The 60,948-nt window shown below is 37.4% G+C and overlaps 5 protein-coding genes and 1 long non-coding RNA gene across 7 annotated transcripts; 2 read left to right on the forward strand and 4 right to left on the reverse strand.

Moving 5' to 3' along the window:
- The first annotated feature begins 11,337 nt into the window (after positions 1-11,337).
- LOC119992481 (notchless protein homolog) lies at positions 11,338-17,231 on the forward strand. Of its 2 annotated transcripts, none has more exons than XM_038839194.1 (14): positions 11,338-11,475; positions 11,598-11,752; positions 11,868-11,949; positions 12,099-12,188; positions 12,711-12,836; positions 13,326-13,453; positions 13,592-13,791; positions 14,304-14,367; positions 14,841-14,951; positions 15,596-15,733; positions 15,831-15,973; positions 16,057-16,111; positions 16,495-16,551; positions 16,645-17,231. In XM_038839194.1, exons 2-14 carry the CDS (start codon positions 11,603-11,605, stop codon positions 16,726-16,728), a joined length of 1,428 nt encoding a protein of 475 aa, XP_038695122.1. In that variant the 5' UTR covers positions 11,338-11,475; positions 11,598-11,602; the 3' UTR covers positions 16,729-17,231. The 2 variants fall into 2 exon arrangements, with proteins under 2 accessions (XP_038695122.1, XP_038695123.1); XM_038839195.1 differs by having other exon boundaries at positions 11,352-11,475; positions 11,595-11,752.
- A 3,745-nt stretch (positions 17,232-20,976) lies between these two features.
- LOC119992509 (AT-rich interactive domain-containing protein 2) lies at positions 20,977-23,664 on the forward strand. The gene is made up of 2 exons (XM_038839238.1): positions 20,977-21,305; positions 21,527-23,664. Exon 2 carries the CDS (start codon positions 21,691-21,693, stop codon positions 23,434-23,436), a length of 1,746 nt encoding a protein of 581 aa, XP_038695166.1. The 5' UTR covers positions 20,977-21,305; positions 21,527-21,690; the 3' UTR covers positions 23,437-23,664.
- A 1,998-nt stretch (positions 23,665-25,662) lies between these two features.
- On the reverse strand, positions 25,663-37,152 carry LOC119992692. Its single transcript, XM_038839485.1, has 17 exons — positions 36,062-37,152; positions 35,319-35,447; positions 35,076-35,218; positions 34,793-35,003; positions 34,459-34,696; positions 34,200-34,350; positions 33,796-34,104; positions 33,621-33,694; positions 32,989-33,076; positions 31,515-31,673; positions 28,404-29,562; positions 28,029-28,160; positions 27,785-27,939; positions 27,053-27,263; positions 26,697-26,934; positions 26,280-26,430; positions 25,663-26,210 (listed from the first exon to the last, which is right to left on the reverse strand). The coding sequence occupies exons 1-17, from the start codon at positions 37,140-37,142 to the stop codon at positions 25,902-25,904; spliced, it is 4,938 nt and encodes a 1,645-aa protein (XP_038695413.1). The 5' UTR covers positions 37,143-37,152; the 3' UTR covers positions 25,663-25,901.
- Positions 37,153-39,527: 2,375 nt separating this feature from the next.
- LOC119993553 lies at positions 39,528-40,192 on the reverse strand. Its single transcript, XR_005466546.1, has 2 exons — positions 40,055-40,192; positions 39,528-39,894 (listed from the first exon to the last, which is right to left on the reverse strand). It is a non-coding gene; the product is annotated as an uncharacterized LOC119993553 (long non-coding RNA).
- A 373-nt stretch (positions 40,193-40,565) lies between these two features.
- On the reverse strand, positions 40,566-50,619 carry LOC119992693. Its single transcript, XM_038839486.1, has 16 exons — positions 49,429-50,619; positions 48,509-48,637; positions 48,266-48,408; positions 47,971-48,181; positions 47,633-47,870; positions 47,376-47,526; positions 46,973-47,281; positions 46,596-46,726; positions 45,852-45,928; positions 43,418-44,560; positions 43,120-43,254; positions 42,875-43,056; positions 42,417-42,627; positions 41,989-42,226; positions 41,583-41,733; positions 40,566-41,513 (listed from the first exon to the last, which is right to left on the reverse strand). Exons 1-16 carry the CDS (start codon positions 50,507-50,509, stop codon positions 41,205-41,207), a joined length of 4,839 nt encoding a protein of 1,612 aa, XP_038695414.1. The 5' UTR covers positions 50,510-50,619; the 3' UTR covers positions 40,566-41,204.
- Positions 50,620-51,417: 798 nt separating this feature from the next.
- Positions 51,418-54,915, reverse strand: LOC119992694 (cysteine-rich receptor-like protein kinase 10). The gene is made up of 7 exons (XM_038839488.1): positions 53,802-54,915; positions 53,435-53,563; positions 53,188-53,330; positions 52,893-53,103; positions 52,558-52,795; positions 52,294-52,444; positions 51,418-52,198 (listed from the first exon to the last, which is right to left on the reverse strand). Exons 1-7 carry the CDS (start codon positions 54,913-54,915, stop codon positions 51,887-51,889), a joined length of 2,298 nt encoding a protein of 765 aa, XP_038695416.1. The 3' UTR covers positions 51,418-51,886.
- Positions 54,916-60,948: the final 6,033 nt, after the last annotated feature.

A 60,948-nucleotide genomic window follows, 5' to 3' on the forward strand; every position in this document is an offset into this window, starting at 1 on the left:
AAATCTTTGCCATCATTTGAATTAGGTCGACGCTGCGCTGTGGAGTTCCAAGCCATGGATGGAAATGGTCGTCTATGGAGGTTTGGTTGCTCCATTCGCAAGAAAGGGCACCCGAAACCGGTTCTTTCAAAGGGTTGGATGTCCTTTGTTGCACACAATAAGCTACAAATTGGCGACAAAATCAAGTTTTATCAGGATATCGCAAACCCTGGATATCGCAAAATTGAAGTGAAGAAAGCAGTGAAGCTTTTTGGTGTTGTCGTCGGCTATGGTCCCAATGTAAGTGGCCTCAAGGGATCCCCCAAGTTTTACAAATTCATATAATTTCTTCTGTTTTCTACATAGAGGAGAGACATAGCTGCTCTTTTTGTGCATGTTTATATTTCTATTTCTACTACTGTACGTGTGTCGTGTGTGGGGGGTTCATGATGACTTCAAGCAATTAAGTGAATCATTATTAAAGTTTGTGCGTCTTTGCTGTTTTGTACATATGTAATTAAGTTTGAGCGCTTTATGGGTTGATTTTGTTATCAATTACACCAAGAAACTATGATTTATAAAACATAGAGGAGTGAGGCAGAGGCATGGGGAAAGTGCGCAGCGCACAAGTGCTGCGAGCTAATTAAGCTCCTGATTAATGAACTTCTCTGCCAGAATTTATCATGGAAAAGTACATATATTATCAAAACTATAAGTTTGGCTTGAATCTGGCTTAGGGTGAATCTTAACGTCGATGCTTGGAACCCAATTCAAATGGGCATGGTCACATGTCTTTGTAGTGAAAGCTTGGTGGTGCTCGACGAGTTGTCGAGTGACGAAGGACTTAGGTCTCGTGTCTCACATTGTTAAGGGAATACGTGAAATACATTAGTATATAATAAGTCAAAATTTCTAACTAATAACAAACGCTTTCCTAGGCCCAAACTATTATAGATTGGTGTTAGCCCCAAGAAAGACAAAAGTCATGCGGGTAGAATTAGTTGCCCCAAAGTGGACAAAGTATCATTAGTGCAGTGAGACGGGCATTATCAGAGCTTCAATAGTCTTCAACTAAATAAACGCAATTTCCTAGAAAAGCCCCAAAATCTCTAGTAGAAGAATGTGATTGGCAAGCAAAAAAAAAAAAAAAACTAAACAATATGACTAGCTTCATCAGTTCATCTCCTATATCACATTATTTACCAATTAACAAAGTCACCTTACAATCCGTCCAAATATCCATCAAAAACAATAAGAAATATGGATTTTATCATCAAAGTCTTCTGCACCTTTATCAAGCTGCTAATTAAAGCCCAAACCCCTAAATGTAGAATTTGCAAATGTGGGCTTGTATAAGCCCATTGGGCCCGATTGGGATTAAAATTCAGGAATCACCTTACCAATTAAATAGGCAATGAAGACATTTTAGAGTCCTCATATCACATTAAAATATAAAAACATGAAATTGCACTGCCTCCAGCCCACCATAAACTTACACTACTCATTTTGTTCATGTCCTCATGTCGTCCTTTTTTGTCGGTAAGTCATGAGAAATTCATTAAAAACTAGTTGCATGCCCGCGCTTCGCGCGGCATAAAATTAGTTTGAAAAATAAAGATTTTTGATAATTTTTCGATATTTTGTTACCATGATGAACAACAGAGTTTGAATTGTAGAAAATGAAGATAATTGTGAGATGAACAAATAACTACAATACATTTTTCTTAATAGAAATAATTTTTTAAAAGGGAGCAAGAAATTTAATGCATAAAGAAAAAATATGTTCAAATGTTGTTTTTTCTCCAAGGTGGCAAAGGTCATCAAAAACATATGTATGGACAACATTCTATACATAATAGTTTTTATGCACATTTAATTGGTGCTTAACTGTTACTTTTCATTATTTTACATTTTTTATCACTTTTTGTTGTTCCTAATAGTATTTATGTACATTTAATTTGGTTATCATTGAAATAACATTGATTTTTTCATAATTAACATCTTTAATATTATATTTATTTAATTTTTTAACATCTTTAATTTTATGTTTATTTAATTTTTGGTGGATTTTTATTATTAGCATTGATGATTTTCCTACAATTAAGGGGAAGCTTTTTATCCCTCTTTTTGTTATTCTCCACAATTCAAGGAGAAGCATCATTAAGGCTTCCATTTTATATATATACTAGTTGCATGCTCGTGCTTCGCGCGACACATAATTAATTTAAAAAATAAATATTTTTGATAATTTTTCGATACTTTATTATCATAATGAATAACAGGGTTTGAATTATAGCAAATGAAAATAATTATTAGATGAACAAATAACTACAATACATTTTTCTCAATACGTTAATAAATAATTTTATAAGAATGAGCGAAAAATTTGATGCATAAAGAAAAAATATGCTCAGAGTTTAACAATTATTTTTTGCGTTGGTTTTTTGAACAAAGTTGTAAAATAACTAAAAAACATCTCATAAATTATAAATTCTATAGAAAAGATAGCGCACCTCCTTTATCTCCTAGTTTTTACATCTCATTTATTATTGCTTCTTATGTCTGCAAACCACAATTTTTCATACTATGTCAATAAGCATATATAATATATAATTTGTTGTACTATGTATCTTACATTTGATTAAATTCTTCATTTGTATGATCATCCACTAAGGGATTATCTTATACGGGATCATTGGGATCATCCTCTATGAAATCTCCTAAAAATGCATCCTAAACTGGATCTTTTTCATCATCATTGGTTGTTGTTTGACAATTAATTCCATGATTTGTAGGGTCATATCGTTAGAAATTTTGTTGAAATTGTTCATTTTTCCCATGAAGTTTTTGTAGTATGTCTTAGAACTTTATTGTGATATTATATGTTTTTGTGTGTTATTTTATACCTATATTGTGAATATGTTTCATTTAAGCTTTTATCTTTTTGTTTTTATATGCAATTAATAGGTGATAATTGATATGACTATTTGTTGTATTATTAAATATCATTTTAAAATTATTTGTATATTATTAATTGTATGTGCTTGTGGGTCTTAAAGTTATTTAATATATTTAATTTTTTCTTTTGTTTTTTGTGTAGGTTTTTTTAGAGGCATCCACGTGGCACCAAGGAGAAGCCTTTTGGATCCTCCATTATATATATATAGATTGAAATAAATTGATAGGGGTTTTTACCCAGACAAAATTAAAAGTTACATTCTAATAAAGACAATCTAAATTTTTTTTTAAAAAAAAGGACAAACCCTATCAACTTACCCAAAATATATTTCTCCTCTTTCTTCTTTGTGTCACCATATCCAAAGTTGATTGTCTGGCCATCGTTTTTGACGAATGAACTATCGAAATTAAGCTCTAGGTCAGCTCGATCAAAACTCAGTCATCACTAATAGTCAATTATCACTTGAATCGCCGGAAAATTTTCGTGAAATCATGGCCACTGTTTGAAAAGGAGTTAGATTCGGCCAATATAGTCAACGTCAGCGACCATCAATACCCCTAATCAACTCCACGGACCACGGCGCATTATCTTTGAGGTTTTATTGCTTTTTCGAACTCTTTTTTTTCTTCTGAAATCGGATCTGAATCAACATATATTATATCTATTTTGGATATGTTCTGATATGTTATCTGTTTTGGAACTTTTACCTTTCATTAAAAACAAATAACATTTATCAAGACAGATAACATTATGACAGATATCAAATTAATCGAAACAGCTTTCACTCAAATTGTTAATTTAATGCCACATCAGCGGGCTATCTGACCGGATTTGAGTGAAAGCTGCCCGGGTGACAAGTTTCTCTCATTTTTTCATTTTCTTTTTGATAAGCAAACATGATATATTAGGGCCAAAACAAAAAAAAAATTACAGCAGGGCATCAGGATTTGGATGGCCTGGGGGACATAAGAAGCAACAGCAGGAAAATACAACAGAGTGTAACCAAACTAAAAGTCAGTTCTCTTTAAAACCATATAACTACGTCATGGGATCGTCTAACCCCTTTCTCGGCAAGCACATCGGCTACTTCGTTCTTCTCTCTGAGGATATGTTCCACCGAAACATCATGTAGGGTTTAGATTCCATGGTATTTTGCATTCTCCAGTTGACCATTTGAAAGCATTAATCGAGTTAGTCTCCAAGGTTATACCTTTACCTGACAGTGCAGGCGAAGAAAGTGACAACTCCTAGGCCTTCTTGAATGATGACTTTGTAACAAATGCAAATTCGGTGATCAAAATGTAATAACTCATATCTTTCGGTGCTATAAAGTATAATTAACCCAATTTTTAATTTGATTAACACCCGATATCATCTTATAGTATACAAAGAAAGGCCAGTCCCTTGAAGTTGTCAAGCGCGCGCATTTTGCTGAAAGAGACAAAACAGAACCGAAAATGCACCGTCAAGGAACAAACCTTCTCCGACTTCGTTATAAGGCATTGCAAAGCCTCCCTCTCTCGGGGTGACAAAACTCTATCTGGTTTAGATGACCGAATTAATTTGGCTCTAGTTCACCATTAAAGAGACCGAACAGTTTGTATCCTGAAAGATCTGAGCGGCTGAACGATGCCGAAGAACTGCCTGGAAAAAACCACTATAGTCCAAAATTCCAAATAATCGCCCAAGCAATTCAGCCGGTGATTCCAAGTTTCCAACACCCAACATCGGCATCAACGCCACCACAACGACTTTTCTTTGTTGACAAGAGGGCATATAACTATATAAGATAATATGTACATACAGTATATACTATGAGCAACTGCTGCTTAGCTAAAACTAAAACTCAAGAAAACCGCTATATATGGCAATCATATTATTCTCAAAGATACTTACCAAGACTGACGTTGAGGAGAGGCTGTGTTTTCCGACCAAGAGTCTTAAATCTTTGCCATCTTTTGAAGTAGGTCGACGCTGTGTGGAGTTCCAAGCCAGGGATAGAACTGGTCGTCTATGGAGGTTTGGTTGCTCCATTCGCAAGAAAGGGCACCCGAAACCGGTTCTTTCGAAGGGTTGGATGGCCTTTGTTGCACACAATAAACTTCAAATTGGTGACAAACTCAAGTTTTATCAAGAGATCACAAACTCTGGACCTGGAGTGTCACAATACAAAGTTGAATTGAAGAAAGCAATGAAGCTTTTTGGTGTTGTCGTCGGCTAAGGTCCCAATGTATAAGCTAGCTAAGTGGCCTCAAGGAATCTCCCAACTTCTACAAATTCATCTAACTTGTTTGTCTTCTACAGCGAGGAGTGACATAGTTGCTCCTTTTGTGCCCTTTTGTGCATTTTTATATATATTTCTAGCATACGTGAGTGGGGGGGTTCATGACTTCAAGCAATTAAGTGAATTATTATTATTAAGTTTGAGTGATCGATGCCTTGATTGTGTTATCAATTACACCAAGAAACTATGATTTATAAAATACAGAGGAGTGAGGCAAAGGCCATGGGGGAAATGGCCGGGCAGCGCAAGTGCTGCAAGCCTAGCTCATGAATCATGATTCATGAACTTCTCTGGCGGAGTTTATCATGGAAAAGTATGTATATTATCAAAACTATAAATTTGGCTTTAGCCTACCTATACTATCATGTCGGTGTAGCTTAGGGTGAATTTTAATGTCGACGCTCGGCAATGACCGTTCTTGTAACACCCAATTCGAGTGGGTGTGGTCACAAGCCTCTGCAGTACAAGTTTGGTGTTATTGGACGAGCTACTAAGGGGCAAAGGAGTTAAGTCTCTTGTCTCACATTACCCAAAGGAAAATGTGATTGACAATATATAATAGGTCAAATTAAATAAATAAAATTAAATAAATGAAAAGACGAAGCCATCGCTACAAAAATGGGTATCAATTATGACACTTATTGTCAGCACTTTTAGAAAAGCGTCAACACTAGTTACTCAATATCGGTGCTTTTTTAATAAGCGTTGTAAATTTTGTTATCGTCGTTATTGTTCTTTTTTTGCGGCGTTTTATTGATAGGCGTCTTAAAGACTCTAGCCAAACAGTTAGCGCATAGCACAATGCAGCACTTACCACAAAAGCGTTGTATGAGAAGCGCCGGCAAATTCCTTTCTCCAAGCGACACTTTCACTTAGCAGCGATAATTAAAACTAAACTCGACGCTTTTTCAGCACTTATTCTAGAAGCGCCGTAGTTTAAAATTAAATAAAATTTTAAATTTTATGACTATATATAGTTTTAGAGGGATTCTCAGGTGAGGGATCCCGCACTTTATTTAAAGTGCGGGATCCATCTAACACCATTCACTCGCGGGTCCCATCACATGTGGGGCCCACACTTACACATAATGAATGGTGTTAGATGGATCCCTCATTTTAAATAAAGTGAGGGATCCCTCACTTGAGAATTTTCATATAGTTTTATATACTAATTCAGATACTTATATATACAAAGAAATATAACCATGAGGCAATGTCTATAAAGAGGCAGAATCAAGGGAGACTACACCAGGCTATAGTCTCCACTAAATTTTTGATACATAAAAATATATGCTTACACATTTATATATAATTAATTAATTAATATAGTTATATACAATTATATACATCCTCATACCTAACTAAACACTTAGCCACTTAAATTTTAAAAAAAATACATTTTATATACAGGCTCATATCTAAATATCTATGACCCTATTTGTCTAAGGCTCCAAGCGGTTAAGGACTAATCGTAGCGCCTAAAGTTGTTGAGCATATAGACTGAAGTCTTATGGCTTTCTCTTATGTTTTTGTCCTCTCTTTATACCCTTTGCGACAAAGAACACAACATAAACATTCCATTGATTTAAAATAATGGATTTTGATATTCTTTTGATTTAAAACAATTGATTTTGGCTATTATAGTGATTTAAATCAATGTATTTCGACTATTTCATTGATTTAAATAGGTGAATTTTGACTATTCTATTGATTTCAATCAGTAGATTAAGTTATCCCATTGGTTTGAATAAGTGGATTAAGTTATTCCGCTGGTTCGAATTAGTCCAGAATCCATTGTTTTTAAAAGCATGGTCGATAATCCATTGTTTTTTAAAAGCACAGTTCAAAATCCATGATTTTCAGTTCAGAATCTATTTAAAACACAATTTAGAATTAAAACCGATGGAATAACTAATTCTAGATACAAATATGGAGTCAATATCCATATCCATCATCTAAAGAGGTATATAGTGAAATTAAACAACCAAAACTCACAATTTAACATAGCAAAACAAGGAAATGAGAATAGATTGGAAGTGCAAAATCATTATTACATCATTCTAATAGCAGTACATGCATATGAAACTCAAATACATTGTTATACTAAAATCAGTAGAATGACATATTGAAATCAATGGAATAACTATTCCAACTGTTCAAGAGCTTAAATCTGTAGAGCTCAACAAGCAAGGACAACGGTGGTGGTGGTTCTCGGAGAGGTGGCCTACGGTGGCTAGATCGGACTTCAAAAGTTTCGATTGGCTGCAACTTCAAACTGAGATTCCGACGAAGTAGACGACAAATAAAGTCTGGGAGTGAGTCATGACACTTCAAAAGAGAAAGCCATATTGCTTCAATTTATATACCCAACCTAGATAACACTGAAAAGTTCACCATTGTGGAGCTTCGCAAGTCAATAAATATTCAATTGAACTTACAGATCAATACATGCCTATGAAAGTAAGAAAATCAATGGGATGACATACGAAACCAATGAAATAACTATTTCGGTCTTCCAAACACTGGAACTTGTAGAGCTCGTCAAGGCAAGTCTAACAGTGGTGGTGATTCGTGGAGGGGTGGCCTACCGTGGCTAGATCGGACTCCTAAAATTTTGGTTGGCCGCGGTTGTAAGGCGAGATTCCGACGAAGTAGGTTGCTGTTGGTGGAAATGAAGGCTAGGAATGAGTTAGGGCGCTTATGTGCTTCATTTCAATGGGTTGGCGGCCTTGATCGGTGGCCCTTGTGTTTCTTTCGTAAGGAGAAGAGAGGGAGAGGAGAGAGAGAGAGTATATAATATGATGTGAGGTGAGGTAAATATTTCAAAAAAATTTCGCCTACGATGTTGACATGGCAATGCCACTTAGATTTGGGATGATTTACGCTACAAAAGGTTGTTCTTTATCATTTTACTTGTATGTGCCAACTGCCGAGTATGATAAAACAAGAACAATTGATGTGATTTGATAGGGAATGAGAGGTGGGGTTTTGTTCATTTCCTCATGTAGGGGTGTGCATCGGTCGGTCGGTTCGGTTATTGACATATTTTTAACCTAACCAAATTTTTTCGGTTAATTTCATCCATTTAACCGAACCAATATTTTTTAGAGGGTTAACCATCGGTTCGGTTAACCTAAAATTTCGGTTTGGATTTCGGTCGGTTCGGTTAATTCCAAATATTTTGGGTCAAAGTCATGTTACTAATTTAGCATATAATATGATTTATAATGTTAGAGTTTAGGATTTATAATTTTAGGGTTTAAATTTATAACTATATTATAGTTAATAGGGTTTAGGGTTTACATTCATAAGGTTTTATAGGGTTTAGGGTTCCCATGTAAAAACAAACAAAAGGTTTAAGGTTTTATAGTGTTAGAGTTTAGGGTTTATATTATTAGAGTGTAATTTTATAGGTTTAGTGTTTTATCGGTTAGGGTTTAAGTTTATAACATGACTATAGTTATATAGTTAATAAGGTTTAGGGTTTACATTCACAAGGTTTTATATGGTTTAGGGTTCCCATTTTAAAAAAATAAACGGTTTAATGTTTTATAGTGTTAGAGTTTGGGGTTTATATTATTAGAGTATAGTTTTATAGGTTTAGTGTTTTATTAGTTAGGGTTTAAGTTTATAATATGACTATAGTTATATAGTTAATAGGGTTTAGGGTTTACATTCATAAGGTTTTATAGGGTTTAGGGTTCCCATTCAAAAAAAAAAAGGTTTAAGGTTTTATATTGTTGGGACCTTTAACCTTAGAATTTAGAGTTTAATGGTTTTTATAGTATTTGTTTTGTCATATTATTAATTTCATTATCATATTTAATCTTGATAAATATAAATATATAATATATTGAAGGTGTTACATTACATGGTAAGTTACTAAGTTGGTACTTGGTAACATGAATTAATACTTATTAATTGATGTATATTATATTTATTTTGAATTTTTTATATAAGTATTAATAGATTTTTTTAGAAGAATATAAGTGTTAAATTATTAATAAGTGGAAAATTAATAACATAATTATATATATTATATATTTATATAATATGTTATATTTTCGGTTCGGTTCGGTTAATTTGATTAATTTTTTATGTTAACCGAACCATTAACCGAAAACCGAAATACTCATAAACCTTTAACCGAACCGTCCGATTGGTTAACATTAACCGGTAAATTCGGTTAACGATCGGTTCGGTTCGGTTCGGTTAATCGATTAAAACCGAATTATGCACAGCCCTATCCTCATGTCATATAACTAATACATGAACCCAAAAAGTGGAACTTTATACACAAACATCAGCAAAGCATCAGCGTGCGCTGGGATATATTGTATATTCAGCGGGAAAGGGACTTTTAATTCAGTCAAAGAAGCTGCGTGGAAAAAGACCGCCATACTCCAAATCATCACGCCGTTCTTGATTCCGACTTAAACTAGTCTGCCAAGGCCAAGGCAAAGACTAATAACAAATAGAGAAAAAAAAGAACAGCCCCACTCTTGTGTGTTGATCAGGGCATATATAAGATAGTATATATACGATGAGCAAGTGCTGCAGCCTAGCTAAAACTAAAAGGCTAATTATACTCAAGAAAATCAATATGGCAATCATATTCTCAAAGATACTTACTAAGACTGACGTTGAGAAGAGGCTGTCTTTTCCGACGAAGAGTCTTAAATCTTTGCCACCTTTCGGAGTAGGTCGACATTGGGGTGTGGAATTCCAAGTCATGGATGGAAATGGTCGTCTATGGAGGTTTGGTTGCTCCATTCGCAAGAAAGGGCACCCGAAACCGGTTCTTTCAAAGGGTTGGCTTGCCTTTGCTGCACACAATAAAATGGTGACAAAATCAAGTTTTATCAGGAAATCGCAAACCCTGGAGTCACTACTGGAGCATCAAAATACAAAATTGAAGTGAAGAAAGCAGTGAAGCTTTTTGGTGTTGTCGTTGGCCATGGTTCTGCTGTAAGTGGCCTCAAGGGATCCCCCATGTTTTACAAATTCATCTAACTACTTGTGTTTCTACATATATAGAGGAGTGACATGGTTGCTCCTTTTGTTCATATTTTTATTTCTATTTCTACTACTGTACTTGTGTGGGGTTCTTGACTTTTAGGTTTGTGCGTCTTTGCCTTTTGTACACATGCAATTAAGTTTCGAGTGTTTTGGCTTGATTGTGTTATCAATTAACACCAAGAAACTATGATTTATAAAAGATAGAGAAGTGAAGCAAAGACCATGGGGAAACGGGCAGCGTAATTGCTGCTAGCTTTACACTTTCGAAGCAAGCAAAGCTAACCTCATCATTCATGAACCAACGATGACACACGATGCTAGAGATCCAGTGATAACCATTTTAAAAGCATCCCATCAGTGTGTGGTATTCATTCATTAGTGTAGTGACATCATATTAAGGGACTCATTGAAAACTACATCGAATGTGTGTCACACACCACTAAGCTTTTTTTTGGGTGACTATCACCGGGATATTTATCATTTTTGTTCATGAACTTGTCTGTCGGAGTTTAAGCTACCTCTCACTGAATCAAAGTCACCTAACCTTCTCAATTATTCCATATATCCATAAAAAATAACAGGAAATAGTGTATAAACCTCGTAGACCAAGTAAGCACGTGATAAGTAAGGGCAAATGTAATGGTTTCTCATTTACTGGGTCAACAAAAATGTTGGCCCGGTCCCACCTCTATTATACAAAAAGTCAAGTCAAACACGTATTCTAATACAGCCACATCAACAAAACACATCTTCCAATACAACCACATCAACAAAATACAAATTTCTATATAATTTCTCTTCCCACCCAACATGGAGGCCAACAACATTCCATTCCTCCATATTATCCACAACAAAACTATACCAAAACATCAAATATCAATACATTCACATAAGCAAAACACTTATCCCAATACAGTCACATAAGCAAAACACATTTTACAATACAACCACATCAGCAAAAGACAACATCTTTGTTGGCCCAATAACATTTTACCATTGCATTTGCCCTAAGTGGACTCTCTCAGCGTTCATATGGATAAAAAGGTAATTTCAGTTAGGGCTTAAGCTTCAGGTTTCACAAGGATATAAAGGTCACTTCACACTGAAGTTGGAGGAAAACGGGCTTCCCTCCCTAAACGGCTAAACCCCAGGTCGACTCCTCGCAGCAAAGGAGACTGAGGTTTATGTCGGCAAACGGCGATTGTTGACTCCATCCGAATCGATTTTGGAAGAGGTATTTCTTTCTTCTTGTTGTATCCTATGAATTGAACTCGATTTGTCAGGTGCAGTTGCGTTGTTGTTTTTGGGTTACCTGGTGTTTTCGGCTGATTATGTAATTCTTCGATTTCGAAGCAGAAAACATGGAGGTTGAATCGGAGGAAGAGAAGGTTAACAATGTCCTTTGTCAATTGGCGGACCCGGAAGGGTCTTCTTTGGGGGCGCCCATGTATCTGCCACAGAACGTTGGTCCTCAACAGCTTCAACAGATTGTCAACGACCTTCTCAACAATGTAAATATGCTTCACTTAAATTGTGTATGCTCATTACTGCTCCATATAAATGGTTATCGTGAATGGTTTGTGCATTCATGCTTCTAATGAAAGGGTGATTTTGGATTTTGTTCAGGAGGAGAAGTTGCCTTATGCTTTCTATATATCAAATCAAGAGCTTGTTGTACCAATTGAAACTTACTTACAGAAACACAAAGGTTAGTTGAAGTACAAAGAAAGCTTTAGTGAAACGTACCAGACCTCACTATTGGTTGTTTGCCAAATTTGTTAGGGCATAGCATTATATATGTTGGTTTTGGGGCTTTAAGCTCATTTATGTGATGCCTTTTGCACTTGAAAATTTCAGTTTCCGTAGAGAAGGTACTGCAAATAGTTTATCAACCTCAAGCTGTATTCCGTATCCGTCCAGTCAATCGCTGTTCAGCAACAATTACTGGTATGATGACACATTAAATTCCATCGACATATTCTGCACTACATAATTTTAAATGATATGTAATTCTTTGACTTCGTGATATCTTATTTAGTTGATATAGTCACCATTTTATTGGTGCAGGGTTACTACATGCCTACTGGATTTTCTTGTGCTTTCAGATATTTTACTCTATGAATGGACCACTGCTTTTAATTTATTTGTTAAGTGTGGTTGAAAAGAAACAACATATTCTTATGTCAGAATAAAACCAAGTTAGAAAGTTTATAGACTTTTTTGAATGGAAAAAAAGAATTTGAGTTTATAGATAGTTTGTTCTCTATGACCAAGTTCTGGTTTCAAGACAATACAACAATGTTCTTAAAGTTTTCAGTGTTGATCTAACTCAACTCATTGTTGTTTTTATGTTTACCTTTTACTCTGTTGCATTTCCTTTGCCTTGTAATTTGATTTTTTGGGTTGCATTGACTTACTGCCCCTTGATAAAATATTTGTCTTTTGCCCACTCTTGCTTTTTCACTGCAGGTCACTCAGAAGCAGTACTTTCAGTTGCTTTTAGTCCTGATGGGCGACAGTTGGCAAGTGGTTCTGGCGATACCACCGTGCGACTATGGGATCTCAATACCCAGACACCGATGTATACATGTACAGGTTGTGAAGTTTATTCCCATTTCTTCCTTTTACTGTATATGAGGAACCATTTAGTAAAACACCCAGAAACGGGGGCATAGTCAATTGACCACTAGATTTTATGTATTATATCATTGGAAGGATTGCTTTGGATTAAACCATTGACTACGCTTATGGTCATTTTGGTATGCTGTATAGTTTGACCATTTGTGGCCTCGTTGTAAAGTTGCTTCACCTTGACTTGGAGGTCACACAGTTAAATCCTGGCAATAATCTCTCAATATGTAGGAGTAATGCAATGCACATCTTGCCCTTCCTCGACCATGCACATCTTGCCCTTCCTCGACCACACCTCCAATGTTGGAGGAGCCTTGCACATGAGAGTTTAACCTTTTAATCTTTTCTCTCCTTTTTCTTTCTGGGGTATTGACATTTCACAGTGTAGGACTTCCGTCCAAGTTAAGTTCGAGTGCGTGCTATATTAATCGAAAACCATCTCATATGTTTCAGGACACAAGAATTGGGTTCTGTGTATTGCATGGTCTCCGGATGGTAAGCATCTCGTTAGTGGAAGCAAGGCCGGAGAACTTCAGTGCTGGGATCCACAAACTGGGAAGCCATATGGCAATCCTCTTATTGTAAACTTCTTATGCTATAATAACTGATCATTGGGATAATTGCTATCAGTTGCTGATTGATATTTTTGTGATGGAATGCTTTTGTTGATATACACTAATATGTACTGTGCTACTTTTTTCCCCCTCTTTCCTTCATAGGGCCACAAGAAGTGGATTACTGGTATCTCTTGGGAGCCTGTCCACCTCAATGCTCCCTGTCGCCGGTTTGTAAGCTCTAGCAAAGATGGTGATGCACGCATATGGGATATTTTGACAAGGAAATGTGTTATTTGTCTTAGTGGCCACACCCTTGCTGTGACCTGTGTGAAATGGGGTGGAGATGGAGTCATATATACAGGGTATTTTTCTGTGTCCTGAGAAGTATATTTAACTTCAATAGTCAAAGTTCCGTCTTCAATGTGATTTAGATATATTCGGAACTGAGGAGAGGATTTTTTGTGACCCATGTGGTTGGGCGGCAGGGCGAAGACCTGAGCTTAAGCCTATAACTGGGAAAAAGGGAAAAAAAGAGTAGAATCTACTAAAATCATAATTTGATTGAATGGAAGGGGAATCCTTTTTTTTTTCCTGAAAAACTTTGTAATGATTGGATAACCACATTGCTATAAAGATTAAATATCCCCTAAGTAAGTAATGAATTCTCAAAGCATCCCTATGTGATGGCTAGCAGTTCTTGGGATTTTGGTGACATGCGAACGACGTTTGCACTTGTAAACCTTCTTCTTCAGATAATTGACTCTCTAAATTTCTTGTTACGTAAGTCACCACTCGACTAAAAATGTACAGTATCTATTACTAAAATGGACAAGAAGATGAGAAAATGGTAATCTCTTCCTCTTGGTTGTTGCAGTTCACAGGATTGTACCATAAAAATTTGGGAAACTACGCAAGGGAAGCTGATTCGCGAGTTAAAGGTAGACTGTATGTACTGTTGAGAAAATTTGTGTTATTCCACATTGTATTTAATAATCTTCTGATATCGAATTCATTCTGACAGAGGATTTAGCGTGTTAATGCTGAACCATGTTAATTTTATGTCATTCTGGGATTTTTATTTTCTGCACCTTTTTTTTTTCTTTAGGTTCTATAGTTTTATGATAATAACATGGAAACAGAGGAAATGATCTCAAGAGCTCTTCCCATACCTGTGAGCTGCTTATTGAAGCTACAAACTGAGTGATTTGAAGTATTTGTTTAGATCATGGGGATTTTGCCGTAGGAATATATTGTTGATGAAAGTATTCACTATATCATGGATTGGATTTCTGTTATGTTTATTTGAAGTTTATGAATGATTTTGGCTTTCTCGTTGTGTGTGTGTGCGCTTTCTATAGATTCTTTATCTTTCTTCATCCACATCTCCTTGACACTTGTTTCTTCACTTTAGGGCCATGGGCATTGGGTTAACTCTCTTGCCTTGAGCACCGAATATGTTCTTCGCACAGGTGCTTTTGATCATACCGGCAAACAATATTCATCTCCAGAAGAAATGAAGAAGGTAAATGTTCATTGTTTAATTTGCTTGTTGCATGAGGCCGTGCAGTTCTGTCATCATTAGTTTATTTTTCTTGGCATTTTATATCACCTTGATTTTGGTGTATGCAATAACCATGCATTAGTTTATTCTTTGGTTGTCAAGTGAACTCTTCCATGCATTAATTTTCATGAACTCAATAAGTGGTTGCATTTACTTTCATGGAACAGTAAGTGCATATTTCAGGAAAAAAAATGTATAGCATTTGCATGAACCTAAAAGGTAGTTATGCATGAAAGTCGGATACAACTGTTGATACATGGGTCAATATCTAATTGTCTTTTACATGCTATTCAATTCAGTGGAGGGCATCCTAATTTTTTATTTTTTTTTTAATTCTGAGACCCCTTGACTTATATAATGGTCTTATAAAGTAGTCAAAAATCTGATTTCCAATCGTGAAAACTAGGCTTAGTTATTTTTATTGTATGGCGCTGCATGTGGCTATGTTTCTGGGTTCTCCAACTTGTTGGTTGTCTTCTTCCATCTCATAAGGGATTATTAAATTGAAATATCCTTATTGCCATATTTGCATAGGAGTACTGTTGAAATATGTGCCTGTTTTATGCTTCTTTTAGGGAACTAATATACTATAATGGCAAACATAGGTTGCTCTAGAAAGGTATAACAAAATGAAAGGGAATGCCCCTGAAAGATTGGTTTCAGGATCTGATGATTTTACTATGTTCCTTTGGGAACCTGCTGTCAGCAAGCACCCCAAAACTCGCATGACTGGTCATCAACAGGCATGATTACAGTCAGTTTGTTTTCTTTTCTGAGAGCAAGCTATGATTATTTCTTTTCCTGAGAGTTAGCGTTAAACTGGCTGTTTGTTGCTTACAGCTTGTGAACCATGTTTATTTCTCTCCTGATGGACTTTGGGTGGCTAGTGCATCATTTGACAAGTCTGTGAAGTTATGGAATGGTACAACAGGGAAATTTGTTGCGGCTTTTAGGGGCCATGTCGGGCCTGTTTATCAAATCAGGTTGGCAATCCATTGGGGGCTTCTTTATATCTGTTTGCCTAGGTTGTACAGTGACGACTCATTATTTGCATGTTATTCTACAGCTGGTCTGCAGACAGTAGGCTTATTTTAAGTGGGAGCAAAGACTCCACGCTTAAGGTAACTTCTTGATAAATTGAGGGCTTTACAGGAAATCATTGTTTCCCTTGAAATGAAATGTAGGAAGTAGATTATTGTTTGTCTTGAAAATATCTTCTTGATGTAGGGAATGCAAGTAAGCAATTTCTTTAACTCTCAATTATCTCCTGGAACACATAATCAATATCACTTGAATGGTAAACACCCTTTGATGAGCCTAGAAATGATGATTTTTAACCAATTAAAATTTCCTTCATTTCAACTCATGAATCAGAGTAAAAGTTATTGTCTTTAGATACAAGAGAATCACATGATATTGTCATTATTTCTGGGGGCTTTAATTTGATTGGTGTATTTTGCCTGGGTTGATTACCGTCACATTAAGGCTTTATTTACTTTTCTAGGTCTGGGATATTCGGACTCAGAAGTTGAAACAAGACCTACCAGGTCATGCAGACGAGGTAACTTTTTACCCTAAGTAGAGGCACTAACTTCTTCTTACACCAACGTTATGCTGATTAAGTATTTTTGTTTATATATTTCTTGTTGGAAAGGTTTATGCTGTTGATTGGAGTCCTGATGGTGAGAAGGTAGCTTCTGGTGGAAAGGATAGGGTACTGAAGCTATGGATGGGCTAAAACTGTCCGAGAACATGAAGGCGCATTCTGGTATATCATTTAAATGCCACAATGACGAAGGCAAGCTGCGAGGTATGATGCAAGCGAGTTATATTAGATTCTACATAAAAAGTACATCTGATGAACGAATCAGTTTGGTGGCAGAAGAATGATCCCAAATTCCCAATGGTTGGAACTAGAGTTTGATAACAGGTGAATGATCTGGCAGTTGGGGGCTTGCGAAGTCGTGCAAAAGGAGTAGTTTGAAGTTCATTAGTGTTCATGGTCTATACTCTATCGCCTATGTTAATTGCATTCACTTGCTATTCAGAGATTCTAATTACCAAGCTTATAGGCTGTGCATGATCACTTAGAAAATTCTAAATGTATGGCCTCAATTTTGTAGCACTGTAGCTAAGTGATTTTAGGAATGATGAACTCACTATTGTTTAGAACACATGTACAAGTACAACACCTGTGGAAGATTTGTGATTTTGAATTGTTAACTGATGGTTTGATTGATAGTTCTCGAAACCATTATGCGAACTCAGAAGTTGAAACTTGAAAGAAGACCTACCAGGTCATGCGGGTGAAACAACAGTTTAGTATGCCATTAGCCCCTACATTTATAAGTACATAACCTTCTTATGGAAATCAACCAAGGCAAGCCAAATCAGGTACCATGAAAGGGCTACCACTCTGTTTGGCTGTTAGATTTCAAGTACATTGGCTTCAAGGTCTTCTGCGTATACATCGACACCAGAACCTGCACCTTCTGAGACCATATCTCCGTCACCAACGCCAGCGCCGTCTGCTTGACCTCTCTCTCGGGGGCATGAAAGGCGTTTATTGGCTTTCGTTGCAGGCAGCTAAGTTCCCTCCATTGATAATCCATGCTTCCTATTTTACTGACATTTTCTATGCTTCTCTCGCTTTAGAATCGTCGTCTTACTAGTTGTTTATCGGCAAAAAGATATTTTTCGTCCCTAAACTATGAGATGAGTTTCATTTTCGTCCCTCAACTATTAAAAAGTATCATTTTCATCCTTCAGGTGAGATTTGGGTAGAAACCTGATCTAACGAACAATAGGATGTCACGTTGAATTTTTCCTTCGCCGGATTTATTCGAGGGGCAAACGAGGAACTTTCCCATTGTTAGGGGATGAAAAGGGGAGAAAAAAAAAAGCTAAGGAACGAAAATGAAACCTGCTTAATAGTTGAGGGATGAAAAATACATTTTTGCCGTTGTTTATCACACCATACAATGATCAATGGATGAAGAATCTTACAATCACCATTCAAACCCTAAGGGCTTGTTTGGATTGAAAAATGAAGATAGAGTAAAGTTAATGGAGAGGAGTACCATGACTCACCCTTACTTGGATAGAGGGTAGAGTGATTATGAGATAATGAGATGATTTAAGAAAACAAATATTTTCTCTCACCTCACAAACCCTCAAATTGAGGGGGTTACAAAATGTTGAGTTAGAGAGTTTAGTGAGGGGGAACTTTCCCCATCCTTCACCGCACTTAACTCTCCCTCTTACAATCCAAACAAGGTGAAGTTATCTCTTCCTCCTTAACCCTCCTCACTTAACTTTCCTAAACATTAATCCAAGCAAGACCTAAAACAACCAATACATGCCATTATATCCTTTGGGGGAAAGACTTCAAACCCCACTACCTTATCCAACATGGCAAGTTGCTCTTCTAATCGAGCTGCCTTTGTTAAATTCACTATGCCTAGACCTCTGCTGGGTATTTCTTAATACTCAAGATGATATTGGCAACATTTTTGATGTTTGGATTGGTCCCCTGAAACAGGTTAAGTCTGATGGAGACCTCATAAGTCAAGCTAGTGCTAGGGTGGATCTTACCGTGGGTGAGGCGCGGTTGGGAGCTCGAAGGTGTTTATAACTTCAGTCACAGGATGTACAGTTTGAGGGAGATGCTTTGATTGTTGTTAATGCAGTTACTTAGCCAGGGGCGGAACTAGCATCGAATATTAGGGGAGGCGAAACTTAGTGCGGGGTTCCGAGAGACAACGCCCTCGGATTTTTTTTTAGATTCTATATATATTACTTGTTAATATTAAGATAAAAGTTAAAGCTATATCTATAAATTTGATAAAAACGTTTACAAATAACCTCATTGAGAATTCGATCAAACACTTCTTTCTCATTGCACATAACTAGACCAGTAAATTGTAATCCCATAAACCACTATAAATGTATTGTAACTTCGCATATCAAAAATGCAACTCTCCAACTGATTCTTTAGTATCATTAGGGGACACTTAGTTAAAATTAAGGGGCGACTTAGTTTAAATATTTTTTTTTTCTTAGTATTATTACTATTAAAAATTTTTTAAGGGTGGGCGGCCGCCCACCCTTGGTTAAAGGTGGTTCTGCCCCTGCTCAGCCTGATTTGGTTTTTAATTGGACTATCAAGAATTTGATTGACGACACACGTAATCATTTGAATGGGCTCAAAATAGGAATATAGTGAAGATTAGTAGGCAACAAAATGTCTGTAAGTAAGCTTTCACCAAATGGGTCACTACTTCAGACTCTCAGACAACATTCCTAGCTATTTTATTTCGGATTTCCAATGCTGATTAGATAGTGGTCGTAATCCACCAAATTATCTCTATGGTCTATCATGCCGTGGTGTCGTTCGTAGTCTATGTTAATGTGTGCCAAGGAAAAAAAAAAAATAAAACTGACCCCATTAATTGAAGTTGACCATCGAACTTATAAATTCATCCCCTCTTATCCTAATTGATGTGGGATCGCAATATTGGTGCAGTTTGGCAGTGTGTTTACATTGCGTTTAGGTGTACCTCACCTCATAACACCACAGTTTTTTGTGACACGTCAAACTTTTTTGTTACCAGAACTCACCTCACAGAACTTCCAAACGCTTACAATATATGTTGAATTGTCCCACGTAATTAAATTAGGTCAATTATTTTATTTTATATTAATGTACAATGTAAACGTTAAGTGATTTTATATTAATATTATTAGTCATCTAATATAACTGTAATTTAAATAAGTCAAACGCACCTCACAATATTACACCACAATTTTAAAAGTGATTTGCCTAGCACCTTTGCTTTTGAACTAACCTCACAGCACCACAGTGTTAGATCTCATAGGATCGCACAACAATTCACAACACGCCCAAACGGACACAATTTATCCCACCATTCCTAAGCCCATATCCACATTGGCTTCCTGACTGCCATAGCTCGCGCTTCTAGATCTTGGGCTATTTTATGGCTCCTTTTGATTACTCAATCTCTTTCCACAGTTACGCCTAACTGCAAATAACTCACATGAGCCTTTGACCAATGAGGCCCATGCTGAACCCACCTACAAAAGTTATGATTGTAACAGCCCGACCCACTAAAGCCCAATCTCCCCACCAACCACTGGACGGCCCACAACACGCCCAGCCTGACAGTTCTCAATCCCTCTGGCCCATGGGCCCGGCTTGGGTGACCCTGTTGAGTGCATGGGGGTCTGGGCCGTTACATAAAAACTGTCTTTTTATAATGGTCCCCCATGCACTCAGCAGGGGCTTCCACCAGATCCATGGATCAGACAGCCCAACCCCTCACCCAATGCACTTAGCAGGTAGGTTGTTGAAAGTAGGAGTCGAACTCCTCACCTCCCTTTAACATAGGCGCTCCAGGCAACCTATGTCACCAGCTAAACTGCCTTTTTATAATGGTCCCCCATGCACTCAGCAGGGACTTCCACCAGATCCATGGATCAGACAGCCCAACCCCTCACCCAATGCACTCAGCAGGTAGGTTGTTGAAAGTAGGAGTCGAACTCCTCACCTCCCTTTAACATAGGCGCTCCAGGCAACCTATGTCACCAGCTAAGCCATTTTTTTATGTAACGGCCCAGACCCCCATGCACTCAGCAGGGTCACCCAAGCCGGGCCCATGGGCCGCTACCCCCAACCCCGATCGGGGGATCGATTCTTGGTACCAACAACCTACCCTGTTGAGTGCATTGGGGAGAGGGGTTGGGGGTAGCGGCCCATGGGCCCGGCTTGAGTGACCCTGCTGAGTGCATGGGGGTCTGGGCCGTTACAATGATACTCTCTCAATGAAAACATTAATGATAGAGATCTCGTAAGTTAATTTATGATCTGATACCCCTGTCCGATGACGCATGATGAATGAAAGTATTGGGCTGACCTAGCCCAAATACCCTGATTAGTTGTTTCCAAGGCCCACATTTTTGCTGGACCGCTTGCGTTTTCGGCCTCCGAAGCCTTGCGGGCATAGGGAGAAGCACATGATCACCACCACCACCACCGGAAGCGAGGTCAGCATTTCACTGGTGAGTTTTTTTTTTCCCCTTCTCTGTTCAAGGGTTTTGGGAAAACGGTGGAGGCGGTACTCGATCATTCGAGCTTGAATATCTCGTTGTTAAACAATGAATTTATAGATAAGTTGCTCTCTACTACCTTCTTCTGGTTGCCAAGACAGTAGAGCGATCTTCTTGAAATTTTCAGTCTCGTTGTAACCGTGCCACCATAGAAACTCCAAATCCTGACACCGATGTCAACATGTACAGGTCTGTAAATTTAATTCTCTATCACTTTCGTTCACTTTAACCTTATTGTGGTAATTTTAAATTTTTTTGCTTTATTTTAGATTGTTTCGTATTGTATTTGAGGAGATAGAGAATGCTAAGTATGCCCATTGGTCAGTTCGATTTGTTGTAGTCTCTCTTACATTCCACTATTGAGCTCAAGTGCATGGTAGAATTGATGAAAAACCTTCTCATTTTTTCAGGAAGCAAGAATGGGGTTCTCTTGTACTCGCTCTGCTTGTCTCTCATCATTAACCTTCTCAGAGGAGTTGCAAAAGAGCTTGGACATTGTGGGAATCCGTGACTTGGTGGTTCTTGTTCTTTGGTCCCATTCCTTGATCAACCTGATTCACTATTTGCGGATCTTATGGTGGGCACACAATCGAGAGGTGGAACTAAGATGCCTTTCGATCAGATTCTGTCAGTTTTTCTGAAAGAGGTTGTGAGTAGTGGTTGCATTAGGCCTATGCCGGCAGTGGTTGGTGACGGGCGGTCACTGGATCTGTTTAGGCTGTTTTGTTTGGTCAAAGAAAGAGGTGGGTCTGATTTGGTGTCGAAGAATGGGTTATGGGCTAATGTGGCAAAAGAATTAGGGTTTGACAAGGGTGTTTCAGCATCAGTTAAATTGATATATGTCAAATATATGAATGAGTTAGAAACATGGCTGAGGGGGAGTTGTGGTGGTAGAAAATCAGTATCTGAAGTGTCCAAAAGTGGGGAGAATGTCAGATCATTGCCATTGGAGCTGGAAACAGAAATTAGAGATTTGCTATCGGATTGGTTGGATCGGAGGAAAGATTATGCACTTCCTCTCTTGGTTAAGACAAGTGATAAGTATACTAATATGGGAATCAATGATATTGGCATGGGAACTCCGGATGCCAAGGATACGTGTGATGGTGTAAAAAAGGTCGGTGATGATGACGAAAAAAATTGCTATGGAGATGTCAATAATCCAGTTATGTTGGACCCAAATGTTTCTACGAAAGAGTGCAATTTTCGTAAGCGAAAGAGAGAATCTTTATCGAAAATGCTGGACTGGGTGATCCAGATTGCTAAGCATCCTCAAGATCCCTCAATTGGGGTAATACCACCACCATCTATGTGGAAGGACCATGGAGGCGAGAAATTATGGGTCCAGGCAATCAGGGCGCGAGAGGCTCTCTTGAAAAGAAGGGATGTGGATTCAATTGCTCAACAATCTCTCTTAAAGAACGATTTAAGGATGCATCCATCTATGTATGAAGATGTTAGTATTGGCAGCCGTCAATTTATGGAGGGTTTAAGATGCAGTGAAAGGCTCCCTACGTCACTGAAATCTCGCGTATGCTCCTGTTGTAGTTCAAGTTCAGTCTCCCAATGTAGATTGATCAGTCTTCCCAAGAAAGAATTGAAGAACACTTCGAAGGAGCATGAAACTGTACCTATTGATTTATCTTTATCACCCAAGGATTTGATTGCTGTACAATCTGTAGATGGTAGCTTTCGAAAGAACGTTTCTTTGGGGCCTCTCTTTCAAGCTGACGTGCCCAAGTGGACTGGTGTGGCTTCAGAGAGTGAAACCAGATGGCTAGGGACCTTACTATGGCCTTTGGAAAGTGAAAACTGTTCTTGTATTGTAAAAGATTCGGTTGGAAGGGGAAGATCAGAGATTTGTGGCTGTCAGCATCCAGGTTTTGTTAAATGTGTCCGATTTCACATTGCTGAGAAGAGAATGAAATTGAAGCTTGAGCTGAATTCAGTATTTTATCATTGGAGGTTTGATCGTATGGGTGAGGAAGTTTCACTTCAGTGGACATTGGAGGAAGAAAAAAGATTCAGAGATGTAGTATGGTCAAACCCCCCATCTCTAGGCAAAAGCTTTTGGAATGATTTGCCAAAGTATTTTCCTAGGAAAAGAAAAGGTGATTTGGTTAGCTATTACTTCAATGTATTTCTTATCAATCGACGGAGTTATCAGAATCGTGTGACTCCTAACGACATTGATAGCGATGATGAGGAAACAGAGTTTGGATATGTAGGTGACCGGTTTGGCTATGAAGTACTTAAGGGCGCTGAAGGCTCCGATATGCTAATATGTTCAGAAAATAATCAATGCTCTCACTTGGAATAGCCAGGAATTCAGGCCAGAAATTGGTTAGTTAATTCGAAATTAGCACGGCGGATTTTAAATTTAAACACAGGTTTTTTTTTCTTTGCACATACTGATACAACATTAGCTGTAACAGTACCTGTAATGTACGACTGTTAATACTCTTGTAATTGTAACTGCAATTTTGTCTCCTTTGCGGTGTTTCCTGGCTTCATTGTTCTTTGCTAATTCACCTCTTGTAGTCTACTATTTCTGTGGGCTGCACTGAAATTTTTCTTTGATGAAGACACTCCTGTAATGGGAATGTATGCTCGAATGGTAACATACTTGCAGGAAAGCGCAGTGCAATATTGAACAATGTTGAACATTTTGATGGGAAAGGATAATAGTATTGGCCATAAATCGTCCAAGTATCGTTCATCAAAGTCGGGACTCCATAGCAGGTATGACCATGCAACTACGTATCTATTCAACAGACTCTCTTATCATACAAACCTTGAATCAGTATCGAGTTGTGCTCGTGTTTCATCAGTCACTTCGTAATTACCTCGAAACACAAACTTGTTTTCATCAGTTACAATAAACCAAAATGTTAGATTTCTCTCTGACAAAAAAAAACTTCAGAGCTTCCTTCTGATGCAAACTATCCTTGTCCAATCAACTTGAAAATTTGTATCTTTGATCTAAACCACAATCCAAGAGGGATTGAACCTCCGCTATAAAAAGAGGCATCCTACACCAGATGTAGGGGACCCGGAAAAAGAGAACAATTTGCATATACTGTAAAAAGGGATACATCATTGATCTCAACAATACTGACTTGATCGTCGGACTCTTTTGACCGAAATCCCTCTAGTCAGGGATCCTCTAACGTTTTTTGTTAGTTTTGTAGGACTGCCGATGGGCTCCAGATATAAATCATTGATTCTGGAATCTTGCCCCCAAAATAATCATATTTGTCGTCCATTGAGAGTCGAGAATTAAAACTTTTGATTGGGTAAAATTTTGTTTGTAGATTGATTTTCCTGGTCTTGAGAAACATGATGACAATGAAGCATGCAAACATGATGACAATGAAGCATGGCCCTTGATCCTTGTCAATTTGTTGACTGGATGCCAAAAATAATATCTAGTTCTTGCCTGTTTGAACCTACTTGATGTCCTGCTTTAGTGTTAAGGTTACATCTTACTGTTGTTTTTCATTTGGGTTCGATTGTTGTACAATGTGACTTCCAGATGGATAAGTTTGTAAAATCTTCAATTATGTGATTATGTTCAATTGATTCATATGCAGGATTTTGCGGAAACTTTAATGGTCGAGCTTTGAACAGTTTTTCCACCTATTATGCAGGAAAATATCTATGTACATCATGCTTATCTCCGATCTTGTACACTATCGGAGCCTTTTGTACTGGAGTTGTTTTACTCCTTTTTTTTATCTAATTATGGGGCTTTCAACATGTTATCGCTCTAACAGCTGCTAGATTCTTCTTTAAAGTCGAAATTGTTTACTTGTGGGTTATATATTCCCTCATTGAAAGTTCAAAACATAGGTGAATTGTTACGATCTGAATCCCACTTCGGTAAGTATGAGATTTTGAAATGGGGTTTATACGGGCATTGGGCTCTCTAACCTCACAAGATAGTTTTTAGGGTGTGGTTCTCCCAAGATTCATAACATAAATAAAATCTGTCGGTTTGTTGATGAGTACAACTGACTGGTTTTTTTGGAAAATGTGAAGCTCGTGTACAACTATTGTTGTGAATAATTGAGATTTAGAGTTGCTAACAAATAGAGAATTTAAGACTCACAAAAATGAACATAAAGATTTGACGAGGTTCGACAATATCGCCTATATATATGGATGGAATCGATCAGAAGAATCTTACTACCACAAATATAGTTATAACTAGAGAAAAAAAAAACAGAGTACAACAATCAAATCAACAAAAATTCTGAAATCAAAGCAAAGAACAACGACTGAAAAAATGGGGAGAGATCAAATCCAGAAACCGATCAATATATTTTGCTCAAAGAATCATACTTAATCAAAATAAAAATGTCACTGTTGGAGTGTTGGGTAGCACAAATAAGTTGTGAGTACAAAAGGAACAGAATCCATATTAGAGATATCACAAAGAAAGCAGAAAACTATTTACATCATGATCAGAAAACTGCAACACAGGCCTTTTCCCAAGCTCCTAATGGCCTAATTTCTCTATCTATTTGGCATGTAAATAGATAAGCATCATTCCAAACATCCTGAAATCACACAAAAGAGACCAAAACGAATGCCCAAATATGTCAGGAACAATCGATTCCACAAATAAATGGCCGTGCCAAGCAAAACCATATCCAAATGAAGGAGATATACTTTGAGATTACACATTTTTATGGTAACTACACGTTAAAATTACACAAGTAATCCCATATACTAAACAAAAGAAGCAAATGTTACATAAAAAAAAAAAAGATACACGTTTCCTCATCTTGGAACATCTTGAGAAATTGTCATCTCATTGATTGAACAAATTCCTTCCATCAATATTGGTTTGCCTTCCTCATCTTCATCATTATTCTTTGAGAAGGCAGGACGTTTAGGAGTCGCAGCGGCTGGGTTTTCATTCTTGAGCATTGAAAAGACTTCCAACGTGGATGGTCTGTCCACTGGATTTTCCTGTACACACAGCAGAGCTACTTGCATGCATCGTATGAGCTTACAAGTTGAATTTGAATCGTCCAGTGCTGGATCGATGAACTCCATTCCTATACCGTCTTTCCATAACTCATATGCCTGAAACAATGCAACTTTTAATCCATGGTTAAGAACCGGCAAAAGTATTAAAGGGTTGGAATTACTTACGTATTCAAGAAGATGAAGATTCTCAGATGGGCCGTAAATGCATGCATTCCTCTTGCCGCTTATGATTTGCAGAAGCAGAACTCCAAAGCTATAGACATCGTACTTCATAGAGTATATACCTTTTCTTACATATTCAGGAGGTACGAAGCCACTGTATTGAAAGAGAGAACAACTACTGTAAGGTAAAAGTAAACTGTGCACAAAACTCTTGCAACGGGCAAAGTCGGGACATATAAGATGTACGTAAACCTTATCCCCACATAATGTGCAGAGATACTGTTTTGAAGAATTGAACATGTAACCTCTAAGTTGCACCCTGAAACTCTACCACTAGTCCACATGTTCGCTTGTAAAAAACGTAAACAACTCCCTTACACGAAGCAAATGGATATGTTGTTCTTGCGCGAAAGTACTTACTACGTTCCAACAATTCGTCCAGTGTTTGCTTCACGTTCATCTTTTCTGAAAAGTCTAGCCATGCCAAAATCTGATATCTTGGGGTTCATATCATTATCCAGTAAAATATTGCTAGCCTTTATATCTCGATGAATTATTGTAAAGTTTGAGTACTCTTGGAGATATAAGAGGCCTTGAGTAACCCCTTGAATGATGTGCACTCGCTTTCTCCAATCTAGCTCATACCGTTTGATTGGATCTGCATCATTTCAGATTATAAGCAAAAATAGGTTAAGATGGTTTGTATTAATGTGGATGTTAATGATTGTACTAATCCAGAGAAACAGAAATTCAAAGAGTGAGAAAATGGTGCAGACCAAAGAGATAGAAATCCAAGCTTTTGTTGGGCATGTACTTGTAAACCAGCATTTTTTCATCCTTCTCTGTACAGAATCCAATAACTCTAACAAGATTCACATGTTCAAGTCTCGCAGTAAGTGTAACCTCGTTCTTGAACTCCTCCAATCCTTGAGTTGAAGCTTTTGAGAGCCTCTTTACCGCGATTTCTTGTCCCCTTGGTAATCTCCCCTGTCACACAGAAAAAAAAAATCGTTTTACAAGACTTTCATGATAAACCGTTTCTATTAAAATCTATGTTTTTTTATCAGATGCAGACTAATTGCTTACAGTTTGGAGGAATGAAAAAACAACGTGTCTGTTTGGACGTGCTGTGAACTGCTGTGAGGTCTAAAACTATGGTGCTGTGAGGTCTAAAACTGTGGTGTTGTGAGGTTAGTTCAAACGCGAAGCTGTTTGGCGCATCACTTAATATTAATATAAAATCACTTATCGTTTACATTGTACATTAATTTAAAATAAAATAATTGACCTAATTTGATTACGTGGGACAATTCAACACATATACATTCTATTTCATCAACGTTTCCTGAAGCTGTTAGCTTTTTATGTCTCTTACTCTTCTATGCAAATTACAGAAGATATGAGGCACATAGGTACGGCTACTTCAAAAATTAATCATTAAAAGGTGACTTATCTCAAATAAACTCGACTTTTTTGATAAGAAAATTTTGATTACCCATTTGTATTACCTTGTATACAGGTCCATATCCTCCTCCTCCAAGCTTATTTTCGTTTGAAAAATTATTTGTAGCTGCTTTAATGATGGCAAAGCTGAATGCTTGCAGACTGGGAGCATTCTTGTCGTGATATTCAGCAGCTGGGACTTTGCCTTGTAATTTGGATACTGAGATTTCAACCCATTTGTAATGCTTTCATATAAAAAAATGCTAGTATTCATTTCATAGTTAGAGCTCGCTAATCGGAAGAAGTTACCTTTTGATTTCAGCACTCGTCTTTGCAAGTAACAGCAGATCATGCCCAGTAAGAGAATTGCCGCGACTAAAGTAGCTGCCACGATGATCGGCAATCTTCCTCTTCCTTTATGATCAGGATCTCCTATGTCACCTGCAAAAATTCATAGACATGAGGGCAAGAGTGATAGATAGTACCAACAAGGTTTACTGATTTTCCAAGCAATATATACAGCCTATACTATAAAAATTTAAGGTTGTTTTGTTGAAGCATCCGGTATTGGAATTATGTTACAGAGCTCTTTCAAGAAGCTAGAGTTTCAATTTTCTCTTAAATCTCAAACTCCTTCAGTGCCTATTTGCCAGCTTGCCAGAAAATAAAAGGTTGATTTTGTACCTGCTGCTCGAGAAAGCACCCAATTGTCATCGTTGGAGAGGTGAAAGGCATTGTAGCCAAGAAGCCTCCTCTGCTTTGCATAACCAATCTTTGCTCTAATAGCCTCAACATCATCAAAGTTGATCCAAATGCTACTGAATTTGACAAGATTCACTACATATGTACTATTGTACACAGAAACAGCACCATAACCGTAGGTTCGGATTTGCGATTTGATTAACTTGTAGCCCATTGAGCCATCCAAAGTTATAGCCGGACCGGATGCTGGTGCATCAACATCATTATCTTGAGGATTCACTAGTGACCACGCATAGCCGTGGAAAGGCAAACCCAAAACCAGCTTGTTAGCTGAAATTCCTCTACTTATCCACTCCATCATACTATCATTTGCACTAGCCCTGCTGGATGGTCCATATAAAGCTGCATGATAACCTGTATAATTATTTGTGGTTGGGATATAGTAGTTATATGCCATAACATGTATCCAATCCAAGTTTTTTCTCATTGATTCGATTGGATAACTGACCGATTCATTCTCCGGCAAGTTATATCCATTCATCGTCAGAATCAATGGTGACTTTCCAGAGCTTCTTGCCTCAGAAGAAATAGCATCTCTCCATTCACTCAAAAGGGTTCCTAAATTAGTCATGTTGGTACTGTTATTTGGCTTAACCCCACGAAGTTCAAGTCCTTGAAATGCATACAACCTAGAAATTGTGATAGAAGAGTTAATAAAGGATTTCCTGTAAGAAGACTGGCTGATCATGGAAGACAAAATTGGAGATTGTTCTTTGCCAACCCAGATCGAGAGGAGTGTAACGATTGATGGGTTTTTGAGCTTCACCGTGTCGGTGAAGGTAGAAAAGGATTGTTGATTAGAGGAATTGATTAAAATCTGATATGAGGAAGAGTTTACATAAGCAAAAGAACATGTAAGGTGAGAGAACAGAGTAGAATCGATTTCAGATACAGGAAGTTCAGAACCAGAATACCAATAACCACCTTTAATCCAAGTATCTGAATTTGAACAGTTGACTCTAAAAGAGATACAGAGGAGGGTGGTGAGGATGGCGATAAGAGCTGTGGAACCCATTGAAGGAAGGGAGCAAAGTGAAGCAGGGCATGGAGACATTGTAACAAACACTTGATGCACAATGAACTAGCATGAACCAGGTAAACAACGACAACCCAACTCCATATAAGCATTTTTTTTTAACCTTTTTCTAATGACACGGCATATGTATAATTGTAAACGGTCAATCTAGAAGTCAAGATGTGTCGACTATGGAGAAGGTGACAGCCGGGAAAGTCCTTGACACTGGGTGTGCTCGAAAGTCCAGTGAGTGATGTTGACATGCAAAGAAAAAGAGACAATGGATAGAATTCACCGTGAGTGTCGTAGTGAGAACGGCGAATGGTACTACAGGGAACGCGTCTTTGTTAGTGCGGTATAGAGTACTTTGGGGGAGTCCTTGTGTATTCTCTTATATAATACTATATATCAAAAAATTCAAAAAAAATATTCAAGGGAGCCCGTGCCCCCTGATCCCCATGTGGCTCCGCCACTATCTATGGTAAGAGTCTCATTATTTATAGGTGCTTCGTAGGACTCGCCAGATGATGAAAGCCATGTTAGAGACACGTGAGGTGAGTAGCTCGAGGATGGCCGCTTCAGTAGTTAGTAGTTAATAGGTATATATGTATCAATGGATCTCTTCGTTTCACTTCCACCTGCAACCCCCGATGATAAGGGGCCAAATTCAGACCTTCGTAATCTACAAAGCACATATTAGTAATTTATCTATGAAAGTACAAATTTATCAATGGATCTCTCCGTTTTTACAAAGCACATATTGGTTTTGGATAGATGTTTTAGATACTAATGATGGTGAGGGTGGTGGTGATGGTTGTGGGGGAAAGGTTGTGGACAATAGCAACACTGATTTTCCTTTCTCTCTCACTAGTCTAGGGTCTCTCATCTCTCTTCCTCAAATCCATCTCGGTCAATGTTACTGTTTAAAAACAGTAACATTGGTTGGCCAGTGTTATTATTTGGAAAAAATTTCAGATCCGGTCGATTTCGATGGTGGTCCACCATACCACCATCACAGTTGGACTCCCCTCATTGAAGCACACAATGCCCAGTCAGGAACGGCCCAAAACGGCCACTGGTTATGGCCGTTTTAAAATAGTAACATTGGTCGATCAATGTTACAATTTCAAAACAATAACATTGGTCGACCAGTGTTACTATTTGAAAAAAACTTAAGATCCAGTCGATTTCAGCGATGGTTCACCATACCACCACTACCATTAGACTCCTTTCATTGAGATGCACAATGCCCAGTTAGGTACGACCCAAAACGACCATCGGATATGACAATTTTAAAACAGTAACATTGGTCCATCAATGTTACTATTTCAAAACAGTAACATTGACTAGCCAGTGTTGCCAATGTTACTATTTCAAAACAGTAACATTGCTCAAGTAGTATTACTATTTGGAAAAACTTCAGATTCGGCCTATTTGGACGACAATTTGAAATACCACCATCACCATTGGACGCCTGATGGTCGCCCCTCATAAAGATGCATAATGCCCAGTCATATTTGGACCAAAACGACAACCATAAAAATATATGACAGAGAGAGAAAGACGTAGTAGAGAGAAATTTAATAGGAAAGAGAAAGTATGATGATAGAGATGCAGTATGAGAGAGAAGTTATTGTGATAAGAGAGAGATGCAGTAGAGAGAGAAGATGTAGTGAGAAAAAATAGAGATGTAACATATAACAAGAGAAACCATATTAGATATACTCTCTTTGAAAAAAGGGCAAATGGACTTATGAAAGTTTAAATAATTTAAATATTATAGAAAATAAAAATGAACTTATTAGGTATAAAGTTTTTTGGAATGAACCTAGATGTCTAACAGTTTTGAAAGTGGTATTAATACGTCATTTTCAACTGTTTTTTCAAGTATGAGGTGATAGTTTGAGGTGGTGGCCTTTAGCACTGGGTTAAGCCTTTGGATCCGTGAAGTCATGGGCCTAATCTTTAGCAGAATGAACAAAATTACTTCACAATCCAAGCTTGAACTACCAAAGTACCGAACAAAGCTCATGTATGCGGAAACTTTCATCACGAGGTTCTGTGGCATAAACAGATGAATGCATATGTTTTCCTGCACCTGCGCACGACTCTTCTAAGTCAACTTCATCGTAGATTTTTTGAGTATGAAATTGACTCTCGGCAGTGCCGTGCAACTGCTGCAAAACATATACATCTCACATTCCTCCAACAATATGATATCTCACATCGGATAAATCCTTTAACTCTTCCTCTCTTACTAAGGCTCTGTTCGGTAGAGCGGTTGAGTTGATTTTCAATACTAGCGGAAAAGTTGTGAAAAAAAAACTGAGTTTAAAAGTATATAATATGCTGTGAGGTATTTGGCGAACTAAAAATTAACACTAACAAAAAAATTGTTGAAATAAAATATTATACTATTAAATTTTATAATTTTATATTAAATTTAATATTAACTTTAATCTAATAAATATCATTTTATTAAAGTTAATTTTAAGCATAATATTTTTATTAATAAAATAATTATTTTTATTAAATATTAAATATTATGATTTTATAATAATTTTAGTTATTATTAACTGATTTATTGTCAAAGGTGGGCCCATCTACTTTTAGTAAAAAAAAAACTATTTCGTAAAAAGGTAGGACACACGTCCAAAAGATATTAAAAAAGTCCCATGCCAAACGCTACAGCTGCTCAAACAAAATAGCTCTTGCCTGGAGCTTCTCTGATGCCAACAAAAGCGCTGACGTGTGAACAACGTTTCCGCTGGTGACGTTGCGCCGTTTGATGAGGCGTCCGACGCCAACATGCCGCAAAGCAGAAACGTCGATGCCGACGCCTTACCAAATAGGCGGTAAGACTCTTGGGGATGGAAGATGCTTTGAGACTTGTGATTAATTATGAAGTTGAAAATAAGAATGAGAGTAGTCTCACCTCACCAACGAGAGGTGATTCGATTGATAATTGATTGGGTTAGGTATATGTGTGTCCAATATTCGATTCCAATGAGAAACAAATTTCTCAATATAATTTAAAAAAGATGAAGTGAAGAATAGTCTCACCTCTCCTTTTCAAGACTTGACTGACCAATTCCTTTATTTGTGGAATCTATGACCAATTCTATACAATAATCTAGTGAAATATATAAATTGCTGCTTATAAAAGAAATCTAGTGAAACATAAATGTGATTGAGACACGCGAAACTATGAAAGAGAAAAATGTTGACAACGGAAAAAGGAAATGTCACAAAGAAGAAAATATTGTATTCAATTGATATAGAGAAAAACAATAAAATGGTTAGATATGATATGACAATTAACGAGTATCACCGGAAAGTGATTTGATTGACAATCAATTAGGTTAGGTATATGAATGTCCAGGAACAAAGGCACAGAGCTATTTGTAGTCAAGGGTGGGCAAACCTAAAAAAAAAATTTATTTGTTAAATTATATAAATATTTTTTGGCTTTTAGCCAAGCCTTTTGCCCACCTCGTGGTCTAATTCTTGCCCACCCTTCAACCATTTGGCCCAACTTTTGCTCATCTTATAGCCCAACATCGTCTTTCTCTCATAAGTCCTAGCCAGTCTCAAACTCGTAAGGAATCAGATGTGAGGCATTGCATGAACTATGTTTTACTACTTGCTAGTTTATCACATTAATGACTTGCTATTTTCTATGCGCCTTATGGTATGTTATGTCACTCTCTATTTGTTCCTTTATTTTCTCTCAACATATTGAACGATATCAATCCCGGACACTAGTGCCTCAACAAAATTTTCATTAACCCCAATATGTGCTTTAGTGTTATTATTTGTACTTTCGAAAGGGTAATAAATAGATAATCCAAAAAAAAATTCCGCGCAAACCCCTACTTGGTTTTGTCCACCCTAAAACAAAATCCTGCATCCGCCTCTAATTCGATTCCAACGAGAAACATATTTCTCAATCATATTTCAAAAATAAAATAAAATAAAATTGATAGGTGGCAAGTCACAGTGCATTGTGAAGATTAATGGCACAGACTGAAATTACTAGTCCAAGAACATATTATACATATAAGAAGATTAGTGGCAGAGCGAGAACAAGCAGCACAGTATTCGGACAAAGGTGCTAAACCAACCTTCCAATTTGCCATATTTTCCGGTTAGGATGGCGATCGTTGGTGCAGCCATTGTTGCCACTCTTGGTTACTTTCTGTTGTTCACCAAGAAAAAGCTTGAAGCCTCTTCAGTTGATAACAACCTAGAACGAATAAGGTGTTCATCTAGCAGCAAGAATTGGTGGTAACAACATCATCGGCCTCCGACTGTTGAAATAGTTGCATCGTTAACAGAATAAATTTCAAAGTGCAGTGCAGGTTCTTTTTTCTGATCTTCATTAGCTCTTTTTATAGAGAAAGCAGGCTTTTCGGGTCTCGCTAATGGTGTTGTTCCATTTTGGAGCATTGATGAAACTTCTAACATCGACGGCCTTTTTTTTGGGTCATCCTGTATGCATAGAAGAGCGACTTGCATGCACCGAATCAATTTACATGACGAACTTGAATCGTCTAACGTCGAATCCATAAACTCCATGCCTTCGCCGTTTGACCAAAGTTCATATGCCTGGAATTTCATACGAATACATGTTGGTTAAGCACGTAAAAATGTGAAATCGTGATTATGTAAAAGCCGAGATTAAGGTTTCTGAAGAAACCTACATATTCAGTAAGGCTCAAATTTTCATTCACACCATAAGAACATGCATTTCTCTGGCCAGTTATTAATTGTAGAAGTAGAATTCCGAAACTGTAAACGTCAGATTTCGTTGAGTATAATCCCTGCCTAATATATTCAGGAGGAGCGTAGCCACTGCAACCGAATGATACACATTGTCTTAATAAGAGTTTATAGAGATAGAATCAATCGCCTCAATACGAATTGAATGTAAGTGAAATTAATGCAATGAAATGCACTCACAATGTTCCCACAATCCTGTTGGTGTTTGCTTCAAGTCCATCTCTTGCAAAAATTCTAGCCATTCCGAAATCAGAAATCTTGGGCTTCATTTCATTGTCAAGTAAAATATTGCTAGGCTTCAAGTCTCGATGGATGATAGTAAATCTTGAGTACTCTTGGAGATACAGAAAAGCTTGAGTAACACCTTCAATGATTTGAACCCGTTTTTCCCAATCCAACAAATATAGTCTAATGGGATCTGAACAAATTTGGAAAGCAATCAGTTATTCATGGAGCATGCACAGATAATAAATTCTTGGTAGTTGAATAAACCTGAACACAAAAGAATACAAACCGAAAAGGTAGCAGTCCAAGCTTTTGTTGGGCATGTATTCATAGATCAGCATTTGTTCATCTCTGTCAATGCAAAATCCCAAAACTTTGACGAGATTCACATGTTGTAGTCTTGCAGTAAGTGTAACCTCATTTTTGAACTCCTCAAATCCTTGCGTAGATGTCTTAGAAAGTTGCTTCACAGCAATTTCCTGTCCATCTGGTAATATACCCTATATCAGATCACGGTTAGTATTCATAAATTCTTGGCCACCAAGCTGAATTATCAATTAACAAACAATCACCTTGTATACAGGTCCATATCCACCCTCACCAAGCTTATTTTCAATTGAAAAATCATCGGTAGCCGCCTTGATGTCATCACAACCATAAATCATCAGATCAGGAACTTTGCCACCAAAATCACCAGCAGTTGCTTTTGACTTTCCTATTAACCAAGAAGTAAAATATTATGGAATCCGGTGTATTGATTTGTTTAACGTAACAAAAACTTTATATTATCTCAACTTTCTGTCACTAACAGTTACCTTTCCGGTTGATAATTCTTGTCCTTGCATAATATGCCACACAGCCTAAAAGAAGAACCAATGTAGCAGCTGTAGTTAAGATGATCACCAGCAATTGTCGGTCGTTATGTTTTTTGTCACCAACTTGAGCTGCGAGCATAATTTACAAGGTGAGAAATATGTCAATCTTTCAGTTCTTCTAACCCGTAAAGCTTCTTTGATTTACAGATGGTATACATCTGTTATTTCCTTACACAGATTATTAATTTTCCACCTTTTTACCATATTTCTATTATATCAACATTCCAATATTTCTCTGTAAAACTTCTAAAGGATAATTAATTTTCCACACCAACTGAAAAGGTTAACAGTGCAGTGGACAAGCGATGTGGACAAGCAATATGGTCAAGTTGGCAGTCACACTCTATAGATAAACATGATCTTCAAATGATTAATCAAAATCCAGATAGTCGATTGATTGGTCGGTTAAAACTTATTTCAACACTCAGAAGACAAAAATCAAAACATCAAAGAGTCAAACAGATGAGGTCATTGATAGGACGATAAGCCTCAGCAACAAATAGTTGAAGACAACAATGCAGATGTCAAGCAGTCCCCACCACAAGTAGACTCTAGAGGAGACTTAGAAATAAATCTCTTCTGCTTAAGTATTACATCATTGACCAATGAAGCCATGTTCACCAACTTGGGACTTTGATCAAACTGATAACGAGCTACAATTAAATGAAGGATTTGGTACATACCTGCTGCTTGAGAAAGCACCCAATTGTCATCATATGGGATTTGCCACACAACATAACCAAGAAGGTCTTTCTCCTTTGCATAAGAAACCTTAATTCTAACAACTTCAGTATCATCAAAAGCAATCCAAGTTGACCCAACTGTGCAGTAATTCACTACATATGTAGCATTGTACACTATCTTAGCTCCATATCTTTTAATGTAATTCTTGACATCCTTATAGCCCATTGACCCATCATCAGTGATTGCAGGCCCTGTTGCAGGTGCACCAACACCATTGTCACTTGGGTTTTCAAGCGTCCAAGCGTAGCCGTAAAATGGCAAAGCCAAAACCAATTTATTAGCTGGAATTCCTCCATTAATCCACGTCCCTATACCATAATCAGTACTAATTTCACTTGCAGGATCATATAAAGCAGCAAAAGCACCAGTAACGTTAGCCCAAGTAGGCATATAGTAGTCATAAGCCAAAACATGAACCCAATTCAAGTTCTGTCTTGCTGACTCTATCGGAAAACTCGCATCATCCGAATTTGGTGTGTATTGAACAGCAGCTGTTAAAATCAATTCAGATTGGCTGGAGTTTATTGTCTCGGAAACAATAGCAGCTCTCCACTCTTGAAATAGAGTACCCGTGTTGACCATGTTTGAGCTTGTGTTGGCTGAAACCCAGGAGAAGTCAAGACCATCAAACCCATAAAGCCTGGATAGTTCTATGGAGGACTGAATAAAAGATTCCCTGTTAGAAGAGTTTCTTACCATCAAAGAGAAATCAGAATAATTTGCTTCTCCGCCTCCAATAGAGAGAAGTGTAGTGATTGATGGGTTTTCTAGTTTTACTATGTTTGTGAAATTGGAGAAGGATTGTTCATCAGGAACTGAGAGCTCGTAAGAAGAGGAATTGAGATTAGCAAAAGCACATATAATATGTGTATAGAGAGCAGAATTGATATCTGAAACAGGGAATCCACTGTCATAAAACCAGTAACCTGCTTTGATCCAAGTTTGTGCTTTTGCTGGATAAAATATTATTCCTGAAGAGAGAAACATATTTAGCAGGATAAGGAGAAATTTAGGCGCCATGGAAGCTCTATAGTTTGTGCATGCTAAGACATATTAAGAAGCCTCCAAATTAAAATTTAAGCAATAGAAAATTGTTTTTAACCGATAACGACATCATACAAATTTAGTTTTTGACATCGGATATAAACCTAAACTCAAGATCGTAAACCCTTCATGCACATAATTCTCCCCTTATAGGGTTGGGTTTATGCTTAACTTTCAACCCAATCCTTTTACTATGAGAGCGAAGCTTTTTAACCCAACCCAACCCAATCCTTTCACTAAATGGGTGAGGATTGGGTCGGATTAATTCGGTTGAGGGTTGCATCTGTACAAATGGGTAAACTTTTTAAAAAATTATTGTACTTTTTTATTCAAAATATCACGGACCATTAAACATACATTCATATTAAAATAAAATATAGTTATTTATTGATTTCATTGAAACAACATGCTAATAAACCTAAATCCTTATGTCCACTATTAGTTACAAAATTAAAATTTTAACTATAATAATGATTCACCTCAATATTATAACGAATAAAAGTCAAGAATATGATATCTATTTTTATTTAAAATGATATTGTTTCAACTAAAAGGGTTGGGTCAGGTATAAAGGGTTAAATATAACCTAAACTCTTATACGACCCATATTTAAAAAGGGTTAGGTATTGACAACCATTATCCATTTAAAATAATATTGTCGATGAACATTCATCTTGCTATTTATTCTCATAAAGTAACCCAAAATGTTAACATAAATACATATTAAAATTGGATGAAAACTAATTAAAGATCATGTACAAGATAAAATAATATAATTAGGAGTTATATTTAATAATAATGGAACGGATAATATGAAGGTTCCTATTGTTATTTATTGTTCCTTACCATCAAGTCAAGTATATTTTTACCAATAAGAGGTTGTTCGGTTGACAATCGATTAGATTAAAGATATGTGAGCCTAAAGTTTGACTTCAACCGCAAACATATTTCTTTACGATATTTAAAAAAATGTTAAGTATACTAAATTTGGCCCCAACACACATAGAAGCTGCAATAATACTACCCAACTCCATACAAGCTCTGGAGCACAAATCTTTAGCAGAATAAACAAAATTACTTCACAATCCAAGCTTGAACTACCAAAGTAAATCCTCAACTCTTCCCCCTCTTTCTAAAAAAGACTCTTGGGGGTGGAAGATACTTTGAGACTTGTGAGTAATTATGAAGTTGAAAATAAGAATGAGAACAGTCTCACCTCTCCTTTCCAAGTCTTGACTGACCAATTTATCTATTTGTGGAATCTATGACCAATTCTATACATTAATCTAGTGAAAAATAAATGTGAATGGGACACGAGAAACCATGAAAGAGACAAATGTTGACAAAAGGAAAAAGCACATCTCAAAAAGAAGAAAATGTTGTTAAGAATATGTGTACAGAGAAAAACAATAAAATGTTTAGGTTACATTAATTGTTTAAAATTTAACATCAATAAACACCAAACATATAGAGGTTACATTAATTTGAAATAGTCAATCAATTAATTATAAAATTGAGCATTGATATTGTACTAAGGGTCACTATTTGGCCCGTGGGCCTAGACACGGTCAATGTTCTGCATGTATATATATGTATGTCTGTGTTTGTGTACATATACATGTTATGTGTGTGTATATATGTTCTGCATTATATACATATCACACACACATATATATATACATATATCTACATAGCACACATATATATCTTTTAAAAAACAGTCCAAAAAATTTTTTAAAAAATAATCAAGGCTTGGGCCCGACCCTAAGGCCCAAGTTTTATGGGCCCGGGCCGGGCTTGGGCTGCATTTTCCCAATCAGGCCCTGCCTGAAGCCCAATGATCAATACCGGGATTCGGGTTGGCCCGACCCGATGCCAAGTCCTATATTGTATCAGAGAAATTTTATTTGCACACCACTAAAATACTAAGTTTACACCACTTACATCAACATTATAAGTTTACACAAAAAATTTATAAATTTACACCTAAATTTTAATGAGTAGATAAAATTACCCCTTAATATTAGAATATTAGATTAGAATGATGTTAAGTTGACACACAAACAAACCTACATCTCCAAATCATTCACAGGGACATAAAGAATTCAAACAAACCTCGATCAAAACCTCAATTGCAAGCTCTGTGATTTGGGACTGCAAAGATGGGTTTTATTTCGACAGTGATGCCGACCAAGAAACAAATGAATGGATGGTGGATTGATGGGTCACCAAACCCTCAAAACAACAAAAAGATCTACTTCTAAATAAATAAGCGAACGCCAAATTAACCAAGTAGCTTGACATCAAATATATCAAAGTAAAACTTCATCATGAACTGCAATTTCTGGAAATTCAAGCATTCGATCCAAATATACCCATTTCACCATTAACTTGCACATAATCCAATTCATTCATGACAAATTCGACCCCACAAGAATTAAGAGCAAAGTCATCTATTGATTGTAATTGATTATAATGATCCAATTCAAAATTCAGCACACCTTGCCCTAAAATGAAGAACCCATAAACAATAATTATATGATTCCTTTGCAGAGTGGCTTTGGCGAACCAGGGGGCAAGTGAGCCCACAGGGTGTAGAGTGTGGAGTACCCTCCTTTGGAAATCTGATCCTTAGCGCATTTCAGATGAGAAACAAATGGTTCCAACTTCCAAAAGCCCAGAAGCCAATTTCTTGGTCACATTACCCGCATATATCACCAGATCACACCTTCAAGAATTCAGAGAAATTCAATAACTTTAAGCCATAACCAAACACTACAGACAAAACCCATATAAAATGTAAAACTACACCTCTGTATAAGCTATCACATCTTTCAAGAATTTAATCGATTAATCGAACAATTTGTCTGCATCAACAGAGTGCCCACCTGGTTCTAGTAGGAGTGAGTCGTAAGAGGGCATGATCAAGGGAAGTTGCAGAGTCCATTGCAAGACCAACTTGATAGGCACCCTTCAGAGACTGAGATCGAGCGAGTTCTACCGCTTCAGTTTTTTTTTTTTTTTTTGAGAATTGTGTGTGAACTTAGTATTTTCTAATTTAATATATATATAATTTTTTTTTTATTTTTAGTTTAAGGATTAATATGTCATTCTGTATAAGGATATTTATGTAAAATAAAAAAATTCTAAAAATCATGTAAAATTAACATTTTAATGATGTGTAAATAAAATTTCTCATTCTACCGATGCCAAGCGCTATATTGTACTACTACTAGATCAATTGGTAGCATTAATTCCAATCACAAAGGGTGAGAGAGAGATACCTTTTCTAAATCATGGCTAAACAATCTAATATATATATATATATAGATAAATCAACGCAAAGAACAATAATTGAAAAAATGGGGAGACATGAAATCTAGAAACCCATCAGTTTATTTTACTCAAAGAATCATACTTCATCAAAATAAAAAAGACATAGTTGGGTAGCACAAATTAGTTATGAGTACAAAAAGAACCAAATCCATATTAGATATCACAAGGGGAGCAGAAACTACTTACATCATAATCAGAAAACCAGCAACACAGGCCTTTTCCCAAGCCCCCTTGATCTCTCTATCCGTTTGGCAAGTAAGCATCAATCCAAACACCCTGAAAATGAAATCACACAAAAGAGACCAAAACGAATGCCCAAACTGTCAGGAGCATTCCCTTCCACAAAGAAATGGGTGTACCAAGCAAAACCGTATCCAACCAAAGACACAAAGATCATAAACCACCAGTAAGACCGGATCAGACACTCGCTCATGATCGAATATTGGAAGAGCTCGACACTATCTTTTGATCGAGAGGAGAGACATGGAGAGATGGCTGTAGATTCATGACCAGTTGGAGCGCGCATTCTCTCATCGAGGAAGATGGCACTGGCAGGAACGCTACGCGGATGGAGGAGATATACTTATTTACATATTTACACATCTTTTTTTTTTATGCTAATGACACGTTAAAATTACAAAAATAATCCCGTACACTAAACAAAAGAAGCAAATGTTACATAAAATAAATATACACGTTTCCTCATCTTGGAACATCTTGGGAAATTGTCATATCATTGACTGAACAAATTCTTTCCTTCAATATTGGTTCGCATTCCTCATCTTCATCATTTTTCTTTGAGAAGGTAGGATGTTTAGGAGTCACGACGGCTGGGGTTTCATTCTTGAGCATTGAAAAGACTTCCAACATGGATGGTCTGTCCACTGGGTTTTCTTGTACACACAGCAGAGCTACTTGCATGCATCGAATGAGCTTACAAGTTGAATGTGAATCGTCCAGTGCTGGATAGATGAACTCCATTCCTGCACCGTCTATCCACAACTCATATGCCTGAAACAATGCAACTTTTAGCCAATGGTTAAGAACCGGAAAAAGTATTAAAGGGTTGGAATTACTCACGTATTCAAGAAGATGAAGATTCTCATATGGGCCGTATATGCACGCATTCCTCTTGCCGCTTATGATTTGCAGAAGCAGAACTCCAAAGCTATAGACATCGTATTTCATAGAGTATATACCTTTTCTTACATATTCAGGAGGTACATAGCCACTGCAATGAAATGGGTAACAGCTACTATAAGGTAAAAGGTAAACAACATATGTGCACAAGGCTCTCGTAATGGGCGGAGTTGGGAACATACAAGATGTATGTACCTAACCTCCACATAATGTGTGGAGATTAAACCTGTTACCTCTAAGTTGCACCCCTGCAACTCTAACCCGTAGGCCACATGTTCGCCTGTAAAAAAAGTTAAACAACTACCATACGCAAGGCAAATGAATATGTTGTGTAGAAAGTACTTACTACGTTCCAACAATTCGACCAGCGTTTGCTTCACGTTCGTCTTTTTTGAAAAGTCTAGCCAAGCCAAAATCTGATATCTTGGGGTTCAACTCATTATCCAACAAAATATTGCTAGCCTTTATATCTCTATGAATTATTGTAAAGTTTGAGTACTCTTGGAGATATAAGAGGCCTTGAGTAACCCCTTGAATGATGTGCACTCGCTTTCTCCAATCCAGCTGATACCGTTTGATTGGATCTGCATCATTTCAGATTATGAACAAAAAAAGCTTAAAATAGTATGTATTCTGATGTGGATGTTAGTGATGGATCTTGTGCATTATGTACAAGTCCTATGACCGGTGCACCATTTTGGTATACCAAAGAATTTTAATGATTGTGCAAATCAAGAGAAACAGAAATTCAAAGAGTGATAAAATGCTGCAGACCAAAGAGATAGAAATCCAAGCTTTTGTTGGGCATGTACTTGTAAACCAGCATTTTTTCATCATTCTCTGTACAGAATCCAAGAACTCTAACAAGATTCACATGTTCAAGTCTCGCAGTAAGTGTAACCTCATTTTTGAACTCCTCCAATCCTTGAGTTGAAGTTTTTGAGAGCCTCTTTACCGCGATTTCTTGTCCCCTTGGTAATCTCCCCTGTCAAAGAAAAACAAAAACTAGTTTTACAAGCTTTTCATGATAAACCGTTTCTATTGAATCCTTTTTTTTTATCAGATGTATCCTAATTGCTTACAGATTGGAGGAATGAAAAAACAACACTCTGTTTCATCAACTTTTCATGAAGCTCTGAGCTTTTATGTCTCTTATACTCTTCTATGCAAATTACAGAATATATGAGGCAGATGTTTAGAAATTTTTGATTACATATGTGTATTAGTATTACCTTGTATACAGGTCCAAATCCTCCTCCTCCAAGCTTATTTTCGTTTGAAAAATTATTTGTGGCTGCTTTAATGATGGCAAAGCTGAATGCTTGCAAACTGGGAGCATTCTTCTCATGATACTCAGTAGCTGGTATTTTGCCTTGTAACTTGGATACTGATATTTTCAACCTATCTGTGATGCCTTCATACAAAGAAATGTTAGTATTCATTTCATAGTTAGAGAATGCTAATCGGACGAAGTTACCTTTTGATTTGAACACTCGTCTTTGCAAGTAACAGCAGAGCATTATGCCCAGTAAGAGGATTGCCATGACTACAGAAGCTGCCACGATGATCGGCAATCTTCTCCTTCCTTTATGATCAGCATCTCCTATATCACCTGCAAAAATTCATAGATATGAGGATGGATAGCACCAACAAGGTTTACTGAGTTATGTTACAATGTTCTTTCAAGAAGCTAGGGTTTCGAGTTTCTGTTAAATCTCAAACTCCTTGATTGCTTATTTGCCAGCTTGCCAGAAAATAAAAGGTTGATTTTGAACCTGCTACTCGAGAAAGCACCCAATTGTCATCGTTGGAGAGCTGAAAGGCATTGTAGCCAAGAAGCCTCCTCTCCTTTGCATAACCAATCTTTGCTCTAATAGCCTCAACATCATCAAAGTTGACCCAATTGTTACCGAATTTGACAAGATTCACTACATATGTACTATTGTATACAGAAACAACACCATAACCGTTGGTTTCGATTTGCGATTTGATTAACTTGTAGCCCATTGAGCCATCCAAAGTTATGGCCGGACCGGATGCTGGTACGCCAACATCATTATCTTGAGGATTCACTAGTGACCAACCATAGCCGTGGAAAGGCAAACCCAAAACCAGCTTGTTAGCTGAAATTCCTCTACTTATCCACTCCATCATACTATCATTTGCACTAGCCCTGCTTGATGGTCCATATAAAGCTGCATGATAACCTGTGTAATTCTCTGTGGTTGGGATATAGTAGTCATATGCCATGACATGTGTCCAATCCAAGTTTTTTATCATGGATTCGATTGGATAACTGACCGATTCTTTCTCCAGCAAGTTATATCCAGCCATTGCCAGGATCAAGTCTGAGTTTCCAGAGCTACTTGCCTCAGAAGCAATAGCATCTCTCCATTCACTCAAAAGGGTTCCTAAATTAGTCATGTTGGTACTGTTATTTGGCTTAACCCCATGAAGTTCGAGGCCTCGAAATGCATATAACCTAGAAATTGTGATAGAAGAATTAATGAAGGATTTCCTGTAAGAAGACTCGCTAATCATGGAAGAAAAAATTGGAGAATATTCTTCGCCAACCCAGATCGAGAGGATTGTAAAGATTGATGGGTTTTTGAGCTTCACCGTGTCAGTGAAGGTAGAGAAGGATTGTTGATCAGAGGAATTGATTAAGATCTGATATGAGGAAGAGTTTACGAAAGCAAAAGAACATGTAAGGTGAGTGAACAGAGTAGAATCAATTTCAGATACAGGAAGCTCAGAAGTATAATACCAATAACCACCTTTAATCCAAGTATATGAATTTGAACAATTTACTTTAGAAGAGATACAGATGAGGGTGGTGAGGATGGCGATAAGAGCTGTGGGAGTCATTGAAGGGAGGAAGCAAAGTGAAGCAGGGCATTGAGACATTATAACAAACACTTGAGGCACAATGAATTAGCATGAACCAGGTAAACAACCCCATATAAGCTTTTTTTAAAACCTTGACAACATACGTATATTGTTGACGGTCAATCTGAAGATGTGTCGATCGGGTCAACATCAACCTTTAAAAACTATGGAGAATGTGACAGCTGGGAAAGTCCTTGGCAATGAGGTCCTCCAACGGTTAAGTGAGTGATATTGACATGCAAAGAAAAAGAGACGAGAGATAAGGTGGAGAGTTAATTTTAATTTATAACCATCACAACTCAGAAAAATATTTTGTAATAACTTTAAGTTAAGTGTGCTTCTATTAGAGTATTATTGGAATGAGTGAAAATAAAATCGTGCGAGTCCGATGTATCATTCGAGAACCGAATAACTTAAAGCGAACAATATTATTAATATGTATAGTATGAGCTGAAAAATTATAAAAAGTTCACCATAACCATAGTAGTGAGAACGACGTATGGTGTTTCAGAGAGCGCGTCTTTCGTGAGTGCGGCGTAGAGTATTATGGGGAACGCTTTGATTGTGGTTGGTGATAGTCCAATGCAAACCTAGAGTGAGAATTAAGATTGGAGAGAGAGAGATATTGGAGCAATCGCTTCTCAAAGTGAGTGTATGAACCATCTCCACTCCTTGGTAAGCTCAACAGACGATGTAAGCCATCCCAGAGACACATGAGGTGAGTAGCTTGGGGTGGCCGCTGCATAATGTGTCCAGTGAGCGGCCCGAGGTCGTGTCTTCTCAAGACAGCTTGAGACTTTGACACTAAGCATTTAGGCATGTTAAGTCATAGACCGTGTACTTGTCAGAGCATTTGCAATGGTGTTATTTTTACTGGGCCAATAAAAATATATGAGATTTTGTGTTTTGTTGATCTGGTTATATTCGAAGATGTGTTTTGTTGATGTGGTTGTATTGGGAGACGTATTTTGTTGATGTGACTGTATTGGGAGATTGTGTTTTGGCGTATTTTTGTTGTAAACAACATGGAACATGAGATATTGTTAGCCTCCATGTTGGGTGGAAAAGAATAATGTATAAAAATTTGTGTTTTACTAATATGACTGTATTGAGAGACGTGTTTGGCTAAACTTTTTATGTAATAGAAGTAAGATCCAAAATTGACTTTTGTTGGCGTAACAAATTGTTCACCGTGGACCTGCTTGGGCTGAATTTGTACCTTTTACCAAATTTGACCCCACACATAATAAGCTCTAGAGCACAAATCTTTGGCCGAATAAACAAAATAACTTCACAATCAAAGTTGAACTACCAAAGTACCAAACAAAGGTCGTGTACACGGAAACTTCATCACAAGGTCATGTGGCATAAGCAATGGAATGTGAGATGTATAACACCTGCACGGCACTGCTAAGTCAACTTTATGTAGATTTCGTAAGAATATGAAATTGACTCTTGGGGGTGGAAGATAAGAATCAGAAAAGTCTCACCTCTCCTTTTCAAGACTGATTGGACAATCTCGATTTTTTTTTTCTTTTTTTTATAACATCTTGTATAAAATTAATTGGGCATATAATATTCAGTTTCAATTTTTTAAGGATATAACACCATGCCGTTGTTGAGAACATCGACATTTAAAACCATTCTAAAGTTTTAGATAATGCCGCTACTAATGGTAACGGCATTTCAATATAAGGTTAGATTAGCTTTTGGCTTGAATCACTAATTAATATGGTTGACCCACTTCAATTGCACTATAAGCTCTAAAGATCTGCAACACAAATTCCAACAACTTGCTTATTTTGACAGGAAAACAATCAAATAATGATCAAACATTTTTTTGTCTTTTAATTATATATGAATCATATATAGCTTCAATCATGGAGATAGCTTCAATCATGGGGAACTTAATTCAGACCAACAAAACTTCGTTTTTTCTTCATTTGCCAACCAACTAAACACACTCTTAATTCCTCATCTACTCCTAGCCAATTACACAAAACACCAAACTCACTCGGTTCAAAGCAAGCAAATAAACTCGAAATGAATTTCCTCAAGCCTTACCAGTCAAACGCCCAAGCTCTGTTAGGTTTTTTGGAGTGGAGGAGAGAATTGTCACAGTAACTCACTTGTTGTATTTCATTCACTTCCAACGCAGATACATATATAGACAAGCATGTTACTCTAGAATATTCCTAGAGACCACATACCCATGACATATGGCTTTAATAATGACCACACATAATAAGTGTTGACTAACATTTCCAACAAGCTCTTCTCCCTGGTTGGATTCCTTTGTGGTTGTGTGTTCTTTGGTGCGAGAGCCTATAGTGTCCTTCGTGTGTTTGTGGTCTGACGTGTAAGAGTTGTTCACCATTGATAATAAGCCTGAAGCCTCTTCAATTGATAATAATCTAGAATGAATAAGAATTGGTGGTTCATCGGCCTCCGACTGTTGAAATAGTTGCATCATCAACAGAAAACATTTCAAAGTGCAGTGCAGTTTCTTTTTTCTGATCTTCGTTATCTCCTTTTACAGAGAAAGAAGGCTTTTTTGGTATTGCTAATGGTGTCGTTCCATTTTGGAGCATTGACGAAACTTCTAACATGGACGGCCTTTCTTTTGGGTCATCTTGTACGCATAGAAGATCGATTTGCATGCATCGAATCAATTTACATGACGAACCTGAATCGTCTAATGTCGAATCCATAAACTCCATGCCTTCGCCATTTAACCAAAGCTCATATGCCTGAAATTTCATATGAACACATGTTGGTTCTGTACTGAAAATGTGAAATCATGATTAAGTAGATGCGAAAACTAGGGTTGCTGAAGAAACCTACATATTCAGTAAGGCTCAAATTTTCGTTCACACCATAAGAACATCCGTTTCTCCTGCCATTTATTAGTTGTAGAAGTAGAATTCCGAAACTGTAAACGTCAGATTTCCTTGAGTATAACCCCTGCCTAATATATTCAGGAGGAGCGTAGCCACTGCAACCGAATGATACACATTGTCTTATCAAGCAAATATAGTGATAGAATCAATCTCCCAGTAGAACTGAATATGAGGGAAATTAATGCTATGAAATGCACTTACAATGTTCCCACTATCCTGCTGGTGTTTCCTTCAAGTCCATCTTTTGCAAAAATTCTAGCCATTCCGAAATCAGAAATCTTGGGCTTCATTTCATTATCCAGTAAAATATTGCTAGGCTTCAAGTCTCGGTGGATGATAGTAAATCTTGAGTACTCTTGGAGATACAGAAAAGCTTGAGTAACACCTTCAATGATTTGAACCCGTTTTTCCCAATCCAACAAATATCGTCGAACGGGATCTGGAAAAAAAAATTCGGAAAGCAATCAGTTATTCAAATAGCATGCACAGAGAATAAATTCTTGGCAGTTGAATAAACCTGAACACAAAAGAATACAAACCGAAAAGGTAGCGGTCCAAGCTTTTGTTGGGCATGTATTCATAGATCAGCATTTGTTCATCTCTGTCAATGCAAAATCCCAAAACTTTGACGAGATTCACATGTTGTAGTCTTGCAGTAAGTGTAACCTCATTTTTGAACTCCTCAAATCCTTGTGTAGATGTCTTAGAAAGTTTCTTCACAGCAATTTCCTGTCCATCTGACAATATACCCTATATGGTTAGTAAACAAGGATCACGGTTAGCATTGATAAATTCTTGGCCAGTAAGCTGAATTATCAATTAACAAACAATCACCTTGTATACAGGACCATATCCGCCCTCCCCAAGCTTATTTTCAATTGAAAAATCATCAGTAGCCGCCTTGATATCATCATAACTATAAATCATCAGATCAGGAACTTTGTAACCAAAATCTCCAGCCGTTGCTTTTGGTTTTCCTATTTACCAAGAAGTAAAATATTGTGGAATCTGATAAGTTAATTTGTTTAACGTGACAAAAACTTCATGTTATCTCAACTTTCTGTCACTAACGGTTACCTTTCCGGTTGAGAGTTATCGACTTTGCATAATATGCCACACAGCCTAAAAGAAGAACCAATGCAGCAGTTGTAGTTAAGATGATCACCAATGATCGTCGGTCATTATGTTTTTTGTCACCTACTTGAGCTGCGAGCATAATTTACAAGGTGAAAAATATGCCACAATCTTTCAGTTCTTCTAGCCTGTAAATCTTCCTTTACTGATGGTAGACATCTTCCTTAAATATATCAAACCATATGAACAAACCAATATCTCTCTCATGCAACTGAACATGTGCCTAATGGTACCATCAAGAAATAACAAGTTCAACTTGCCCACTGCGGGTCTCTTGTGCACGGGAGTTGTTTACCTTTTTATCAGGAGTCTTTTACACTGGATTTGTTTAACTTTTTACCAATAGTTCTATCATGTCAACATTCCACTATTTCTCTGTAAAACTCATAAGAAAAGATTATTAATTTTCCACCTCTTTACCATATTTCTAGCATATCAACAATTCAAGATTCCAATATTTCTCTGTAAAACTGATAAAAGATTATTAATTTTCCAGAAAAAATGAAAAGGTTAACAATGTGGACAGGGGATATGGTCAAACTGGCAGTCATGTAGATAAACATGATCTTCAATTGATTAATCAAAATCCAGATAGTTGATTGATTGGTCGGTTAAAACTTATTTCAACACTTAGAAGACGAATCAAAAATCGAATAATCCAACAGATGAGCCTCAGCAACAAATAGTTAACAACAATGGTGATGTCAAACACTCCCCACCACAAGTAGATTTTAGAGGAGACTTAGCAATGAATCTCTTCTGCTTAACAATTATATTAATTGACCAATGAAGCCATGTTCACTAACTTGGGACTTTCATCAAACAGATAACGAGCTACAATAAATGAAGGATTTGGTACATACCTGCTGCTTGAGAAAGCACCCAATTATCATCATAAGGGATTTGCCACACAACATAACCAAGAAGGTCTTTCTCTTTTGCATAAGAAACCTTAATTCTAACGACTTCAGTGTCATCAAAAGCAATCCAAGTTGACCCAACTGTGCAGTAATTCACTACATATGTGGCATTGTACACTATCTTAGCTCCAAATCTTTTAATGTAATTCTTGACATCCTTATAGCCCATTGACCCATCGTCAGTGATTGCAGGCCCTGTTGCAGGTGCACCAACACCATTGTCACTTGGGTTTTCAAGCGTCCAAGCGTAGCCGTAAAATGGCAAACCCAAAATTAATTTATTGGCAGGAATTCCTCCATTAAGCCACCTCCCTATACCATAATCAGTACTAATTTCACTTGCAGGATCATATAAAGCAGCAAAAGCAACAGTAGAGTTAACCCAAGTCCCATAGTAGTCATAAGCCAAAACATGAACCCAATTCAAGTTTTGTCTTGCTGACTCTTTTGGAAAACTCGTATCATGCCAATTTGGTGTGTAGTGAACAGCAGCTGTTAAGATCAATTCAGACTGGCTAGAGTTTCTTGTTTCAGAAGCAATAGCAGCTCTCCACTCTTGAAATAGAGTACCCATGTTGACCATGTTTGAGCTTGTGTTGGCAGAACCCCAGTCGAAGTCAAGGCCATCAAACCCATAAAGCCTGGACAGTTTTATGGAGGACTGAATAAAAGATGCCCTGTAAGATGAGTTTCTTACCATCAAAGAGAAATCAGAATAATCAGCATTTTCACCTCCAATAGAGAGAAGTGTAGTGATTGATGGGTTTTTTAGTTTGACTACGTTTGCGAAATTGGAGAATGATTTTACATGAGGGACTGAGAGCTCGTAAGAACAGGAATTGAGATCAGCAAAAGCACAGATAATGTGTGTATAGAGAGCAGAATTGATATCTGAAACAGGGAGTCCGCTGTTATAAAACCAGTAACCTGCTTTGATCCAAGATTGTGCCTTTGCTGGATAAAATATTATTCCTGAAGAGAGAAATGTATTTAGGAGAATAAGGAGAAGAACTTTAGGTGCCATGGAAGCTCTATAGTTTGTGCATGCTAAGAAGCACTTCAAATTAAAATTCTTGGCGTTGGTGTCAGTACCAGAAGGATTTGTTGTCCTTAATTAGGTTAAGAAAAAAAATTAGTCTAGATGATTTGAAAGCCAGATTGGGCCGGCGTCAAAAGAAATGCCTATTTTAAAGTTTACTTTCAAACTTTAAGCCAACCGGTAAGCAAGTCAGATGATCAAATTGGACACAAAATTTTAAAAAACTAATTATAATTTAAATGAACTCCATGTATTCCCACAAGACTTGGACTTTTGTAGACCATTCTCAAGAAATTGTTTCTATAAGGTTTTGAGTTGTCCGGTTCCGGTGAATACATCAGACCCGCACAAATTTTCTTTTCTAAGAAAACGTGTTGCTGTTGTTAATGGTTAGGAACTTGAATTAGAGTCAACATGAAATGACAATTAAGGATGATACGGAGATGAACAAGAACGAAGATGAGAAGGGAGATTGAGGAAAACAAAAACTCGTAGGCCATGAAATTATGCAAACACATGAAAAAAAATCCAGGTGTAGCTTATGCCTACGACGCACAGAGATAGCGAGAGAAGAGAGCAAAAAAGTGACAAATGGCGAAAATGCAGTAAGTTCTCAATGTCTCAATAAAAAAAAGGACAGTATCAGCTTTCAACTGAAAGACAAGGAAATCTGAACGAAGATTTCGAACCGTTTGTTTATTGGAAGTTATGACCGGAAATCTTCATTTAGTCGGGACAGGAGGTTGCAATCATAAGTTTCCCAATAACTCTAAACAAAACTCTTTGGTTTTTTTATGACCAAAATAAAATTTGTTTATTTGCTAATTCAATGCTTTGAATGTTGAAATTGCATGGTGAAAAAAGACAAAAAAAAAAAAAAAAGAGTTGGTCAAATAACTTTTTATTAAATCCCTGCCAATTTACAGATCCAAGAAACTAGGTTTGAAGAACTGGAGCTATTACCACAGATATTGGACATTTGACTTTTGTAACAGAATAAACTGCCACACGAGAGAACCCCTCATCTCTTCCTTTCTTCTGCTTCAACTCCTCAATCACCCCAAAAGAAAACAAGCACCACTAAAAAAGAGAGCATAAACAGAAGAAACTAGTTCAAGAACAATATTATACAGTTCAGAAGATCAATGGCAGGGCCAGATCAAGCAGCACGGCAACCGACAGAGGTCCTAAACCAGCATTCGAAATTGCCATTTTGTCCGGTTAGAATGGCGATTGGTGGTGCTGTTATTGTTGCCACACTTGGTTACTTTGTGTTGTTCACCAAGAAGAAGCCTGAAGCCTCTTCAATTGATAATAATCTAGAACGAATAAGGTGTTCATCTAGCAACAAGAATTGGCGGTTCATCGGCCTCCGACTGTTGAAATAGTTGCATCATTAACGGAACAAATTTCAAAGTGCAGTGCAGTTTCCTTTTTCTGACCTTCATGATCTCTTTTTATAGAGAAAGAAGGCTTTTTTGGTATCGCTAATGGTGTTGTTCCATTTTGGAGCATTGACGAAACTTCTAACATGGACGGCCTTTCTCTTGGGTCATCTTGTACGCATAGAAGAGCGATGTGCATGCATCGAATCAATTTACATGATGAACGTGAATCGTCTAACGTAGAATCCATAAAGTTCATGCCTTCGCCGTTTAACCAAAGCTCGTATGCCTGAAATTTCAAATCAATACATGTTGGTTGAGTACTTAAAATGTGAAAATCATGATTAAGTAAATGCGAAAATTAAGGTTGCTGAAAAAACCTACATATTCAGTAAGGCTTAAATTTTCGTTCACACCAAAAGAACATGAGTTTCTCTTGCCATTTATTAATTGTAGAAGTAGAATTCCGAAACTGTAAACGTCAGATTTCGTTGAGTATAATCCCAGCCTAATATATTCAGGAGGAGCATAGCCACTGCAACCGAATGATACAGGTTGTCTTAATAAGCGTTTATAGAGATAGAATCAATCTCCCTCAGTACGAATTGAATATATATAAGTGAAATTAATGCAATGAAATGCACTCACTATGTTCCCACAATCCTGCTGGTGTTTGCTTCAAGTCCATCTCTTGCAAAAATTCTAGCCATTCCGAAATCAGAGATCTTGGGCTTCATTTCATTATCCAGTAAAATATTGCTAGGCTTCAAGTCTCGATGGATGATAGTAAATCTTGAGTACTCTTGGAGATACAGAAAACCTTGAGTAACACCTTCAATGATTTGAACCCGATTTCCCCAATCCAACAAATATCGTCTAATGGGATCTAAAAATATTTTGGAAAGCAATCAGTTATTCATGGAGCATGCACAGATAATAAATTCTTTGTAGTTGAATAAACCTGAACACAAAAGAATACAAACCGAAAAGGTAGCGGTCCAAGCTGTTGTTGGGCATGTATTCATAGATCAGCATTTGTTCATCTCTGTCAATGCAAAATCCCAAAACTTTGACGAGATTCACATGTTGCAGTCTTGCAGTAAGTGTAACTTCATTTTTGAACTCCTCAAATCCTTGCGTAGATGCCTTAGAAAGTTTCTTCACAGCGATTTCCTGCCCATCTGGTAATAAACCCTATATGGTAAGTAAACACGGATCACAGTTAGTATTGATAAATTCTTGGCCAGTAAGCTGAATTATCAATTAACAAACAATCACCTTGTATACAGGACCATATCCACCCTCTCCAAGCTTATTTTGAATTGAAAAATCATCAGTAGCCGCCTTGATGTCATCATAACCATAAATAATCAGATCAGGAACTTTGCCACCAAAATCTCCAGCCGTTGCTTTTGACTTTCCTATTAACCAAGAAGTAAAATATTATGGAATCCGGTGTATTGATTCGTTTAACGTAACAAAAACTTTATATTATCTCAAAACCCTAAACTCAACTAACAGTTACCTTTCCGGTTGATAATTCTTGTCCTTGCATAATATGCCACACAGCCTAAAAGAAGAACCAATGCAGCAGCTGTAGTTAAGGTGATCACCAACAATCGTCGGTCGTTATGTTTTTTGTCACCAACTTCAGCTGCGAGCATAATTTACGAGGTGAGAAATATGTCAATCTTTCAGTTCTTCTTGCCCGTAAAGCTTCTTTGATTTGCAGATGGTATACATCTGTTATTTCCTTACACAGAATATTAATTTTCCACCTTTTTACGATATTTAACTCAAACATTAATTGACCAATGAAGCCATGTTCACTAACTTGGGACTTTCATCAAACAGATAAAAAGCTACAATTAAATGAAGGATTTGGTACATACCTGCTACTTGAGAAAGCACCCAATTGTCATCAAAAGGGATTTGCCACACAACATAACCAAGAAGGTCTTTCTCCTTTGCATAAGAAACCTTAATTCTAACAACTTCAATATCATCAAAAGCAATCCAAGTTGTACCAATTGTACAGTAATTCACTACATATGTAGCATTGTATACTATGCTAGCTCCATATCCTTGAATGTAATTCTTGACATGCTTATAGCTCATTGACGCATCATCAGTAATTGCAGGGCCTGTTGCAGGTGCACCAACACCATTATCACTTGGGTTTTTAAGCGTCCAAGCGTAGCCGTAAAATGGCAAACCCAAAACCAATTTATTAGCTGGAATTCCTCCATTAATCCACCTCCCTATACCATAATCAGTACTAATTCCACTTGCAGGATCATATAAAGCAGCAAAAGCACCAGTAAAGTTAGCCCCAGTAGGCATATAGTAGTCATAAGCCAAAACATGAACCCAATTCAAGTTCTGTCTTGCTGACTCTATTGGAAAACTCGCATCATCCGAATTTGGTGTGTATTGAACAGCAGCTGTTAAAATCAACTCAGATTGGCCGGAGTTTCTTGTCTCTGAAACAATAGCAGCTCTCCACTCTTGAAATAGAGTACCCATGTTGACCATGTTTGAGCTTGTGTTGGCAGAAACCCAGGAGAAGTCAAGGCCATCAAACCCATAAAGCCTGGATAGTTTTATGGAAGACTGAATAAAAGATGCCCTGTTAGAAGAGTTTCTTACCATCAAAGAGAGATCAGAATAATCTGCATCTCCACCTCTAATAGAGAGAAGAGCAGTGATTGATGGGTTTTTTAGTTTTACTACGTTTGTGAAATTGGAGAAGGATTGTTCATCTGGGACTGAGAGCTCGTAAGAAGAGGAATTAAGATCAGCAAAAGCACAGATAATGTGTGTATAGGGAGCAGAATTGATATCTGAAACAGGGAGTCCACTGTTATAAAACCAGTAACCTGCTTTGATCCAAGTTTGTGCTTTTGCTGGATAAAATATTATCCCTGAAGAGAGAAATATATGTAGGAGGATAAGGAGAATTTTAGGTGCCATGGAAGCTCTACCGTTTGAGCATTCTTCAGTCATATTAAGAAGCATTTCAAATTAAAATTCGAGCAATAGAGATTGTATTTTTTTTATTCAAATCATCGGAATATCAAAGACTATCCAGCCTACATTCATAGTAAAATGAAGTATTCTTACTTATTGATTTCATTGAAACAACACGCTAATAAATATTATGCCCACCATTAGTTATAAAATTAAAAATTCAACCATAAGAATGTTTCACCTCAATATTATAAAGAATAAAAATCGAGAATATTAGATTTATTTTTATTTAAAATGATGTTGTTTCAACTAAAAGGGTTGGGTATAAAAGGTTAAATATAAGCTAAACCCTTATTTGACCCGTATTTAAAAAGAGTTAGGTATTGATAACCCTTAGTCATTTTGTTATTAAAGGGTAGGAGTTGGTTTTTCAAAGATCGGGTCGGATTAAGGGTTTGGGTTAGGTGTAAAAGGGTTTACTTATACTCTTAGACGACAGGGTAAGTTGGGTCAAAACTCATTACGTAATTATTGTTTCTAGTGGGAAGCGAAATCAGAACCTCCCAAGTCCATACGGTTTGGACCAAAGAGAATCACCAACAATGCTCCAAATCTCCAATTTATGACTTCCATTTTACCCTCAATCTTACATGACATATGTAATAGTCATTGATTATAAATACATATGTAGGGCTCACTTAACATCCAACTCTCCATAGAAATCGGTGAAATGAGAGTCATAAATTGAGGATCTCAAGCATTTTTCTTAAAATTCTTTACAAGGACTAACTCCCGATATAACAATAAAAGCAAGACGTGTAGACGGATTCATCAAATTGGCATTGAAATAGGATCCACACAAGGAAGGAAACCCACTTACCATTCGTTGGTTATTAGGGCCATTTTGAAAATATCCGGGTCGAAAAATGACTTTCAAATTAAGTTATGAATCGGTAGATGCCGGTAAGAGTTATAGATCAGTAGATGCTGGTAAAGGAAGTGACGATGCCATACCTAAAACGGAAGAGACTCTGGCAGAAGTAAATGGAGCTTTTTCTTGGTGTTGGTGTCAGTACCAGAAGGATTTTTTGACCTCAATTGGTGTGAAAGCAAGTTTTGGTGTCAAAAGGAAAAGAGTCTGGAGCAAAAAACCAAATTAGGCTTTTGTTGGGCCTCTTGCGGTCACTAGCTTGCTTCACCTAAAAGAGGAGCGATACTCTTGTAGTTAGAGCAACCCCATCACTTATTTAGTATGAGGAAAATTCGTAACATAGATGAAGCAACAGGCTTGAAAAACAATGAAGTCGCCACCAATTGATATTTAGGGATGCAATTGGACATCCATTCTGGTCTGCGAGAAAAATGGGCAAGGGGGTCTATTGAGCATGGGGAAGGTGTTAGGCACCCCACAACTCCCGAAATCGGTTACCTTTAAATGTTTTCCTATTTGGCTCTAATTTGTTTTTGAAAATCCCATTTTGATGGGTCTTATTGGAATGTAAATGAAAAATCCACTTGGAGTGGTTTGGAGAACAAGGTGCACGGGATCATTGGGGCCATTCCCGGCTTGGCCAAGGATTGGAGAAAAAAACCACTTGGAGTGGGTTTGGATATTTGAAAAAAGGGGTTGCACGGGATCATTGGGGCCATTCCCGGCTTGGCCAAAGATTGGAGAAAACACCACTTGGAGTGGGTTTGGATATTTGAAAAAAAAAAGGGGCTGCACGGGATCATTGGGGCCATTCCCGGCTTGGCCAAGGATTGGAGAAAACACCACTTGGAGTGGGTTTGGGTATTTGAAAAAAAAGGGGTTGCACGGGATCATTGGGGTCATTCCCGGCTTGGCCAAAGGTTGGAGAAAACACCACTTGGAGTGGGTTTGGATATTTGGGAAAAAGGACTCTTGAGGACTTGGTTGATGTACCAAAAGGGCCCACAATCAAGGAATAATGTTCAATTCAAGCCTTACTCACAATTATGTTCTTCATGAGAAAAGAAAGAATCCATTTATGGCTCATTGAATGAGTCAAATATCTTTAAACTCACCGTTGAATCCGTAAATAAATTCTCCTAATCCCTAAAAACATATTTGCTTTCCGAGTCCACGAAATCCAAATGTTTTGGATGAATGCCAATGGAACCCCAATATCTTGAAGGCTCTTTGGTATTTAAACAAAACATAAGGATTCCATAATTTAATCTTGATGTGTTTTATTAATGTGAGACGGCTTGGATTAATCCAATGACTAACGCGTTGCATTTATTTTCATGACATTCAAATAATCCTAGCATACGTCTAAGGCATCATGGCATAATGTAAGAAATCAAAGTCCTAAGCATGCATTCTAATGCAAACATCATTCGCAAAATCAATTCCTAATATCTATATGCTTCTAGCACCCTACAATATTCATGTATGCATTTTTACTATTTTTGCTACACTATTACAAGACTTATTACACTTTACAATTATGTACACAAGACAAATATAAAATATTATACAACAATTGAGATGTTGCCCACGGGACCCATTGCTCAAATCCGGCCCAAATCCTCTTAAGTTGCCCTCCGGCCCAAGCGGTCACAAGCCCGATCCAAGCCCAACAAACACAAACACAAACACAAGAATGGTCAAATGGGATCCAACGTCATAAAAACTCAAATCAAATTAAGTCCATATACATTATAAATATGCATACATAAACACATATATACAAATATACAAACTGGAATATACACATATACAATCTATATATATATATATATACACACGCTGTATGTACGCATGCACACACCCACCATATAATACACACACATGTTCACAATATATATATATGCAATACTGTATACATATATATATTCATACACCGTATATACATATACAAACACATATGAACACATATATACAAGCACATATAAACTGGTATATATACAAACACATACATATAGATATCAAAAACCCAGCATATATATACATATACACACACACACACACATATATATATATATAAACTCGTATATATACACAATGCATCACAACATCCAAAGAACATATGTTACAGCCGGACCAACATAAGTGAGTAAAAACCTTATTTCAATAGTGAGCAAACAAGGACATAAACCTTCAACAATCAAATCCAAAGAAAAAAAGCCAGATCCAAGGAATCAGAAATAAAGAGATGCGAAGTAGAACTACAGGAACATAAATAGTGAAATGGAACAAGAAGTGTCAAATATGAGTGGATCTATTACCTTCTCGGAAGAACAAAACCGAAAAGAATGAAACTCCTTCTTCTCCTCCTTTCCTTTTCTTTCCTTTGGGCTCTCCTCTTTTCCTTTGGCCTCCCCTCTTTTCTTCTTTTTTTTCTCCCTACTTCTCTGCCCCGCACGCCTCTCCTCTCCTTCTCCTTTTTCTCTTCTTTTCTTTGGCCTTCCTCCTTTCCCTCTCTTGGCCTTTTTTCCCCCCTTTCCTTGCGACTTCCCCCTCTCTTTATTCTTTTCTTTCCTTAAATTTTGCCACTTCTTCTCCCTCCCACTTTTTTTGTCTCTCTTTTTTCCCTTAAATTTTGCCACTTCTTTTCCCTCCCACTCTCTCTTGTCTTCCACTTCACCATCTCCTCTTCATTCTTTTTTGTTTTTTTTTTCTCTCTCTTTTTTTTTACTCCATTTCGGCTACTCCATTTTTGTTTTTTTGTTTTTTGTTTTTTTGTTTTTTTTTTATATATATTTTATATTTTTGTATTTTTGGCCGGACGAAAATCGGTTACTACAGCTGCCCCCCTTTGTATGTCTTTTATGAAGTAAAAGGCGGACAAAGGTGTAGTTAGCCGAATTTCGTACGGAAAGGATAAGGAAAGATGCGCGGGATCACTGTAGCCATTCCCGGCTTGGCTTAAAAAGTGCTCGGGATCACTGTCGCCATTCCCGGCTTGGCGGAAATCTATGCTTGGGATCATTGGGGCCATTCCCGGCTTGGCCAATGCTTGAATGAAGTCCCACTTGGAGTGGGTTTTGTAATTTGAAAAAACAGTGTGCTCGGGATCATTGGGGCCATTCCCGGCTTGGCCAATGCTTGAATGAAATCCCACTTGGAGTGGGTTTTGTAATTTGAAAAACAGTGTGCTCAGGATCATTGGGGCCATTCCCGGCTTGGCCAATGCTTGAATGAAATCCCACTTGGAGTGGGTTTTGTAATTTGAAAAAACAGTGTGCTCGGGATCATTGGGGCCATTCCCGGCTTGGCCAATGCTTGAATGAAATCCCACTTGGAGTGGGTTTTGTAAATTGAAAAAACAGTGTGCTCGGGATCATTGGGGCCATTCCCAGCTTGGCCAACGCTTGAATGAAATCCCACTTGGAGTGGGTTTTGTAATTTGAAAAACAGTGTGCTCGGGATCATTGGGGCCATTCCCGGCTTGGCCAATGCTTGAATGAAATCCCACTTGGAGTGGGTTTTGTAATTTGAAAAACAGTGTGCTCGGGATCATTGGGGTCATTCCCGGCTTGGCCAATGCTTGAATGAAATCCCACTTGGAGTGGGTTTTGTAAATTGAAAAAGACAATGTGCACGGGATCATAGGGTCATCCCCGGCTTGGCCAATGCTTGAATGAAATCCCACTTGGAGTGGGTTTTGTAAATTGAAAAAGACAATGTGCACGGGATCATTGGGGCCATTCCCGGCTTGGCCAATGCTTGAATGAAATCCCACTTGGAGTGGGTTTTGTAAATTGAAAAAGACAATGTGCACGGGATCATAGGGCCATCCCCGGCTTGGCCAATGCTTGAATGAAATCCCACTTGGAGTGGGTTTTGTAAATTGAAAAAACAGTGTGCTCGGGATCATTGGGGTCATTCCCGGCTTGGCCAATGCTTGAATGAAATCCCACTTGGAGTGGGTTTTGTAATTTGAAAAACAGTGTGCTCGAGATCATTGGGGCCATTCCCGGCTTGGCCAATGCTTGAATGAAATCCCACTTGGAGTGGGTTTTGTAAATTGAAAAACAGTGTGCTCGGGATCATTGGGGCCTTTCCCGGCTTGGCCAATGCTTGAATGAAATCCCACTTGGAGTGGGTTTTGTAATTTGAAAAACAGTGTGCTCGGGATCATTGGGGGCATTCCCGGCTTGGCCAATGCTTGAATGAAATCCCACTTGGAGTGGGTTTTGTAATTGAAAAAGACAATGTGCACGGGATCATAGAGCCATTCCCGGCTTGGCTGAAAAAGGATTTTTTTGCTTTTGTTTTTTTTTTGTTTTTTTTTTGTTTGTTTGTTTGTTTTTTTTTTTTGAGAAAAGCTGCTCGGGAGTTTTTGTAATCTCACCTTGACAGAAAGATGTTTCGAGCAGATGATATGCTTTGATTTGAGGAGAATGACTACGTCCAAGCTGTATCTTCTGCATAAACCTGCCATAATACAAAAAGGACAAACCATATGCAAAAATGATGCATGTAAAGACCTACTTTGCTCAAATATGAATGTTTCATTAATGAGTGAATGCATGCTCTCTTAAGGTTGTGTCGTCCTCAGTCACGCGTACAGTTGCGAACTGCTAGAACAAATCTGCTTCTTTGTAGGGTTTGACTTTCTGACTCTGGATTTTCAATGCATCTTCTTTATGCTGATTAGCAAAGGCCTTCGCTCATTCCCAAACCCAACTCTTCAGCTATCTTTCTTCCTTTTCCTTGCTTATTTGCACGTGTGCCCACTTTTGAGTTCAATGCTGCCATTTCATCTGGGTTTATTTTTCATTTCGTTGTGCGCGTCACATGATTATGATCTTCCCTTTCCTGCTAATGCTTACCTCGGCTTCAAGTCTTTTATTCAAATCCTTTCCAGCTTAGGATGCCAAAATCTAATCAAATTCCTGTCAAAAATAATGTCCCAATGCACTCCTCATATTTTCTGTCAAAACTTTGTCAGTGATAAATTCAATAGTATAGCCATGCATGTCAATTAATGAATGCAAATGATAAACTTTTTTGGAACATGGATTGAGAATGGAGTTGGGATATGAAAAAAAAGATGCCAGAAGTGACAAAACTACAGAAAGGAATTTCTTCACTATTTT

This window comes from Tripterygium wilfordii, chromosome 23 (assembly GCF_013401445.1).
Source record: "Tripterygium wilfordii isolate XIE 37 chromosome 23, ASM1340144v1, whole genome shotgun sequence".
Classification (NCBI taxonomy): Eukaryota; Viridiplantae; Streptophyta; class Magnoliopsida; order Celastrales; family Celastraceae; genus Tripterygium; species Tripterygium wilfordii.

Excerpts from the sequence above, each read along its gene's own strand:
- LOC119992481 (XM_038839194.1), top strand. The coding sequence starts at position 11,603 with ATGGAGGTTGAATCGGAGGAAGAGAAGGTTAACAATGTCCTTTGTCAA. Across the intron at positions 12,189-12,710 it reads CTGTTCAGCAACAATTACTG|GTCACTCAGAAGCAGTACTT; the intron begins GTATGATGACAC and ends TTTTCACTGCAG. Across the intron at positions 16,552-16,644 it reads TACCAGGTCATGCAGACGAG|GTTTATGCTGTTGATTGGAG; the intron begins GTAACTTTTTAC and ends CTTGTTGGAAAG.
- LOC119992509 (XM_038839238.1), top strand. The coding sequence starts at position 21,691 with ATGGTGGGCACACAATCGAGAGGTGGAACTAAGATGCCTTTCGATCAG.
- LOC119992692 (XM_038839485.1), bottom strand. The coding sequence starts at position 37,142 with ATGGCGCCTAAATTTCTCCTTATCCTGCTAAATATGTTTCTCTCTTCA. Across the intron at positions 33,077-33,620 it reads AAAATATGGCAAATTGGAAG|GACTTATGAGAGAAAGACGA; the intron begins GTTGGTTTAGCA and ends GAGACTGGCTAG. Across the intron at positions 29,563-31,514 it reads GCATACATGAGCTTTGTTCG|TTCATTGTGCATCAAGTGTT; the intron begins GTACTTTGGTAG and ends GGTTCATGCTAG.
- LOC119992693 (XM_038839486.1), bottom strand. The coding sequence starts at position 50,509 with ATGGCACCTAAAGTTCTTCTCCTTATTCTCCTAAATACATTTCTCTCT. Across the intron at positions 42,628-42,874 it reads GATTTGGACCTGTATACAAG|GGGAGATTACCAAGGGGACA; the intron begins GTAATACTAATA and ends TTTCTTTGACAG. Across the intron at positions 42,227-42,416 it reads CTTGGATTTCTATCTCTTTG|ATCCAATCAAACGGTATCAG; the intron begins GTCTGCAGCATT and ends GAAATGATGCAG.
- LOC119992694 (XM_038839488.1), bottom strand. The coding sequence starts at position 54,915 with ATGACTGAAGAATGCTCAAACGGTAGAGCTTCCATGGCACCTAAAATT. Across the intron at positions 53,331-53,434 it reads AAGAATTATCAACCGGAAAG|GAAAGTCAAAAGCAACGGCT; the intron begins GTAACTGTTAGT and ends CTTGGTTAATAG. Across the intron at positions 52,796-52,892 it reads CTTGGACCGCTACCTTTTCG|ATCCCATTAGACGATATTTG; the intron begins GTTTGTATTCTT and ends AAATATTTTTAG.